Source organism: Trachinotus anak, unplaced genomic scaffold, assembly GCF_046630095.1.
Source record: "Trachinotus anak isolate AG129_WGS33_773 ecotype Australia unplaced genomic scaffold, CSIRO_AGI_Tana_v1 ptg000018l, whole genome shotgun sequence".
In the NCBI taxonomy this organism is placed as follows: Eukaryota; Metazoa; Chordata; class Actinopteri; order Carangiformes; family Carangidae; genus Trachinotus; species Trachinotus anak.
The window spans coordinates 20,133,972-20,206,060 of NW_027273869.1; the positions used below are offsets into that span (position 1 = coordinate 20,133,972).

Consider the following 72,089-nt stretch of genomic DNA (forward strand, 5'->3'; position numbering starts at 1 on the left):
CCTGGAGGTGAAGACCTCAAACCTCTGTGTTTTTACACCAGCATGTTCTATGAAGCTGGTTCATGCTGTATATTTATATATATATATATATATATATATATATATATATATTGCATTTTCATATATGAAATATATGGACACATGAAGTAGAAACATTAATGTAAAAATTGTATAAAGAAGCTGTAGAATACATGTCAATACAAGGCCAATACAAATATATATGTATGTATATAGTGTGGACGAATGTAACGTGTATATATATCCATCCCAAGACTTCAGTATAAGTTAATATTATATATATATAAATAGAAGATAAAGACCCTTGTTTAAATTAATAAGAAAGACACATTTTATATGTTGTTTTAATTGACTGGTTTATATACATTAAATATATAATATTAACAAATATGGTTGCAACATATAATACAGAATATTTTTAATATATGTACAGATACAAATTTTACGATGGGTCTTTCCTACATGTTATAAACTTATATCTACATGTATCATATATGTCATTTATTTAATTTCCCTATAACAACATGAAGTTTCCTTGTTCAGATCTGAGTCACGTTGTTTCTCAGTGTTTTATGTCTCGACTGCAGCGACCGTGATCCGATCAATGAGAACGTGATCTCATCGCTGAGCCCAGGATTTCTGAGATGTTCCTCTGCGTCGGTGAAATCGAGCTTCAGTCCGAAGCCAAACCGAGCCTCGGTTCTTCTCCTGTCTGAAACGTTCCCACGCGTCACCGCTGGTCAAACTTCAGCGAGGTTTCCCTAAGAGCTGGAGAGAGACCAGAAAAACAAACGTTCATTACTGAGGAGCTTTGCTATCTTTCCTGAGGAGATTTGTCCTCAGACAGGTGGAGCGTTATCTAACGCCCATCTCTCTGAACGCCTTCCTGCCGCCCTGTTTGTCTTTCCTTGAAGCTGCTTTGTTTTTTCCAGAGGAACATCAACACTGGTTCGCTCACTCTGCCATCTGCCATCAGCACAGTTGCATAACGTCTTTGTGAAGAGAGCCGTGAGAACAGACGCTGCAAACACAACCAGAGAAAGAAAAACATATAAATCAGACTCATTAATTTCACTGTTGATCACTGAGTCCTTACAGCTCATCAGCAGCAGCTCTGCATTTCAACACAAACACGTCCCTGCAGATCCTCCAGCTCCGGCTCTCACCTCGGCCTCAGGTCTGGTTTGGGATATTTCAGGACCTTTTATGTGTCACCTGTTTTATCCAAATGTTAAAAAGTCATCCAGCGTTAACATCAACACGTCCGTTCAGACACGAGAAGAATGAATAACAGCCTGGACCTTTCCACCACCTCACGTCTCTGGACTTTTGTTTGTGTCAGCGAACGTCTCAGAGGTGCTCTGGTTTACATGGCTCGCTGTTTTATACACTGGCACCAAGAACCAGGAGAGTTCTGCAGCTGAGTTAATGTTTCATTTGTCTTTTTACTGATGTCTGAGACTCAACCAGAGGAGGGAAGTGAGGAGGTGCATTTAGTCTGTGCTGGTGTTTTACTTCTTTCTGCAGTATATTTATCAGACAGCTGGAGTCACAAGTTACTGTAGTTTTAGAGTCAAATTAAAGTTAAACTGCTCAGCTCAGTGGAAACAGCAGGAGAAACTTTTCCATCCTCAACCTGTCAGAAAGGATTTAAATAAACTGCAATGCCGCCTTCATAACATTATTGTATAACCAAATCAATCTGCGTGTGAAGGTTTCCTGTACCTGCGTCTGACAGGCAGAGTCTGTTAGATAACCGGCGTCCGGACGAGCGCTCTGATATCAGACTCGTGTTTTGTCATCGTGTCATTTCTGAGTTCGTCAGCGAGGCCTGTGTTGTACTCTGGATGTCATTCAGAAGGCCAGCTGTTGCCAAAAGCAAATGTTGGAGCTGTTGTTCAGCTGTGTGTGTCTGCACGCTTCAGTCTGCAGTGACGTGAGCGTGAGGCCGAGCTCGAGCAGCGGACACAACGGAAAGGTCATTACGTCATCAGATGGGGGGAAACTTTCTGCAGCTTCTCAAGGCCGCCTGAGGTGACGAGTGTGTGGACACAACGTCGTCTCAGGAGCACGCTCCACCTCTCAGAAGGAAAACGTCACCTCCATGTTCAACCTGGACTCTGCTCCGTCCTCTTCACAGCCACATCCTGCTTTTATACCTTCAGTAACATCAGCAGCAGAATCACCATGATCCACAGGGAGACAGATCTCACTCAGATTTAACCAGAAGATCTGACAGAAGCTTCATCACAGCTTCTTCTGACACTGTTGACTGAAACAACTGTTTCCAAGGACAGTATGAAGGTTGGCTGATGGTGAGATGATTTCTTGCTCTGGAACAATTTTTAGGTTCAGGTCTCAGTTTTTGCCTCAGCTCTGATCTTTGCCATTTAGAGTAAAAACCTAAATCAGATCAGGATTCGCTGTGACCCCCTTTCACCCTTAAACCAGTTCTCCTGAACCTGGACTCAGGTCTGCAGGTTCTTGTCAGGTAGGTTGTTCCAGTATCTTGGAGAGATCAGGGCTCTGTGGGGGCCAGACCATCTGCTGCAGGACTCCTGGTTCTCCTGGTCTCTGGAGGTGGCCCTGGCTATGTGCGTGTCACTAAGTGTTGAGACGACTGTTTCCACCACAGTGGAATACAGATGTATTTCATCAAAGGCGACGAGGGCAAACTCCTTATATCTGGCAGTGGCCATGCAGCAGGGATTGTTGGGAGATAGGCTGTAGTGTTTCTGGATGTCATGTGACTACTCAAGTCATGTGACTTAAATGTGCAAAACATGGTTCTATTTCACTTTTGTGAAATATAGTTTTTTTGAACAGTCTGAAAAAAAGTTTCTGATACACTGTAGGTTTCTGTTGGTACTGCGAGTCTTTTGTGTGTGTGTGTGTGTGTCTTCTGGGTGGCATAATAAACAGTGACCCTACTTCCTGTGTGTGTGTGAGAGAGCTTTGAAGAGTCTGTTTTTGACCTCGGTCTGACACAAACCTCTGTCTGGTCTGGACTCTTCTTCTGCCGGGGCAGGTAGACCACCACAGACCTGCAGGCCGGACCCACATTTAGATTTACAATCACAGGCCTTTGTTTGGACTCACACTTCCTGATGTGTCTTTTCCAAATAAATGGATTCTCTGGAAAAGCAGCTCAGGATGTCCCGCACCAACTGGAAAATTCTTCAGACAGGAGACGGTTGGAGCTTTGTTTATCAGTTTTTAGCAGATGTGGAGGAGATGGAGATACTGGGCTGTGGTGGAGAAGGAGGGAAAATACTCCAGTGTTGGATGGAAAGTGTTGCATGTCCAGGTTTGGGGATTTGTGTGTTTGTAGATTAGTGTTGGAAAAAAGGAAGGAAGTATAAAATAAATATGTAAAAAGAGAGAGAGCAGATCTCCACCAAGGCCAATGTCAAACAACACACACCAGACTATAGACAAAAAAAATCAAATTCAAAGTAAATGATCTGGATCTGCCCCAGAGTGTATTGGGTTCGTCCCTGGACCACAACCCATCCCTCCATCAAGTTCAGTGAAAATCAGTTTGGTAGTCTTTGTGTAATCCTGCTGACAAACAAACAGCCGGTGAAGACATAACCTTCATGGCAGAGGTAATAAAGACAATAAAGGAGGAAGGGAATAAGGAAAGGAAACAGGGAATACAATTAGGAAAAGAAAGAATAAAGGTTACAATAGATAAAGGAAAGAAGGGAGAATCCAATAAAGAAAGAATTAAAGTAGAAACGGAAGGATTGAAGAAATAAATGATAGAAGGAAGAAAGATGGAAGAAAGGAAGGAAGGAAAGACAACACATCACATTCATCATCATATACATGATATTTATATATGGTCTATATCTGAACCAACACTGGGCCAGTTGGCAGTCGAGTGTGAAGCGGTTGGGGTGAGGGTCAGAACCTCTGACTGTTGTCCACTGTGGAGTTTAAGTGTCTCTGGGTCTTGTTCATGGGTGGGGGTAGGATGGAGCAGAGGACTGACAGACAGATCAGTGCAGCATCAGCAGTAGATGGATGTTGTTCTGGACCGTTGTGGTGAAGAGGGAGCTGAGCCGGAAGGAAAAGCTCTCAGTTTACCAGTCAATCTTCAGTCCAATCCTCAACTGTGGCCATAAGCTCTGGGTAGTGGCAGAAAGAAGGAGATCCCAGATACAAGGAGCTGAAGTGAGTTTCCTCCACCAGGTGTCTGGACTCAGCCTTAGAGAGAGGGTGATGAGTGGATCCGCTGCTCCTTCCCATCGAAAGGAGCCACATGAGCTGTTTCAGGTATCTGTTTAGGATGAATCCTAGGCGCCGTCCTTTGGAGGTCCTCCAGGTCCTCCAGACAACTGTTGGGAGGCCTCGGGGTAGACCCAGACCACACTGGAGAGAATATATATCTCATCTGGCCTGGGAACAGCTCAGGGCTCCACAGGAGGGACTATTTTACTTAACCTGCTGCCACCAGGACCCAACCTCAGGTATGTGGAAGAAAATGGATGGATGGATGGATGGATGGATGGATGGATGGACAATTTAGCCTTAATACATCATGATTTTGATTTTGACTTAAATATCGGTATATGATTTTACGTTACCATGTGTGTTTCTCTTCTACTCATTCCTAGAGAAACATTCTTTTCTTTTGGCGTGGTTGGGCCTCCATACGCAGCAGAGCAGATTTCCCTCTGGACAATAATGATACTACAGTTAAAGTCTTTGTGTGTCTGTGCTGCAGGAAACTGACCTGCATCAGCTTCTCTTCTTCATCACTAGGTTATGTGAATACTTCACATAGTTTTCTCTCTCTTTAACTTTTTTGTCCCTCAGCAGTTCCTGTAACCGGCCTCGCCTCGTTAAACACTTCAAACACCTCGCTGACACATAACTGACTGAGGAGCAGTGGGACACACACATTCCTCCACACACACTTTCTATTTTTAGGATTTTAACCTCATGAGACACTGAGGTACAGGGTCGCCCCCCCCCTCCCCACCTCTGCCCAGATGTGTTTCCCATCCAAAGTCCAAACAGATGACTCCACCATAGCCTGGTCCAGGTCTCTGAGATCCTGTTTTCTATTTAAAGACATGTCCTCACCTCGCACACCTGTTTGTTTGACCGCGGCCCCCCAGGATCACCGCGAGTAAAAAGGTCTAATGAAAAGTATCCGACAGTTCAAATAACCCAAAGACTCACACAGGCAGCATGTTGTTCCAGTGTAGGACCTGATGGGAACCTGGAGGTGACAGGATGCACAGTCTGTAAATATAGTCAGTAGATACAGTCAGTAGATACAGTGGATACAGTAGATACAGTCAGTGGATATTGAAAAGTTTTTTGAGATTTTCTCTTGGGCCATGAGCTGGAAAATGTGGGGAACCTCTGATCTAATAAATTCCTGTTGCATAAACAGAACCAGGGAAGAAGTTCTGCAGTTCTCGACGAGGTTCGTCTGAGCAACAAAAGCAGAATTCATGTCCACACTGATGAAGATGTTCAGACAGTGACTGAATCAACAGTGTTAAGTTGTTGTGGTTGTTGGTTTGCAGCTTCTAAATTATGTTTTAGAGACTTTTTTTGATGAGTGATGTTTATTCTGAACTTTGAGAGTAAAAGTGACAGATTTTTACTTCTATTGTTCAGATTTTGACTTTCAGCAGTAAAAGACTTCCTGGTTTTGAGGTCCTTGGTTCTGGAGCAGCAGCTGTTCATCAGCAGCTTCATCTGAAACACATCCTGCTCAGTGTCATCGTTTCATCTCTATCAGTGAAATCAGCTCCGGTCTGTCCGTCCACACCTTCCTTTCAACGAGAATCGCAGATTTCACCACCCAACCAAACGTCTCCACCTCAGCGTCAACATGCGGTCTCTTCTGGACCAGAGCTCCACCAATTATCAGCCATCTGCAGCGCCGTGGGCCAACCTCTGCTCCAATAATCACTCAGACGTTTACTCAGAGGCGCGTCGGGAGCCGAGCCGAGCGTCTGGAATGAAAACAGACGTCCTGAGAGAAAACCGTTCGGCCCGAGTGGCGGCAGCCACTGTTTCCACTTCCTGCTGCTGCGTGTCTGTTAGCATTCCTGCTCGTTCCTCTCTGCTAACATCTCCACACTCAGCTCATTAGTGGAGTCAGATTGTGTTGCATGTGGTGATGATGATGATGATAATGTGGTTTCAGGTCTCTGGAGGTTCACTTAGACTCAGATCTCTGGATGCAGCTTGGTTTGTGTTTGTGTGTTTGCTTGGAGACGGCGGCAGAAACACACAGATCGATACGTTACTGTCACTTTAAAGGGAAGCTCCACCCAAAATCTGTCATCTGTGCATCAAAACCAGGACTGAAGAGAGACTTCAAAGGTCTCAGGCCTCATTGATCAGTGATGACAACTGATTGTAAACCTGAGAGATTTCACTGTGGGAAAAACTGAAAAACTATTTCTTCATGATCCACTGTCCCTCTGAGGGATCAGGGCCTCGTCTCCAAAAACTACAGTAGTGATGAAATCCATCTGAGGAACCTGGTCCAGCATCGTCCGTGAGGACTCGCTGCAGGAGGAACCAAAAACAACAGGTTTTATTGTTTCTGTTCAGTTGCAGTCGTGAACATGATGTTCTTTGAAGCTCTGTGACTGACGACCATGTGGATGAATCTCTGTCTGTCTGAAATCTTCTCAACAGCAGCTCATCTGATCGACTTCAGACTCTCCAGGTGAGTCTCTGAGGAGCAGAGGAAGCTTCTCCTGGTCTGGATCCTTCAGTGTCAGAGGTTCAGGAGGTTTTGACCTGGAGCTGGATTCTCCACAGAGTCTCCTCCTCTCCTCAACAAACAGAGCAGCTGATCAGAACCAGTAAAAACACTGAACCAAGCTGACGCTGCACAGTCGTGAAGTCAACAACATAACACAGGTCAGTCAATGGTTTTAAGACACTTTAATGCTGAAATGTTGCACATTATAACTCTGGTGAGTGGGAGTGGAAGTGTGTGGCATCATGGGAACATTTACACTGAACAGTAAATCAGCTCGTGGTTGCAGAATATTTCCCTGTGAGGTTCGGTGGAGAGACGCTGTATCAGACCTCTGGACTGTGAGGAGCAGGATCTCAGTAACCGTGAGTTACTCTCCTCTGTTGGAGGCGGGAGAGGAGGAGGTGAAGAGGTGAAGTGAAGCGTGCTCCTGCTGCAGCAGGTCTGCTGGTATTGTTCGCTCCGTCTCATTGAGGGCCCGGTCCCTCTCTTTAAAACCACAAGTCTAAACACACTTAGCCCCGCGGCCGGCCACAAAAGCCCGCTGTTCACCTCTCCCTGACCAACATGCACCCGTCATGTTTAGAAAATAACCCTGCGGTCCAAAACACACAGCTGACTCCACCGCTGAAATAAATCTCAATTTCCCTCAGCCACTTTCTTCATTTAGCAGTTATGTAATGAATTAATCAGACTCTGCAGGACGATCCGGATCATCCAGCCCCTCACAGACATGGACGGACACGTGTCACTGATGTGTTAATGGGGGTAAAATGTGGAGTGACATCCTCTGGTTAAAAGGTCCCAGTGTGAGACGCACACACCATTATTCCTGGGCTCAGCACACCCACGTCACATTTAATGGGGCTGTCAGAGGAGGCCGAGGTGTGGTCACCAGCCAGTTTCCAAATAATTACCCTTCACAACAGAGACGTCATTGTGTCCAACTGTGGGGCTCAGAAACTAGGTGAACACACTCAGACCTACATTCAGTCCACACACCGTACGTCTGTGTCCTCCACTCTGATAGAAACCTGCTCAGTGGCTTCAGGCTCAGCTTCTACTGAACAGAGGAAACATCACAGCTGCTGCAGGAAATAAATCATCTACAGGCAGTGTTGAGACAAATAGAGACATATGAGCAGTGACGCAATAAAGACAAAAACAGACAAGGTTGGACAACAACAACAACAACAACAACAACAAGAGTGGAGGGACAACAGAAAATGAATTTTAACTTCTCCTGTGTTTTATCTGAAGTGTTGATCTCCATCAGAAGATATATTTGTGGTTTTAAGAACCAAAAACCATCTCAGTGTAGTTTTATTGGCTCAGTCAGCCAATCAGAAGAGAGGATCTGAGCCTATCTTCTGATTGGCTTACTGTTTTCTGAGTGATCCAATAAAAATACAGCAGATTTTAGGTAAACACTCAGAGAAACCAAATCCTGCAAGGTTGGATGTTGGGTCCAGGTGGGCGGCTCTTGGGGCGTAGTTAAGGCGGTGATTGCTTCATTGTGACATCACAAAGTTCCAGAAGTCCTGACGGCTGGTTTTAAGGCTCAGTGTCTGAATACAGGCTGTGTGCATTTCTCTGTGGACTGAGGCTTTGATACTTTCACAGTATTAATATAGAACCTAGACCTGCTTTATAATCACAAACACATGGACATCTACCTTTAGACTGTGTGGAGCTTTAAAAACCTTTAGACTGGATGGAGCTTGAAATCAATAGTTTCCAGCTTTTCTGTCATGTGGCAAATGGTTTTTATTTTTTATTATTTAAAAAAAAATTATTATTAAACATTATTTTATGTTTGTTTTCTTACTTAAATACTGTTTTATGTTTTATTGCACCATCATGTGTTTTATGACTTTATGAAGCATCATATTTCATCCACAGATACACAAATTCATGTCTCCAGTGAAAAAGCAGAGAAGCTTCAGAAACTTCAGAGACTCTGAGGCTGATTGGTTGGTTGGATGATTAACTCCTCACCTGGTTGCTGTTGTTGCTGATCAGCTTCCTGATGTTCTGATTGGTCGGTTGGACTGTGCCTCCACCTCAGTGGCTCTTTATTTGCTTTGGTTTTAGCAGCACTCAGATGAAGGTGAAGACCTGCAGCTGAAAGCTCAGCAGCAGAGATGCCATTCAAACTGAAACATTAAGAAATTAAGCTGAGTGTTGGTGTTTGTCAGTGGGACCCACACACACGTCGGTCAGTGTTCAGTGATCTCTCAGAGCAGACAGAGGCTGACCTCCGCTCCATCTTCCACCCAGACCAGTTTCCAACAGGAAATACCTCCACATGGTCCACCTACCTCAGAGACAAAGAGCAGACAGCTGCAGACAGATGTGAACCTCTGAGTCACTGCAGCGCTAAGCTCCACACATTATTCACTTTAAACAAACTGAGAGTCACAGAGAAAAAAGCAGTCAGTGTCATAACTCACAATATGAAAACTAATGTGGTGCAGCACTGAGAAATCCTGCAGGTTAAGGCTTCTGTAACAGATCAGAGCCACACATGCAGCAGGTCTGTCTGTTACACTGCCGGACAGAACGAGCACAACCTCTGCTCATATCGTCTGAACACACTGTGGTGAGAGCTACATTAAAAAATCAACTCAGCAGCTGTGACCAGCTCCAGCTCTGATCACCAGAGAAACAATGATGGAGCAGGAGGAGCAGCAGGGTTCATCCTCTGGAGAACAGCTCCTCACTGCAGGTTAGTGGGATGTTTGTGTTGGACTGACTGACACTGACACTGTTGTACGTTTCACATCTGCACTCACTCCTCTGACTGGAAATGGATCAAAAACTCTTTGACCTCCCTCCTGATGAAGAATCATCACCTTCATCGGTGACTTTCAGTTTCCTGTGCTGACATCATGGAAAGGGGAGCCTCTGGTTGGTTGTTGATGTCTGAGACTGTGATTCGTCAGCAGCGTTCCTCAGGGAGGTCCAGTCGTCCTCTCAGGGCTGAGTAATACACCGACACTCAGAACGAAGAACCGCCGGGGTTTCTGGGAAAAATGAACTGTTAGAGTTTCAGGGAAAAACCTCAACAATATAAAGTCCAACAAGCGCAGATCTACAGGTCGACTGTGTGAACACAAACACTGACGTCACAAAAACAAAGAGGACAACAGTAATAAATACAATACACTGCAGTAAAAACACAAAGAAAATAAAGTACAATGAAATAGTGAATAAACTTTAAGAAAATGTAAGTCAGTAGAAATGGAAACAAAAATAAACAATAAAAATAAATGAAATGACATAAATAAAAGTTTTAAAAAAATACTCAAAGAACACAAAGTAAAAAGTAAATATAAATGTGATTAAAATTGAAATACAAAATCTAAAAAATAAATTAAATCAATGTAACTATAAATAAATAAATATAATCTCAAGGTAGAAAAAAATTACAAAATAAAGACACAATAAAACCAGTATAGGCCCATCGTGTGTATGTTGTAAAACATAATGTAAATGTAAATAAATACACAATAAAAAATGTGATTAAACAGATGTGTAATATCCAAAGAAAAGAAGAAAAAATATGAATAAATATTAAATTGGAAATAAAATTAAAATGTAAGAAATAAATTGCAACAAGAAAACATGGTAAATAAGGTAGAAAAACTAAATTAAATTAAAAAAAAGTGCAACAAAAAGCTGGTTGGTGGGTGATCCATAAAAAATATAAAATGAATAAAATAAAAAATAGATAAAATAACAGAATATTATATGTATTATATATATGTATGTATGTATAGTTATATGTAGTGTGTGTTCTCCCGCCTGTTTCTGGCTCTGTTTGGCTGTAGAGCCCCCCCCCCCCAGACGACTTCCAGAAGTTTCCGTGTCCCTCCCGACCTCTCAGCCAAACGTCCTCTGGTCTCCGTCAGCCTCCTCTCGTCTCACCTGGCCCACCGGCGACGCTGCAGCCGGCCCCCCACCCGTCACCGTGGAGACGGACAGGTCCTCCACGCTGTATTTATCCAGTTCAGGTGGAAGAAAAAAAACCTGCACTTCCAAAATAATCAGCCTCCAAATATTTGTACAAGTTAGAGCAACATAATCAGTCAGAGAGCTGCGAGCGTTTCCTGTTCATCAGAAAGACTTTTATAAGACACCCCCCCCCCCCCCCCCCCCCCCCCACCCAGCACGCAGCAACATACACACAGATGTATTTACTGTGATGTTTTATGCTACTTCCTGTCGCTGCAAAAATCAAACCGACAGAAAACTGGTTCTGTTGGTGGCGGGAAAAAAAAGGGAAGGATGCAGAATCTGATTGGTTGAGGTTAGGTTGTGATAATCTGAGGGTTCATCCAATCATCTGCCAAGTACTGAAAGCTCCCGCCCTTTTCCAAACTGTTTCCAGCGAAGTCCTCACAGACGTTCTGAGGAACAAACCATCAGATCAGTTTCATTTTTGTCCAGAAACCAGGTCACAACCATCAAATCTTCTTTCTGTGGAAGAGAGAACCGATAAGATCAGATTCCTGATCAGACTCACTGGGTAAAGTGTAAAGTGATGCTGAAGAGTTAATACTTCTTGACAGCCTGGGGATGGGGGGCCTTTTACCTGTCTGTGCTCTGGGGCCCATACTCTAAGAATTAAATAAAGGAATTACATTTATTTAATTATGTGGTACTGTACTGTGGTGTTGACCCAACCCACCCCTAAAAAAATAAGACAAAATGAAGGGATTTCTGGCCCCAAACATCCTTATAATTTGCTGTGTGTTTTCAGAGGTAAATTAAAGTTTCTTGTTTTATGGAGAAATCTCTGCAGTTCGTAGTGTCCTCCATCAGGGGGCGGTGTGCAGAGGTGAGGCCGAGCTTTCTGGGCCTTCAGATGAAATTACATAATTCTTGGAAAGTTTTGTTCAGTGGTGGTGTGGAAAAATTAATTGAGGCTCCCTCAGCGTGCAGTTATTTTAAGACGTGCTCAATCAGAGGCGAGGTATTTTCTCTGAGTGATACAAACACTCGGCAGCCTCCTCCATCACAGACTGACTGCATTTTTCCCTCTGGAGACTGAATACACTGAACTGTTCAGGAGGAAATGTTTCAAAATCTTTTCAAGGACTCCAGAAAATAAAATAAGTGAGGTCTCGTCTGCCAGACTGTCAGATTTTACAGTCCACTGGAAGTTTTTCAGGATAAAATACACCCTCTCTGTTCTGAGTTAATGCTCTGAAATGAACAGAGGGAGTAAATAAAAATCATACCCACACTGTAGGTGGAGGAGGCAGCTCTTTCCTTTACAACATGTACAACATGTGTAACAGCCTGTGTTTAACTTCTGAAGGCGGTGACATAAAAATGTCTCTCAGGCGCCGCAGCCGCTGCTTTGAACACCTGAACGATGACAATCAGACGCACGCTGCACTTCCTCACACACCCCCGTCTTTACTTTTCTCATGTGGGAAGTTCATCAAAATCAGCAGCAGCAGCAGCAAAAACTCAAGTTCTGTAAAATCAGCTGCAGACGTTCGATCTGATGTCACAGAAACAAGAGGAGACATCAGAGCCACTGATCCTGGACCAGCTGCAGTCCACCGGCACAATGCAACCACGCAGTGCAACAGCAGCAGCATAGCAACAATGCAAACAGAACAATAATATAGAAACAGGTAGTAATAGTAAAGACAACGATGCTAGAGGGGCTTTTACTCTTGTTTTGCGTATATTCACTGGTTGCTATGGTAACCGTTGTGCATATGAGTTGCTGAGGTTTTCAACCTGAATCTTTCCACAAAGTATCAGCTCACAGCGACGTTCGTCCAACATCAGGCTTCATGTTGGTTGAACTCTTGTTGACTCAGGCTTCAGTATCACAAACCTCTGAGCACAGCATCAATCACCTGGACACCTGACCTCCCCCTCTTCCTCCTCCTCCTCCTCTTCCTCCCCCTCCTGCAGTCTTACCGGAGGTCAGCGAGGAGGCACAGGCTCATGTCAGAGGTGTGGGCAGACGGTGGTGACAGACCACCAGGTCCAGGACCCCCTCTGTGAAACAGGAGCTGGAGAGGAAACCCAAAAAAGGAAGCTGGACACCTCTGTCCCTCCTCCACCTCCTCTTCCTCCTCTTCCTCTCTGAGCTGGCAGAGGACATTCATCACCCAGCTGTGGAGGTGTTACAGAGATGGGGCTTCAGGTCCTGGAGTTGCCCACAAAGAACAGTAGTTTTATAGTTTCATTTTCACTGATGTCTGTAAAGTTTGAGCTGTTTAAGTGAAACATCTAAAAACATCTAAAATGTTAAATGTAAATTTACAAACAATAAATAAAATCTTAGCATTAATACTAAAACTGACAACTAACCAGAGAGGATTGATGTGCAGGAAATGACCCAGCACTTAATGTCAGTAAGGTCAGAGAGGACATGTAGGTTTATCTGAGGCAACAGTGGTGCATCGTCAGCATAACATGGAAGTTTGCACTATTTATGTAAATTATAGATTTATAGATGGACAATAACACAGGATCCCTGAGGAACTCAACAGAAGAATCTGTTGGACCCCTGACAAACAAAACATCTAATACCAGATAACTGACTTGTTCAATAATCTTCTCGTCAACATCCAAACATCCAACAAAGTCCAGTTCCAACAATGTACAATTTATGCTCCTTGCACTTTACCTTATTTAGCATCAAAGCCGTGACCGTATTAATATGATTGATTTATTCCCGGAGTTGTGAATAGAAACATACACATCAAACAGTAAATGAGCTCAGACACAGATGATCAGAGCTGCACAGGTTGTAAATCAGACCTCAGATCAGTCTGCAGCGGAGACACTGACTTCACGTAAATGAAGGTGGATCTGCTCCAGCTCAGACGTTCCCTCCTCCACCTCTGCTGTGAAGCAAACGTTGACCCACAGCGAGGCACCCACAGACACACAAAACATGTATTACAGCATGCGGGGGAAATTCTGGGCCGGGATTAGTTGGAGGGGCGGACAGGTATGGGACGTGTGATGCGTTCAGACCACACAGAGCCGTCCTGCTCACTTCACATCGCTGCAGTTTCCTCTTGTAAATATTTGGTGCTGTCGGTGTCTGCCGGCTGCAGCTGGTGTGTGTGTACGTGCACACACTGGCGTGGAAGGCGAAGCCTCGGGGCGAGCTTTAATTACACTGTTACCAGTAAAGAGGATTGCTTTCATGTGGTGCATACCTGTGTGCAGGTATTTCTGCTGCAGGGGCTGGGGGGGGTCTGAATGAGCTCCTTCAGCTTCATAACTTCTGTTCTGCTTGTAATGAAGAAATCGGATCAGACGCTGTGTGTTTGCATTAATGTGACTCTGGTGTCGTGTGTTCGCTGCTTACAGTCACACAGGGGCTGGTTTGGTAAATCAGGCTGTTGTCTGAGGAACACAATGCTTCATTCTGCATGCTGAGTAAATATATATCAACATGTTTATTACTGAACATGAAACAGCTGGAAGTTGAAGTGGAGGCTGAAACAATGAGAAGCTAAAGTTAAAGCTTTTTAAAAAACTGACTTGAGACTTAATTATTTCCGAGGTGAAACTAGTCAAAGTGTAGGTGATGATCTGAGCTGTGAGTGAAGCACTGAACGAAGTCGGAGCCAGTTCAGTGTCTAATCTGAGAGATTTTGCGTGAAATAAGATTTTTTTAAACCTTTGCTGAAGGAAAGAGAAAATCTACACTGTTAAAACGAAAAGGTTTAGAAACCTCAAAGTGTGAAGGGAACAAACTTTTATGAAAGTTCAACAGCCAAACTTAATTTAAAGTTTCTCCAACTGTTGACATCCAGAGGTTCAGCTGAACACTGACGTTTTAATTTTAAATCATTTAAATCTTTGTTCTCGTCCACGTCTTTTTCTTCACTGCATTTGTTCGCACGCGGCTGAATCAGTCTGCACGTCACTGCCACCTGCTGCCGGTCAGAGGAGCAGTCTGACACCAGTCCCTGCTTACAGCTGCTGAAGATGATGCTGATGCTCCGAACAGCTTTTTACCAAATACCAAAAAACATAAGAACTGTGACTGTAAATAAAGGTGGGCGGAGCCTCCGTGACATCACCCACAGGTTTCTGAAGCTCAGAGTGAGCTGCTCCACCGTCGCCATCTTGGCAGTGCCTGACTCTGCCCCTAACTCCCAGCTAATCCAAATATGGTCAAAGAGGTGGAGCCTGTGTGGAGCTGGGTTACACTTCTCAGCTTCACTGTCATTGTGAAACCAGAGCTGCAGCATCGTGTTTGAAGGTTAATGCAGATTTAAAATTTCAGTTTCCTGCTGTAAAAGTCAGTTTCTCCTCCTGCTGCCTGTCGATGCTGCGAGAGCTGAATTACGGAGGATAAGTGGAGGAAGACAGTGACTGACCACAGGCACACGGCCGCAGACCAAAATGACAGAGGTCATACAAAGCCTCCAAGTCAGGAAATAAAAGCTGCTGCTGCCAGACGCACACACACACACACACACACACACACACACACACGCGCCTGTATACACTAATTTACTCAGCTCTTTATGTGTTTTTCCAGCTTCACTTTGCTGAGGTCTCCCCTCTTTTATTGCTGTCACATTTAGAGCAACAATAGCCGCTGGTGTTCAGAGGCTGTGAGGCTGAAAAAGCTGCTGGACGCTAAAACCAGCTCAGAGAAGAAGAAGCTGAGGGAAGCGCTCGACCTCTGAGGAAACGTCAGAGTCCTGAACCTCACAGTCGAGTCCACACGAGTCGATGCAGAGTCTCTCCTGTTGTGTAAATGACAGAGAGGTGAGTCAGTCTCCACCCGTCACCCAGACGACAACACATAACACAATGACTCACACATGTACATTTATCTATAACTTCAACCTCCGGGGATTATGGGAGATGTACAGGGTGGAACTGAAGTGTCAGGTTTTCTTCTTCTGACGTCTGACATTGACTAAGAGCAGAGATTTCTCTGCTTGGACTGACGACAAGGTGGAACTGTTCCTGCTCGTGGCGTGGAAGGATACAACATGACTGATAAGAACCAATCAGGTGGTGATTGTGGGTGTCTGTGTCATCGTTTCTAAAAGTCTCAGCCTGGAGTTTTCAGACTCCGTCAAACTCTGCAGACGCCAAGTGTCAACATGGCCAAAGAGATGACTCTAAAAACTGAAACATATCAGTCCAGAGCCACTTTCTACTGAACGTCTGGTACTGATGAGTGTGAACAACAACGATGTTCACCAGTGAAAAAGGTCCTAAAGATCTGAAGAACCTGAGGATGTCAGAGTTAAGCCCCTTTCACACCGGTCAACAAACCCGCTGCAGTTTTCCCTCCCAGGTCAAACGACTCTGCAGCAGACGCAGGTATTTATCAGCTCCAGCTCCAATCAGCAGTGATGTAGCTTCAGAGCACAGACACTGTAAACACACCTGTCCCCTGCCCAGCACGGTGCTGCACCAGAAACACCACAGCTACACTGCAGCTGCAGCCCCGAAATAAGTTCTAAAAACACACAACCACTGACTGATGGGGGGGCCCAGAGGTTGATGCTTGGTTTGCAAAGCAGGTAAAAGCTCTGTTTCTCCCCTGCATCTGTGTGTGCGTGTGTGTGTGTGTGTGTGTGTATGGTCTACTTACTACAAATCTACAAATCATATGACTAAAGTTTTCTGGAAAAATAAAATTCTTCTTTCTTCCTCTTCTTCTTTTACAAACTTTCAAACGTCTGATCACATGATGACTCTTCACTTTCTCCAGTCGTGTATTTACCTGTGAGGTGACCTGACGTCATGAGGACACCTCCCTGCCACACTACAAAGAAAGTATAAACGGATTTCATTACATCCACTGTGTCCCAGTGTAACCCCCCACCCCCCACCCCCCGGTCTCTGTGGGATGTTCAGCTTTAATTGTCCTAAATATCATAAACAGTGAGCGTTAGCCTGCAGGATGTGTCAGCCTCCCTGTTATTATGCTCTGCTCAGCGGCTCAGCACCAAACAATGATGGTGATCAGTGAAACAAACGCTCCCCTGAACATCAAAGACTCTCACCTGACAGCTCAGCAATTACCTGAAGAGTCTCTGATTCAGGTTGATTCAGGGTGTGTCGGCTCTGCTTTGACGACAGGAGAAAAGACGTTTTCATGGAATCTGACATGCAGGTATGAGTCCAAGCTGATTATTACCTGCCCAGGTGAGGCTGCAGGGAGTTTATGTTTTCACTGCTGACTGACAAGAGAAAGGGTTGATCATATTTCAGCAGGTTAGCGAATAATAATAATAATAATATTAATGATTGTTCTGACAGATGTTGGCTGGATTTAGATTTTCTTCTTCAGTTTTCAGCCTGAACGATGACTCAGACACTGTGGGAACAATAATCACCAGATTACTGTGATTCATGGATTTACAACACGTGGTGTGAAGTCCAGGTCTCACTGTCCTGGTGAGAGAACACATCCACGTTTAGTTTTAAAACTGAAACGATCCCTTTCCTCACTAACACAACTGAAAACACATCACAGCACCTTTCACCTATACTGAGCATGTGCAAGCTGGTGACAACAGGAAGCAGATTTTCTCCTCTGCAGTTGATTCGTTACAGTAAAACCTCTGAAGGAGGAACAATTGTAGAGTTAAAATACAGAGTTTGACTGAACAACAGCTGCTGCGAAGACAAGGTCAGTAACACTTTCATTCATTCTCCATGTTGTTTTACCAGGCTGATAAGAGCCAATCAGGAGCCACCGTGGGCGTCTATGTCATCATTTCCAAAGGTCTCTGTTTGTGTCCGTCAAGACTACAACACAACCTGGAGTTTTAGACTCTGAGCCTCTCTCCTTATTGGCTGATCCAATGAAATACAGCAGATTTCAGGCAAGGTTGGATGGTGGGTCCAGGTGGGTGGGGCCTGGGGCATGGCTGAGAGCTTTGTTGTGACATCACAAAGTTCCAGAAGTCCTGACGGCTGGTTTTAAGGCTCAGTGTCTGAATACAGGCTGTGTGCATTTCTCTGTGGACTGAGGCTTTGATACTTTCACAGTATTAATCTAGAACCTAGACCTGCTTTATAATCACAAACACATGGACATCTACCTTTAGACTGTGTGGAGCTTTAAAACAGGAAGAGAAATGCCAAATATTCAATACCACAGATTCCAGTGTCCAGTGTACCTGGCCTCCCTGCTGTTCCAGTGCTCGGGATTTGCGGTGATTCAGAGAGTATGAGGCCCGCCATGGGGGCAGGAAGTGGAGCTGGAGCCAATGGAGTGCTGATTTACAGGCTGATGAGTCGTGGAGCCTTCTCCAGGACTGAAAGCTCTCCAAGACCGGGAAGGATTCGTTTCTTTCAGGAGGACTCTCTATAATTAGGCCTACATCTGTACTCTGGCTGCTCAGCCTGCTGGGAGAGGTAATTTACTGATGTGTGTGTGCTGGTATAAATTCTTGGTGATGGAGCCAGCAGTGGAGATACCAGGGAAAAAAGCTGATTTTCAGCTGTGAGGAGAAATAAGAAGCTTTTATTTTGGTGTTTTTAATAATCACCCTGGGATTTAAAGCTCAATCATAACTATCATCATATTAAAGGGGCATTAATACAAACTGTGGCTGTAACTGTGTTAGCAAACAGCTGCCTGCTTTCATATCCAGCTCACACACAACAACACGATCATCCCACCAGAGGAGAGTTCAGCTCCCAGACCCAAAGCAAACAGGCTCCGGATCAGGTTCTGGATTATTAGCTTCAGGCTGTTTTGTTGCCCAAAGCCTCAAACTCAGGTCGAGTCAGGGTTTGGTCATTTTAAAATGTCATTTATTATGAAAGTCACTCTATTTTTTTTATATCTGCATCTCTGAGTGTGATGTGCACAGTGAGACAGAGAATATTCACACTGAATAACTTGTTTCTGCAGAATCACACGTTAACATTCAACATTTTTATATTTTGTATATAGATACATATTTATTTATTTGATTTCCTCTGTTTTGTTTGTTTTTAATGTATCGTACTTGTTGCATTATTTTGAGCCACTGCAACAGACTGATGTCCACTGTACAGTGTAAAGTCTGAATGACTATAAAAGTCTATTCATCCTAACACAGGGATTAAATTAGCTTCAAGGACAAACCTGTATATACATTTACACAGCTGTGCACAGGCTTCAGATACTCACAGCACAGTGAGGATGATGATGAATTTCAGTTCGATCTCCCTGATGATGGATATGAATCTGTACATCTCATCCAGTGCTGTGTGACAGAGCTTTAGCAGTGGCCGTTCTGAATGAGATTAATTAGACACACTTCTATTAATTCAGGTAGATGTTCTTTTGCATCTCAGGCAGGATACAGCTGCTCCACCCAACAGGTAAAAGGAGGTGTGAAAAACAAGCCCACAGGTCGTTTGCTTAGTCGACTGTAAATAAAGATGGACGGAGTCTCTGTGACGTCACCCACAGGCTCCTGAGGCTCAGAGCGAGCAGCTTTGGCCACGCCCTCAATTATACATAACCTTGAGCCTTAATGAAATGTGAACAGGTGAAAAATCAGCCCCGCACAGTTGTCCTGAAGGAGGAAAGGACATATAGTTACGATTTTCTTGTCAGACGACCTCTAGTGGCCACAGAGATCATGACAGGAGCAAAGGAGGAAGTCAGGTGAGGTCAGGTGACGTGGTTTATACCATGACAACCAAGGTCCAGGACGCCGCCCACCATTGAAACACTCCTGTGGGTCGGATCTATAATCTATTAAAGAAGCACAGCATTTCTAATTTTTCTGATACAACTGATTGATCATAATCAGTCATTTTTTTGTTTCCTCCTCTGACTAAATATTTGAAAGGTTACTGTCACACCTGCAACCTGGGAAAGTGTGTTTTCTGTGCAAAGATCAGGTCCTGAGTGTTCAGCAGCCAGAGAACAGCCATCTTTAATAAATCCACCAATCAGAAGGTCCCCGCCGCTCTGCCAGAAGCTCTCCCTCATAATAAGAGTCTGACTGTGAAGCCTCTTTGAAATCAAACTGCAACAATTTGCTTATTAACACTGATCCCAAATCAAACGTTGCAGATGCAGCACAGACTCCAGCCGTGGCTGATTGTTGTGAATTATAGCTTATGGATGTGGATTGTGTGTACGGTGTCTGTGTGGTCTGTGACTCCTCCTGTTGTCAGACTATTGTTACCACTGAAACTGGATCACCAGGTCTCTGTGAGTGTGTTTGCCTTGGACTAGTTCTCATGAATATTTAAGCCTCTTACTGGTTCGCTGCCTCAGCTTGATTCATTCACTGTTTGAGAAAGTGGTGAAGTCATGACGAGGGTTTAGACATGAGAAATAAAAAAACAGGTGAACGAAGGAGATGAAGGTGTTTACGGAGCAGTCTGGGAAAGATGAAAATAAAAAAGTAAAATAAAATTATGAGACACTGAGTCCAAACTGTCATTTTACCTTTATTAGATGGTGATTCTGTAAGAGGCAGAAAGGAATCATGGGAAAAGAGATAAACAGGGTACAACAGCCACAAAGGCCTCCAGCCAGAATCAGAACAGGGATGTTGTGGTTAAATGGTGAGAACTCAACGGGCTGTGTGATGACGAAATGCATCATGTGATGATGGAAAAACATGCACCTTATTATGACCTATAATTCATTTTGTTGTGTCGCAAATCAAACTCGACCCAGAACAGAGTCATTCAAACAAAAGGAGAGAAGCCAGATCTGCTGTTAATATAGAACCTGGACCTGTTTCATAATCAAAAACACATGGACATCTACCTTCAGACTGGATGGAGCTTTAAACATATAATAAAATATAAAATATTAATGCATAAAATATAGTTAAATAGAGAACAATTTTAAAATGTGAATAATCATATTTTACAACGCTCTTTAACACAGTGAATCAAAGCCTCAGTCCACAGAGAAATGCACACAGCCTGTATTCAGAAACTGAGCCTTAAAACCAGCCATCAGGACTTCTGGAACTTTGTGAAGTCACAAATAAGCCCCTCCCACCTGGACCCACCATCCAACATTGCAGGATTTGGTTTCTCTGAGTGTTTACCTGAAATCTGCTCTATTTTTATTGGCCCACTCAGAAAACAGTCTCTGTGTCTGTCCTGCAGGAGCTGCTCATTGATGACTTTCACCTCCAGAATAAAACCAGAAGTCAGACTGGAGGTTGAAACGTGCTCCTCCAGGTTGCACATAGGCAAACGTGCACAGGCTGTTTCTGTCAAAGGGTGTTCAAACCTCTGATCCAACAGACGCTGGATCAGCCAATCAGCTTGTATCACTCTGGTATGTTGGGACCTGGGGACGTGCATGTTGCGCCCTGCAGAGATGTTCACGTGTGTCCTCATAGAAGCTCGATCCAGAGAAAGTGATGTGAAACTGATCACTGGTGTGAAACAGACGGGCTCTGTGCAGACACAGAAAATGGTGCCAGTCAACAGTTTTCACTGAGAGTGTATAGACTGAGAGTTTGGATCCTGCTGTCAGGATTTCTCTGCATCATCCTGTTGGCCTGCGGTGCTCGTCCTGACACTGAGGGATGTGTGGAAACTCCCGCTGAGCTGCAGCACAGACTGAATTTCATCCGTCTAAAAACAGCTCTGTGTTTGGACACAAATAGACTCAGATACATCCCCAAAGAAAATATTGATAAAGTCCCTCATGAGACGTTTACACTTCATCAGATGAGTCAGGGTGAATTCCCCCGACCACAGTCAGATCCGCCCTGTCCTGTCAGCTGCTCCCTCAGCTCAGTCTCATCTCTGAGGGACGATCGAGGCAGCGTCCGCCCTCGTCTCAGCAGGCTCTGAATCACTGAAGCTTTATTAATAAGACCTGTAAAAACAAACTGAGTGTTGTGTTTGGTGCAGAGCTTTGCTTCAGTTTAATAAGGTTTTAACAGCACAGCAGAAAAACACTGAGGCATCAGATTTAGAGGAAAAGGAAGAAGCGGAGCAGATGATGCCTTTAAACTGAAGGTGTTTTCACATGAACCACAGATTATTGTGGTGGATCTCGTGTCTCCAGAGGTAAATTAAGGATTAATAGTTTATTTGAAGAGGTTAATATTGTCACAGTGAGCCTCAGTCAGTCCACTCTCTGCTCCGTCATCGTCCTTCATCACAGACCTCACTCAGAAAAACATCATCATCCAAACAAAACAATGTCATTTTAATAAGATTTGATGTGTGTCATCCTTTCAGCAGGAAGCAGCTCAGGCAATAATCAAGCAGCCCCTCCCACCCCCACCCCTCCACCCGACCGTCCTCTCAGATCCACATCACATCTGTGCAGCTCTGACACAGCTGATGAACTTGGACAGATGTTGAGAAGAAGACAGAGGTGAATCTCAGCGTCGGGGTGAGACTGTGCAGATTTCACTTCCTTTAACCTGCTGTTCATGTAGATGAACAGCAGATCCCTGATTTAACCAAATGCACATTTTTCAGAACTCAGATGTTCCCTCTCAAAAGTTTCCAACTTTACAATCGTCTTGAACGCAGCACATAAATCATTGTGCATGGTGATTGACAAATTCACTCCCAGCCAATCACATCACTGGTCTCATCACCACTGAAAGAGAAAATCCTGCCTGGCTGATGTTTTCAGATCAGTTGATGGAAGAAGATGAAGCTACTGTTGTTTCTGACTGTGGATCTGCAGCCGCGCCCCCAGCACATGTTTGGCAGGTCCAGTGTTTCCTGTAGCTGCGTTCAGGGTCTCGTCCTCCAGAGGCTGCGTCTGAAAACTGACTCTGTCAGTGAGACCGGACCGTCCTCCTTCAAATGCAGGCATCAGAAGTGTGGGACAGATGAAATTTGACCTGATGGTGGCGCTGGAGGAAAAGTCATCAGGGTTCATCCTGAGGGGAACATGAACATCTGTGTCAGGTGGTTTACAGATGTTTCCGTCTGAATAATCTACAGCTGTTTGTGTCTCAGGTGGATCCAGAAAACTAGTCCAGATCATGTCCTCATCTGGACCACGGTCTGTCTGACCACACACACACACACACACACGCACACACACACACACACACACACACACACACACACACTCTCACACACACACACACACACACACTCTCACACACACACACACACACACACACACACTGGGCTGGTGTGTGTGTGCAGGCCTCTCTGTATAAAATAGAGCCTCTTTCATACCTGTAGCATAAATAAATCCTCCCCAGCAGAACCAACACATTTACATGGACAAACTGCTAAAGTGGAAAAGACCTGCAGCTAAATTTAGAATCTCACTGTAAATATTATTGACAGTGATGGACCAGTCATTTTTATTCATTGTGTTTCAGCTCCAGCTCCGTCCACGATGGATTTTCTCCGACTTGTTTTCTTCTGGCTTTTCCAGCTGTGGAGCTACAGATGTGAACTTTGTCCTGATGTTGGCGCTGCAGGAAACATCATGAGGAGCAGGATGGAGAAAGTCATGAAGGTTGGTGTAAAGTGCTGAAACGTCCTCAGAACCACGACCTGGGATCAGTAGATTGGTCTGAGTAGTGGAAGGTGATCCTGGTTTCTGTTGGAATCTGAACTGATTTGTTCCTAAAGTCTTCAAACGTTCATATGAACTGATTTCAGCAGCTGGTGGTGGTGCAGCAGTTCTTCTTCTTCTGGTTTTTTTTTTTTGGCAGCTGGCAAACAGCTTTTTGGTTCACTACCTCCACCTTGTGGTTCATGTTCTTTATCTGCAAACAGATTTGTTCATCATTCATGCACAGCGCTGACTTCAAGATGCATAAAACACATTTTACATATTAAACTTGTTTAATTTTCCTCTCCCTCCATGATGCCACCTGATGCTCTGCACACTTCATGTCCTGCAGTGGAACAACAGGAGACTTTCCTCTGCTGCTCCTGTGTTTGGTCAATCTGTGGAGTCGGACATCCAGCACATGTGGAGGCCTTTTGGAAAACGCTGAAACGTTCCCATGATATTTATGCTTGGAAGGTTTGAGTCCTTCAGAGTCTGGAATATTTTAAAAGTGAACGGAGCCTAAACCTTTTGGCTCGGAGCCACAGCTGGAATATGGAGCGGGAACACAGAGAGCTGAATGATGAATGATGATCTGCGGATCAATCAATGGCTCTGATACCAGGAAAGGGATTTATATGCTCTCCTGGCACTGGCGCCCCGGTGAAGGATTAGGACTTATCCTTAAATTACACATTCCATTATTTCACTGCTTAGATAACATTCTTCACAGGAGCGGTCTGCAGCTTCACAGCACAACAACACGGACCTGACGGCTGCTGGAGACGCTTCAGTCCCAGCTCCAGACCTTCAGAAAACCAGGATCTGCAGCGGAATACAGACCACGTTATGTTCCTGTTCAAATGTTGCACAACTTACAAATCGTGCTCCATCAAACTGAATCACATTCACTTAAGAGCCAAAAGTATGTGGACAACATGTCCACCTGCCCGGGTCACTCCTGAAACCTGAGAAGTTTCCAGGTTCCTGCTCTGCGTCTTTGATCCCAGTCGTATGACAGAGCTGCTGGAAACATCCTGAGACCCTTAGAAACCAAACGGTGCCAGGAGCTAAACTCAGGACCTTTAATCCCTCTTTGTGTTTCCACTGGGTCTAAACAGCCTTTAGGAATCATGCCCATTAGTCTGATGATGGATTTAAAAAATGACAGCAACATTTGAGACTGATTTTTGTTGTGACTTCCTGAACAGGGAGACAGGAGGAGGAGGGAAGAGACGGAGACTCCAGATCACATCACCTGCAGAGTCTTTTCACATTTCTGCTTTGGTTCATGATCACAATGAAAGAGTTTTATTATCTAGTGTTTGACTAATCGAACACCATCAGTGGTTTCAGAGGCATCAGAGGTACAACACCGAGACAGGAACAGAGGCTGAGGAACCACATCTAGACCTCGGACCCTCTCATCAAAGTGCATCGAAGGTGTCTGAGCTCCTCAAAGTTTCAGCTCAGATCTCCTCTGTCTTTAAGTCCAAGTCTCGCTGCCGACGTCCAAACTGCTTCAGGAAACAATGTCAGCATCCGAGCTGTTCAGTGACGTAGGTTTCTGTTGCTGAGCAGCAGCACACAGGCCCTGGGGCCCCTGCTCGGTCCCTGCACCAGTCTGTGCACAAACGTCCATAATTATGTGATTGTGACTGTTGTGTGAACCTCAGCCTTCCTCTAAGATCCACAGTTATGTCCATGGATGAATTCCTGAAAGGGCCCATCAGGAACTGGCCCAGGGGCCCAAGGAGTCAGGGGGGCCAGGTGACATGTCTTGACTGAAAGTCCACAAAGGGAACATTTCAGACGAAGACATCTCATCAAGGTCTATCTGACTCCTGTCACTCCGGTCACTTCAGCCTCTCTGAGTCATTAGAGTTGAGAGTTTAAATCACGCTGTCTCCCTCCTTCAGCTTCGTGCTGCTTGTTGTCGGTGTTTGTTCCTGTTTTATGAGCTGTTGGCTCCTCGAAACAATTTGTTTTTCAGAAGAGGCGTGGCAGCGTCTCGGCTTCTCTTTTATGACCCTGAGGAAAGTAATTGACTTCAAATGTTTTGTCTACTTAGCGCTTAAGAATACAGCTATGATGACATGACAACCCACAGGATGGCAAGACATGAGAAACCACAGAGCTGCTCCGTGTCATGAAATGTACAGTCTTCTTATTGCATGGAAAACATCAATGATTCAGGGTGTGAATGATTGTTCCTGTAGATGTTCAATGTTGCAGACGGACTTTAAGAGACATTATGCGTCAGTTATGCATTAGTTGTGTCCCCAGAGGTCAGGAGTCTTTATTTAGATGATGAAAATAAAACATGAGGATGTGAAGTCAGCTGTGAGACAACAGGGTGTCTGTTTGATTCCAGCAGATTCTCCACCTGTGACCTGTGCTCACTGTCACTGAACAAATAAATCCTCCAAGGCCACATTATCAGATACTGAGTAAAAGATTCGACCAAGTCACAATAATTTTCAAATATTTTTCAGTTATTCTCTGCTTGAATTTTCAATTTCACCAACTGTCTTTTTGTTTCGATTACCTGCTCTGACTCCGCCCCCTTTCTCTTGAAATTATGAGAAACTTACAATTATGAGATAATATCTCAAAGTTATAACATTTTTTTATGTCATCTATTTTGTTTCTTTTCCTGGGATGACGTCCATATATGTGATATTTATGTGCTTTAAGTTTCTCTTTGTGCTCTGACTTTTATTCATTTGGTTTATTTTGTCCCCACTGACTTTAAAATGTGGGTCCCTGGTGCTGTGCACTAGAAACTGTACGATTTTAACTTTACAAAAACAAACTATCGGAAAAAACCTATAAACAGACACTGTGGTTTGTAATCCTGTTGACCACAAACAGAGTCAGGACTCACACAGTCATGGCAGTGGTCCAGGACCAGCCCAGCAGACCGGGAGCTCTGGGAATTTGGAAGGAGTTTCCCAGTGAAATGCGTCAGCTGGTGGGCCGGAGAGGACGCACCCTTCTGCAGCGACGGTTGCATCACGGCTGCTGTCAGCCGCAACATCAAACAAGTCGCTGTCTGCATCCCTGCTGAAGGCGTGGGCGCCGGCCGGCGGCCTGCACTGCATGACACATCCAAAATATCCACTCATACACATTCCAGCTCCGGAAATAACATGATGCTCGCCACACGGGGCTCCGGAGCCCACAAACCAAACAAAGCTTTTACATTTTTACATTTCTTACGCATTGTTTGAGCCGAGAGGAAAGAGTGAAAGGGTCAAGCTGCAGACATGGCCGCTGTATATTTAGACCAGAGCACATTAAAAATAGATGCATGGCCTACAGTGACTAAAACTCAAACACACTAAAATACATGCTCCTGCGTCAGTGGCAGTGGAAGCCCTGCAGCTACAGAGGCCCACACAGGAAAGCGTCATCGTGTTCACGTGTGTCTGTAATCCCCATCAAAAACACAATGTGAGGGAAGCGCTGCTCTTTCCCACCAGCAGCCATGTGGTGCTGGGATACCTGGCTGCAGCAGCTCTGCAGGAGTCAAGCAGCTCGGAGAAAGACATGCGACCGCAAGGTAATGGGCATTCCTCTGAGCTGAGCGCAGAGCCCAGCTTTGAAGAGGCTCAAACCACAACAGAGAAGACCTCAGGGCCTGATCCAATCAGGCCTTCATGGGGGTAAAACAACCCAGATTCCCCTGCAGAGAGCACAAAAACACCTCCTGAACAGCTCAGGCTGATTATCCAGCCCGCTGCCGGAAATTCACGAAGCACACAGGAACTAAATGCAAATGAATTCACCATTTCTGCATTTTCAGCAGTTTGCTGCATGGGTACTTTCTCAGTGCTCTGCTCTTTAAAAACCTCGTCCACTCGTCGTTCAGGACGACGACGTCAAATCAGATCTAAATTTAGTTTTTGTATGTGACGCGACACCGAGCGACTCCTCCGTGCTCGGCCTCTGAGAGCTGCAGCCTCAGTGATTTATTCCATCAGACAGCTGCGTATGAGTTCACTGTCTGACCTAAACTCCAGCATTAAGCTCAACCAGTCCACATCAACTATTAGACCCAGTGGGAAAAGTGAGAGGGGGTATAATTGGAGGGACCTCCATGCTGCCAAACATGTCAACATGCCTGTTAAAGTGCCAGATGGCTGCGCTTTGATCCGGATTTATGTGCTTCACCTTCCCTGATTGTCTCGGAGCCTGGCGACGCTGTTTTCCTGCCTGCCGGCCTGAATCTTCTTCACCCCGCGCTCTGATCCGCCCACAGCCTCTGCCCCCCCCCCCCCCCCCCCCCCCCCCCCAAGGAGGCTGTGTTCGTTTTGTCTGAGGTTCGGTGGCGTTACTAAAGTCTGTCAGGTACTTACTGTTAGTCCAGTATGACGACATGTTTTCTCTTTTATTTGTGTGTGTGTGTGTGTGTACAGGAGCTTTGTAGAGGTTGATCTTTTATCTTTACATTTCTAAACGATTCTTTTCTCTGCTGGAGCCTGAAAGCGTCACCACTGCCTTCACCCACCTGATCAAACACACAGAGAAAAGAAAGAAAGAAAAAAAGAAAGAAAGAAAGAAAGAAAGCCACCTACTCAATCCAAAGTCTCCTGCTTCGTCATTTGCCATCCCAATTTGTTTTGAGGCCACTAAGGCATGTCTTTTGGTTTGCCTCAGTGAAGCTGTTAACACATAGCAGATTTTTACATGCTGCCATTAAAAGCCACACTCTTTAAAAAGGCCCATTTTTATTTTTAGCATGTCTCCGTTGAAAAAGAAAAAGGAAAAGTGGCTTTGGATCGCCTGAACCCTTTAGAGGGACTGCCAGAGGTCCACTCAGACTCTGACTTTTATAGCTGAGGAGCCAAATCCTGCACTTTAAGGACAAACCCTGTTTCTAGGCCACTTTAATACCAGTTTGGTATCAGGCTCTGCAAAGATGCCCACCCACCTCTCTCAGTTACCCCCCACCCACCCACCCGAACCCTCCAGCTCTGCATGGCGAGACAATGTAATTATGAGAAAATGCTCGCTAAAACTTAAAGCAGACGGGGATTTTTTCATCAGCTGGCAGAGCTCCGAAGCTCCTCCACCCCCAACAGATCCACCCACCAACCACCAACCAAAACCCCCTCATCCTCCACCCAGGGCCATCATCTGACACCCAGACTCTAATCCAGTGTCGTGGGAGCAGCGACAGTCTAATATGTGGTCAGTGGGAATGTGTGTTTGACCACAGAGTGTGTGAACCGACATATTCCTCTGTTTAACATCTGACACCAGAAGATAAACAGTTCAGTGCCACCGACTAAACTTTCCAGATAAATGTGTCCCCAGTGGGCCGCTTGCTCCGTCTTTGTCATCGGTTTAAAAAAGTCAAATCTTTCATAAAAGTGTTCTGAGCTCGAGCTGTGGAAAATGTTTTCTGTGATCCAGAAACACTGACAGAGCCTGACCTCCTTTTATCAGAGAGAGAGTGTGAGTGTGAGTGTGTGTGTGTGTGTGTGTGTGTGTGTGTGTGTGTGTGTGGAGATACAGCAGCACAGTGACTATATATTTAACACGCATGTATAATAAAATCTTTTTATTCATTCATTTCTTTTCTCTGCAGCCATATGTTATAAGTACAGGAGCCTGCAAGGGACATACAGGGAGTTCACTGTATGTGAATGACATTAAAAACAAAAAAATAAAGGTAGATTCATTCATGTCAGGCAAGTGATCACTCAGTGTTTTGGATCTACAGTTCCTATAATGATTTAGGGGCTGTAATCAGTAAGTGTAATGTTGTTGTTTTTCTGTGAGTCAGCCCATGTTTTTAGCCTCTATCTGTTTCCATGGGGACAGACTGTCCCATTAAATCAGCTGTGATCAGCTGTGATCAGCTGTGATCAGCTCCTGTCTGTTCAGACAACATCACTGTTTCACTGTGAGACTGAAGGAAACTTAAAAACAGGAGGTTTCTGAATGAAGTTCTGCAGTTATGAGGATCGTCTTTTTTCTCTGATTTCTATGCAGCTTTATGGACGTTTACTAGTGATGGAGGTCAGAGATGATGATATTCTCAGGAAGTGGAAGTCACACTGAATCCAAAAACATGTGTTTCATATCTGTGAATTCAGATCGGACTGAGTTATGACTGAGAAGGAAGGAAGAGTTTTGATGCAGATTTACTTTCACCTCACGTCTTTCAGCTCCTGCAGCCACAGGCAGATTGAAAACCTGTGATCTACAGTGGAGCACATGTGTCTCTGGTCTCCGGCGGCTACCTCATCACTTCAGTTGACTTTTGAATTTGACCATGAAGATACTGTTGAAGAGAACAAACATCTTCACACAATAATATTTATAACAGAGTTTCTGTTTAGTAGTAAAATTAAAATATGAATCCCATGGTGTCCAGAGACAATAGACTATTTATTGATGAGAAAACCATAAACAAGGAGTCTGTCTGTAATAATGCTTTTGGGTCTGAGCACTTTGAGTGACTCATGGAAATAGACTGAATATGGATGGGAAAAATAACACACAACAAAGAGAGTAATTCACAATAGAAAATGGAGGGAAAAAGAGAAAACGCACAACAGATGGAGGCTGTAATCAATACTGCAGCCCAGCTTCACATCTGCCTCAGCCTGCGGGGAGTGGAAGCATCTTTCCATCTGAGCGGAGAGGAAAACCAGAGATTGCCACTTTTAGGGCGATTCTGCTCCGGGTGTTGGCGTCCATTCATGGGAACGGTCGGCTGTCTGCCGATAAGATAATGACAAATACAATAACGATGATAACTAAATAAGGTTTTCCTGCACAGTTCTCAAGGAGGAAAAAGTGGGCTGGTACATAACGTTATACAGAGTTCAGTCTAAACTGCTCTGTGTGGAAAGAACCTGAGAGAACTTCTGTCGCCGTCAGTGCTTTAAAAATAAGATCGACGTGACTAACGTGTGATTGTGTAAGATTTTTTTACAAATAGGACATGAGCTTAAATGCCAGAACAATTAAATGACTGAAACAGGAAGTGTAACGTCACCATGGATTCAGTCAGTTACACTGTGGCCTTCAGCTCGAACCCATTAATATTTGTTTACATTTGGAAAATTTCATGCTGATCAGCTGTGATCAGCTGTGATCAGCTCCTGTCTGTTCAGACAACATCTCTGTTTCACTGTGAGACTGAAGGAAACTTAAAAACAGGAGGTTTCTGAATGAAGTTCTGCAGCCTCTGTTTTCTCTGGTTTCTAAGTGGATTTGTGAAGATTTATTGTGGAGGGACGTCGGAGTCAAAGTAAATCTAAATGTGTGTGTATCGTGTCTGTGAGTTTTGATTGGCTGTTTATTTTCTGAGTGAGCCAATAAAAATACAGCAGATTTCTGGTAAATACTCAGAGAAAGCAAATCGTGCAAGGTTGGATGGTGGGTCCAGGTGGGCGGTGCTTGGGGCGTGGCTGAGGGCGGTGACTGCTTTGTTGTGACATCACAAAGTTCCAGAAGTCCTGACGGCTGGTTTTAAGGTTCAGTGTCTGAATACAGGCTGTGTGCATTTCTCTGTGGACTGAGGCTTTGATACTTTCACAGTATTAATATAGAACCTAGACCTGTTTTATAATCACCAACACATGGACATCTACCTTTAGACTGTGTGGATCTTTAATAAAAATACTGGAATATAGATTAACTTTTTCGTGGGTGGAAACTGTCCTAATGGTGCAAAAAGTGATGTGCCCATGTGAATTTTCTACCCATCCAATTAAAGAAAAAGTCGTCCACCTGGCTGCAACCACCAGGTGACACTGGCCAATAGTTTATCCAACTTTACGCCACTTTACTTGGAGATCAAACTGAAACTGAGTTCCCAGATCTCAGTGATTACCTTGGTGAATACAATGTTATTATTACTGATAGGAATGATGGTGAAAGCCATGAAAATAATAAGACTCGGGGGGAAAAGTCTGGAATTAGCCTTTAAGGTTGATGTGAAACCAGGAAACCTTAATACCTGCAGTGGGCAGCAGGTTTTTCTCAACACTTGAGGCTGTTTGAACCATCAGTGCCCTCCTCTCTTCACCTAATGACTCCCACTCCTCAGAGTTTGGCTTCTCCAGTGTCAGGGACGGACATATGGAGAAACGCTGAACAAGCTTCCTTCCTCCTCTTCCCTCCTCCGGCACTTTCACTGCCCGTCCTCAAGACATTTAAAAACAATTTACAACCAGAGTCACAACAAGGAAATGTGTAAGTGCACTTGCATATCTATTACACACCGCACACAGCATGGTATTGCCATTAGAAGAAAAATGGCCCTGACACTACCTGCACTTCATTTTCTGCAAACAGCACTGACCCATATGAGGAAAAGCTGCTACACAGCAAAACATGTAAGATAATAAAAACTTAAAACTAATGAACATCGACTGGTTCTTCATGTGTCCTCTCAGTTTGAGTTCTCAGTCACAGTGAATTCAGGTTTATGCACCGAGTCGCTGCAGTCAGACTGAATGAAAAGACGAACTCTTCTAACATAACGACAGTTAAACTGATACACATGAGGAAAAGTGCTGAAATATTCTGCTGAAAATCAAATTAGGAAACTATCAGAGGAGTGCAGTTCAGTGAGTCACTGCTCTCTTTACCTCTGGGCTGTACAGTCTGAGAAACCTACTGTCCTGGAACGTCAGGGAAAATGATACCTGCATGTCCAACACATGAGAGGCAGCCAGAGGCACAGTAGGTGAGTCAGAGCTGCTGCAGAAGATTTGACATTAGCATACAGGATATTAGCATCAACAGCTAAAAGTAGCATCAATTTAATAAAACGTGAGACAATGAAAAGCAACAGTTTTTACCATTTGAGAAGCTCGAGCTGTCGAAGTGTGTCTGTGTGTCTTGAACAAAAACATTTAACCACTGATCAAAATAACTGCTAATTTTCTGTTAATGAATTGTTGCAACATGAAAGACTTTGTGCAACAAAACAAAAACTGATAAGTGCTTTTACCACTGACATTTGTGTCAGTTAATGAGTTTAGATTTTCACTCAGATGCATTTTGAAAACAAATATTGTTAGAATTAAAAAAATTAAAGCTCCATCCAGTCTAAAGGTAGGTGTCCATGTGTTTGTGCTTATAAAGCAGGTCTAGGTTCTATATTAATACTGTGAAAGTATCAAAGCCTCAGTCCACAGAGAAATGCACACAGCCTGTATTCAGAAACTGAGCCTTAAAACCAGCCGTCAGGACTTCTGGAACTTTGTGATGTCACAACAAAGCAGTCACCACCCTCAGCCACACCCCAAGCCCCGCCCACCTGGACCCACCATCCAACCTTGCAGGATTTGGTTTCTCTGAGTGTTTACCTGAAATCTGCTATATCTTCATTGGCTCACTCAGAAAACAGTCAGCCAATCAGAAGAGAGAACCAGATCCTTTCTTCTGATTGGCTGATTGAGCTGTTGTTACTAGAGCTCCAGAGAGAAGCCTGACAGATTTGAGAACCTCAAATATATCTGATGGTTCAAGACACGCTGTGGTGTTGTAATGACAGGCTGAGCTATCACATGTTGTTCCAATATTTAAGTGTCCACATACTTTTGGCCATGAAGCTTACCTGTTGTGACATCACAGACTGGGTGTGGCCATAGAAAGGTGCTGGAACAGTGGATGATGGTCAAATTGCAGCTGGGCCACAGTTTAACTGAGTTTTACCCTGATATTTTAAAACAGAAACAGAGCGATCATCAATAATCAGGTTCCTCCTCTGCTCCTTATCCAGTGGATCTGCTGGCTGATGGAGCAAGGAGGGAAAAAGGAGGACAGTGCATCAGTAAATCCTCACTAAGCTCCTTTCTTCAAGGCATCCATTCTTGGAGAAAAACTGACACAGAACTTCCATTACCATCTTGGCAGATCAAGCCCGCCAATAAAGAAGGAAATAAGACTAATTATTTCCTGAGTGGAAGTCAAGATTTTTCTCTTTGCGTCGAGGCTCCAGGCCTGGAGGCTGAGGACTGAGAGCTCTGGATAAACACCCACCTGAGCTCGGCGGCTACCTGCAGCCAGACGCTGAACTTATTCAAACAGCCTCCCGGGTCGGCTCTGCTGCAGGTTCTCTGCAGACCCTCCTGCGTCCCGGTGTCCATTTCTGCTCAGTCATCTCCCCCCTGACTGCTCGAGGAAACCAGCACATCCTGCACCCAGCGCTGGAACCACTGCTGGATCAGGATCCGGAGGTCTGCAACAAATTACAGGCCGGCCTGATTCTCAATCACTGAGACGAGAAGGCAGCGGCCATTTTCACCCATCGACGAGGGTTCATCACTCCAAATGATCCCCAGAGGAGGAGGAGGAGGAGGAGGAGGAGCTCAGACCCTGTACAGAGGTATCAGTGACAAGGAAACAAGGAGAGAGAGAAGGAAAGGAAGCAAAGAAGGAAATACAAAAGAAACAAAGTATGGAATGAAAAGAGGGACATAAAAAAGGGAGGAATAAGGGATGAGAGGAGGGAAACAAGGAGAGGGGGAAGGAAAGAAGAAGGGAGTACAGAATGAAAAGGGAGGAAATCAAAGGATGAAAAATAGTAGAAGGACACATGGAAAGGAAGAGTCTGAATAAATTATAAGGACATATATAAATAAAGACAAGGAGGAAATAAGGGGGAAGGAAAGAAAGAATTAGGAAGGAAGGATAAAAAGGAAATGACTAAAGGAAGGAATTTAAAATTAAAACATTGATATATTGAAGATACTTTAATCTGACATTGATGAGAAAAGTCTGTTGACATGAGGAGGACACTTCCTGCATCACAGCTGATCTCACAGCTGATCTCACAGCTGATCTCAACCTTTCACTCTCACACCAGCTGCTCTTACACCGCGGACAAGGCTTCAGCGGGACAGCTCTTATTCTCTCCTGTGCAACTGATCTTTTCCAGGATTTTCCCTGCATGCATTGCCCTCATGAGGAGCTGTGGGGATTTCTCTGTATTTGGCTGGAGAGGCGGCCTGTCAACACGCCCCGTCAACAAAGCTCTGTCTCCATAGAGACGCCCAAATAAGGGAAAAAAGAAATGCAAACGGCCGAGGCCAAATTGCATTTTCTTCTCCTCTCAAGTCAATTGGTATGAACAAGGGAGTTAGGTTAAAGGAGTTGATACTTTAAACATGTCATATACAGTTAGACAAAGAGGCAGAGGCTTTTTCCTCGCTGGCTCGTGGCTGACAGAGTTTTCACTGCTGAGCTTCGGTCCGTCTGAGTCCTGCTCCCTCTGTTCGCTCAGAAAAACTAAAGATCAACAACTGGAATTGTAAATTGCTCCGTCACAGGCGGTAATACCATCAGCCTAATCACAGTGATTGTCCCTCAGCGCTCAGCAGCCGGGGGGGGGGGGGGGGGGGGCATCTGTTGTTCCACAAAATTCAGTGAGGTCTCCAAACAGACTTTTCATTTTTCTGATGATGACATAAATCCGTGTAATAACAAGAGAGACCGGTTCAGGTCAGTGAAAACATCATTTTTATTTATTTATATGAAGAAAAGTGGAATTTTAAATTTCCACTTGAAGACATTTTAACTCCACTCGGACTCTGACTCCACTGATTCCTCTCCAGCTGTTCACCACAGCTGAACCTGGTTCAAGCTGCTGACCAACAGTCAGAGCTGATCCTCAGAGGACTGATGCAGCGTTCATGTCCTGTTAGCAGCCGAAGCAGCACCGGATGTCACCGTAACGTCACCGAGATGTTTGACTGTAGAGACTCTAACATAAGAGGTGAAGTCAGAACCCACTGTGGCTGAATGAAGCTCAGGGAAAGATCTCGTTCTGCATGTTTCCCGCCATCTCTAAGCTCCACCAGCTCATTCTCGTCACACAGGCCTTCAGCCAATGACTTGTAAGCTGTCAAACTTAAGATGTGTTCTGTTTGTCTGCTGTCATTTCAGCATCATGAAGATTTCATGACCTTCACCATCTCCAATCAAACCGTCTCCATGGAAACACACGGTTCGTCCCCTTGTGGTCCAGCAGCTTCACAGACTTATGGTGATGCTGAAGACGTCTCTGAACGTACGGCTGAAGTCTGAGGGTGAGTCCACCAGTCTGGAGGTTTGAAACCCAGACCCAGAAAAACAAAGCAATTTTTCCAAACAATTAAAATTTCCTGTGTTTCTGTTTCCTGTTGAGTAACCTGTTGTGGTCCAGGTGACTAATGAAGGTAATAATGACCGTCTGACTGCTTGTGGTTCTTGCTCCATCTGGCCCAGTCTTTGTTTTATGTTTTTAAAGTATGTAATTAATTATCAATTAGTCTGAGAAACATATTTTTATTATCACTGACAGATTTGATACCTGGAGCTGGAAAAACAAAACCCAGCCTGTATCAGGCAGTTTTTACTTCAGGAGGTGCAGCGTGACGACAACCACTGAGAAGCTGTGTTTGATGTTGCCGTTGTCTCTCAGTGTGGGTCTCCTCAGGTCCACCACATTTTAAACTGGGTGTAATCATCCTGTTCCAGGTCCTTGATCATGGACCATGTGAACTCCTCGAGCACAGATCCTGACTGTTGAAGACCAGGTGCTGCTGATGGACAGAGCTTCAGTGCTGATGGAGTGGGTCACCAGATGGAGGGCAGAATAACTGGCTGTAAAAACAGGCTCAGAAACGTAGATGTAGAGGTAGAGCAGCGAGGAAACTCAACTGCTGATGAGTCTGCTGGGAAACAGACAGAACAACTCAACAACAAAGACCCAGGCGGAGGTCTGGTTATAAAGGCTTCAGTATGCTTCAGACAAACTAGTCAATAAGACATGTTCTCCAACCACATAAAAGGTTCTGAACGTTGCAGGGCGAGGCAGAGGTACGCATCCTCCTGGCAGCCTGTGTCTCAAACTGCACATAGTGAGGAAGCAGTGACCGAACCTCTGAGACGGGTATCAGACGTCCCTGGATGTAGAATCGGTGGAATAATGCAGATTTCCTTTCCAACAATATGTGTTACAGTGTGTGAAGTGACTGTCTTCGTTCTGACCCACACCGAGGATCAACACCAATTTCTAAGATCATGAACCAAGTCTGATCTGAACTGAAGGTTTATAAGAACTAAACTCCAGATCTACTGTTGAACATTTGTGTAGTAATCAAACACTAATAATGAAAACTGTCAAAGCACAAAACATCTGGTAACAAGCATCAACCAGGGTTTTGTGTTGTGTGTATCTGATCACACAAGAGCACAAAGAGAAAAGGTCTGGTCTGGTTTCAGGTTGTGTGTATCAGTGTGTTGACTTTTACAAACCACCTCCTGTAATTTGGTACCGGTTTAAATTAAGTTCCATCTGGAACGATGAGTCTTGATCCTGAGGAACACGACTAATGTTTTATCACCCACATCCCCCTGAACGTTAACCCCTCCTGCCCAACCTCCAGATCACCCCCCCACTTCTCTCCACTTGATTTCACTGTCTCTTTTCCACCTCAGGCCTCCAGTAGAGGAGTAAAACTTCTCTCTCAGAAATGTTCAAAGACGGGACAATAAAGTCGAAGCGACAGACCGACCACACAGATTTCTCATTTCCCAGTTTTCATTGACATGTTAGAAAGTTTATAGATGTTTTTCATTAAATAAAAGCCAGCAGCAATCAAGTCAACCACTTCAGAAACTTGGAGTAAATGAGCAGAGATTTACAACATTACTGAAATTAGTTTCCCAACTGCACAGCGCCTTAAATCAGAACTGGATTCAGGTTTTTTTCTACCAAGGAAATCATGTTTTTGTTTTGCAGTCAGCAGGAAACAGTATCTTAAAAACCAAAAAATGAAATTTGGCCCAAGGCAAAGGAACAAGTGATTAGTATTTAGTGCAGATTCTGTTCCAACAGTGCCATCATGTCTTCATTTAGAAAGAACTTTATGTTTGGTTCCATTGCCAGAATGAATCTTTGTTTTTACCTGAATTCTTTAGTTACAGATAAATCTCTTGGTGTTGGACAGTTTGACAGTTTTACATCCAACTGGTTTATTATTTATGAGATTAAAATGTTTTGAGGCAGCTTGTGATATTTGGGCAAATGTTTGGAGCATTCGAGCTATTTTCTGTAACGTTTGAAAAAATCGGACCCTCCAGGTTGAACTGGTGTGATTAACAGGGCGGACTGGTAGCCACAACACGCAAAGACTGATGACTGGTGACTAATAAAACCAAATGTATTTCTGACCATTAGACTGAGAATTTTCTTTATGTAAATTATTGTTCAGATCCAGAATCAAGTCTGCGATCAAAGAGTTCGGCATACTTTTGGGTTTTCAGGTTGTCCGTCCATCTCATTCTTGTGAATGCGATATCTCAGTAATGATGTGGCCCATGAACTGGGACTGAGTTTTCGACTCAAAGATGAACTGATTAGAATTTGATGGTCAAAGGTAATGACATTTTATATCTAAAAGGTCAAAGGTGAACTTCACTATGACATCATAATGTTCAACAAAATACTTCTGGCCATTGTCCATTGGTGTAAGTAAGGATATGGAGATTGTGACCATTTCACCCAAGTTAGATCAATTGTAATTATTGTAACAGTGGCTTTAGGTTTAGCTAAATGTAGATATGTCCGAGATATAAAAAATAAATGTATTTGAAAACAACAAAAAAAAACAACCTACTTTTATGATGTAAAACTGGGCTGACTGGCCTACATCATGTAAACCACTAAGAAGGGTTGTGAACGTTAAACCGATGCAACCGGATCTTCGGTTCAACAAGTGAGAGATACGGCTGCATCGGTAGCAGCCTCCTCAATCGATACGAATTATCAATGAATTCCGAGATGAATCGGTTATAGAGTCATGGATCGGGTATCGCGAGACTTTGAATCGGTTGGCGGCATTACACACGCGCCAGGTCTCTAAAACAACGCGAGAGCTGAGGCTGCCCGCGAAACGCTGTAGCTGCCTAGCTGGTATTAGCATGAGTGATAAACAAGGGACGACACGGAAAATGGAGGAGGTGGAGAACGAAAGCGTCAGCCTGACCGAAGGTGATAATGCACCGAGAAAGATTTCCAACGCCTCTGGGAAACAAAAATCCAAGGTGTGGACCGTTTTTGGGTTTTATAAGAAGGAAGGGAAGCTCGAACAAAGTTTGTTGTTACTATTCTGTGCTACTTTTACCTCTGGAGTTCCCATCCAACGATTCAGCCAGACTTTTTTTGGTCCATGTCTAAAAATAAATACATTGACATGGGATTTTGTTGCTCTGTTTTTTTTTTTTTTTTTTTGCCAGTGCCAGTCTTTTACATATTTAAAAAGAAACTATTGTACTGTCACTTTCATAGACTTGGCTTCTTTATTATATAAAATATCTACAACAAATATTAACCATAGAATTGAATCGTATCGTTCTTACACTGTACGGAATCGATTCGTATCGAATCAGTCTGTAATAAAAAGATATCGTTTTTGAATCAAATCGTAACCTGTGTATCTAGATGCATATCGAATCGTTTATCACAGAGAGATGTGCAACCCTACCACTAAGCAATTTTTTTCCCAATTTAGAATTTTTTGCAAACTAGTTTTTATCAACAGAACAAATATTTCCAGGCAAAATTAATGATGTCAATTCAAGGTTCACTATTTGTTTCTCCCTGAAAAGCTGAAAAGTGAGTAAGTCCACCATGTTCCAAATTGTTCCCAAGGTCAAGAATGAGCTTTAACAGCCAAAGGTTTGGATATGAAGTTGATATCAAACCTGAGGAGGCCTGTTGGGTGGTGGCAGCTCTCTGGACTGACTAATGTCCTCCATGGTGCAGAAATTATCACCACAATCCTCTTGTCTTGTGGGCTGAGGGTTTTTACTGGAGCATAGTGTGAGTTTGATTGTGGCCTATTTTTCTGGCGTGTTTGTGTTGTTGTCCTGCGCTGAAGCCGACGTGTCAGCCACCAAACCGCCGCCTGCCAGGGGATTTTCAGACCAGAGGGAGACGCTCGACACAACTACTCCTCCTCTCATTTTACTGTGCGGTCGAGTAATTCGATCCAAGCCTCAGGAACAAGACAAGGGCTAATAAGTGGATGCTGTACAGTAGCACCTACTGTAAGTTTACAACCTCTTGCTGCTGTACCAGATCCAGATGTTTGGTGAAGTCTGGATAAATATAGACTCTGTCAGGAGCTGTGAAGTCCCGGCTACGTTCTGTAAACATTTTTCTTACCATAATTTGAATTTTATTATAAACTTGCAGTCTAACAAGCCAGTGAAAAAGCAGCCGCCATTCAGCTATAAACAAGAGAGCAGCTACTGAACATGAAGACACAAGTGCTTTCAGCTCAGCAGGCAGTTTGCTTTCAGACTGAACACTGTAAACGTGTCCCACAGTGAGGACAAGTGCTCCAGTCCTTCACTCAGGGCCAATAACATGTAAAAGTCTTCATTCCATTACTGATTAGAGTAAAGGTTCACAGGTTTTAGTAGGAAATGTGCTGAGGTATAAAAACACTCATAGTGAAGACGAGTACTGTCTCTCTAGTTCGGGGATTTTTGTCCTTTTAGACAGAGAGTGAAATGTACAATCACAATCAGGGGTCAACCTTTTCTCCAGGGCGATTTTTGATGATATATTGGATCATTTGATCATTTATTGAAATGAAATTGAAATCACTATTCAGTGAAGCTGTTAACTGTTAATTCCTGAGTGAAAACAAAGGAGGTGTCTATTATAGAAGCTAATATCAAAAAGGTGAAGACTGTTCACATGGAACTATAAGCTCTGTACTGACGTCAACACTTATCAACAGCTGATCCTCAGCGTCTCGCTGCTCGGGACTGAGCACCAGTGTTTGCTGACATTAGATCATATATGACATTTTATATTGGTGATGAAATGACAAGACAACACTGAAAAAGAAAGGGTGCGCTATCAGCTAGCAAACATTAGTTAGCTGAACTGTGACATAAGGCTAAAGTTAGAAACTAGCTAACATTAGTGATTATCCATAGATACTTGACTTGGACTTTCCACCAAGACTTTATTAGGCTCTGACTGTGTATTTGCACATGGACCGACAACAATCAAAGAAAATACAAATGACAGGTCAGTCCTCCAACCCTCATCAGCATTTCATTTTCATTGTTTCATGGGAATAGCAAACTCAAAAAGTCTGAGTGTTTTTCACAAGTCAGTGTCTCTAACCGACACCACCAGCCTGGTTTCTTTGACTGGACTCCTGATAAGTCCTGACACCAGTTAGCTTCTGTCCATGTCATTAGTCGTGGGGTTCACATACTGTTTCAGCCACACTGTGAATGTTTGAATGATGTTTTCAGTACGGACAAGAACAATTATTATTATTATTATTAGTTCAAATTGTCATCTGTTGTAGTGGAGCAGAAAGCACATTATTTCCCCTTTAGTCTCTCAAAATGGAAACACTGTGAAACAGTACCGACCAACAGAGCTGGAGTACATGTATTTCATTACTTTCTATTTTCCTATGGAGATATGAGGTCAGTCGGGATGATGAGGATTTTGTCTTTAATCGCTTCTGGACCCATCAAACATTCCTCCTCCACATTTTTAAGAGCTGTCTGACTTTTACAACCTGAAGCTGTGAGCCTGGACTCTGCAGCAGCAGGTTTCTGTGGCTGCAAGTGGAAAGAAATGGAGGCGAGGGAGGTCACATTATTAAAAACCCACTCCACTACTGCTTATTATCTTCTGTCAGACTCAGCCTGTGTTTTTCAGGAGGTGTGGACATGGGAGTATTTACGAGCTCTGTTTTTAATAGACTGTTCCTTTTAAACTTAAACAAATGCCTCTCATTATATCCCAACTGAATTCTCCATAACTACAGTAATGGCTGGTGGCAATTCTATGATCCACAACTGCAGACCATTAACATGTTGGTGTAGGAGTGTTAATCTCTCGCACTTTGAGCCACGTTCCCCAAAGTCTGGTCTGACTGGGACTAAAACCGCCTCTGTACTCCTGATTCTGCCTCTCCGAGACGCCAGGTTTTCAGTTAACCTCCTCACCTGGCCTTCGTATCCAGACGCCCCACTGGAGAAGCTGGAGGGGGGAGTAAGTAAATAAAAAGTGAGCTCACAACTGGGCAAACCACAGGAGACCTCCGAGCTCCAAGGCCCAGCAACCAGTGAGAGCAGAGAGCCTGCAGGCCCGATGCCATGTTTGGAATAAGGGAAAGAAAAATTGAAGTCTTTTTGAAGGGACAAGGTTAGAAGAATGGTTTTGGTTTATTTTCCATAATCATAGGGTTGGAGTGTGTAAAGGTCTCTTTTTGAGAGATTGGCCCCTTGGTCACCTTATTAGCCAAAATGTGATGAGAGGATTGGCACTGAAACCGTCCCAGAGGCTGGTGAACACTTTGCAGAGGTGGCTGTCTGTGCAAGTTAAATTTTAACTAGAACCTCCATGTTTCTCATCACAGACATGCAGCCTGGAGGTTTTAACAGTACCGTCGGCTAATTTTATTTATGATACATTTTTTCCATCAGTTTGTCAAAGTACTACAGTACCCATGAGCCTCAGTGGTCATTGCTATAGTTTCAAAGTAGGAGGAGTCACTTCAGCGGTAGTTCAGTTCCTGCAGTAAAAGATGAACAGCTTCATTAAATGAAAGCAAACTGAAAATAAATTGATAACACTTGTTACGTGGCGGCAAGAGATCTGACATTCACAGGTGGTGAAGATGTTTAACGTCTTGTAGATTTAAATCCTGTTGGATTGGGTCAAGAGGAACCATGTGACATGTGTGTTTATTAATCTATTACTGTTCTTGTTTTTTAACTTTAACTCATCTATTTAATGATATTCATGATGTCTGGGACTCTTTGATGCTGTGTGGGATTTTTTTTTGTCTGTCTCTCGTGCTACAGAGACCTTGATGTCACTTGATTAAATGAAGGTTGTATATATTTTGTTCAGAGACGTCTTTTCAAACCAGCTCTGAGCCAGCTGGAGTTTGAAACCAACAGAAGGTAAAAATAAATAGTGATGTTTTTTGTTCCATTGTGGAATTTCTGAGAAAATAAATAATTTTATGTTCATCCAAACACTCAAATCAGACAGAGAACAGTAAATATTGTGCATGATTAATGAGTGGAGGAGGATTTGGACACAACCATGTTTCCCACCAGTTCACATGACTGACGTGACCTCAACGAGCCTCAGGTGACCTGTGTGTGTTAACGATCCAGAGGAGGTTTTAAAGTGTGTTCGTCCTGCAGTCAGAGGCCTGAAGGACCTGTGGTCTCCTCGTGTTGTTGTTTAGACGTGTGTTTGTGAATCACTGAACAGTTTCTTCTTCAGAAATGATTCAGATAAAACATCTGAGGAAGAAGAATCAGTCTCTGGTTGAACTGGTCACAATGGTCCCACTGACATTGTTGAAGTCTAAGAAGGAGTTTCCTTCATTACACTTACATGTCTCTGATTCATTCCCTTTAGCCTCAGACAGAGGCTCACTTGCTTTCAGTTTTATGAATTCTGTGAAATTCACAATGTATTGAAATGCCTGAATTTATCAGCAGTGGATTTAAAATAAAATTTTAATGATGCATTTCATTTGTTTCTGACGTTGTTTTTGCAGATGTACAACAAAAGTTTTTCTTTCCTGCAGCTTGCATTAAACGTCCGTCATCACGTCCTCAGTGTTTCAGTGCAGCTGAATTCACCACAGAGTTGTTTTCATGTGCAGCTGAATGATGTTGATCAGCAGATAAAACCAGCCGAGACCGAGCCACAGTACAGCCGGATTCATTCAGTGTTGTGCTTTTATTGTGAAACACTTTGCACTTTTAATTTGAAAAGTGCTGTTTGAACAAACCTGTACTTGCTGACATGTGGTGAGGTGATCAACAGTTGATGTAGCTGATAAAATCCTCTCAGAGTCCAACAGCCTGCAGCTTCCTGCAGCGATAAACTGCAGCGAGTTCATTTCTGGCTTCCAGCCACAGTTCAAGTGTTGACTCGCATTCTTTCCATCATTTACTCTGATCCAGTATCTGGACTCACTCAGCGTTTCATCAATGAGCTGACTGACTGCTCCAATATTGAATGTTAGTCATTCTGCAAACACTATTTACGACTACTGGAACCTGCAGCTGAGAAAATACGTTTTCTTTAAGCTCACAAATCCAGGTGAATCACTCCTACTTTATTCAGCCATTACATCACACTTTCTCAACACAAGCTCTCAAATGGGCCTGAACAGAAGTGCAGACAAATTAGCTAAAATATGAAGTGTGGGGAGGGGAAAGAGCCATGATACCTGGCTTAATTAGTACCTGAAATCTTCCAAAATTTGAGCCTATATTTTGAAGCACAGCAAGGAAAACTCTCAAAGGTTGGAGCAATTACTGCACAAATGAATAAGAGCAGTGTAGGTATGGCACGGAGTTCAAACGTGGCTCTGGAGTCGGCTGCAGGGTGGCCGCGCTGCTTGGCACAGCCGGCGATGACGTGACACGTCAAATAAATGTCCACACACAACCTGGGTCCGCACAAGAGAAATGTACTCCGCTTTCATTTAAAGAAGTCGACTCTGTTGCTCTGGTCCTCGCTGCTTTTTGGCTTTTCAGAGTGTAAGAGTGTCACAGGTCGTAACTGGAGAGTGGAGGCTCTGCAGCCAGAAGGTGGTGAAATCAATATAATTCAGAGGAAAGACTGACTTCAAACAGACTCTAACCCCAGTGAATCAGGTGAAGACATCGTCCTCATCATCAGTGGACATGTGCACAGATGCATCACTGTCCAGTTTTAAAACATGAGATTCTTCATGGTATCTTTTCTTTTTGTCCTCTGACTGTTTCACTCTCTTTCCTCTGAGACACAAACTCGTCTCACTGATTTACTGTCAGAACACAAACCTTCTCACCAACTGAGGATCTGTGGATGAATGACATTTCCTGACGTGTAGCTTGATGATGAGACTTTAAAGAGTCAAACACACAAAACATGAGAAAAAAAATGAACAAACGTTGCGTTCCACTGAAAATTATGACTCTGTCGTGTATAAAACGTCCTGTGTCTGAACACTGACTGTGACAGTTAAAGTCAGTTCATACATCGTCACAAAATGGTTCAGGTTAGATGCTTGGTGACTTACCCAGCATTCATGTGGTGTCGGGTTAATCTGAAAAATGAGTTTCCGCCCCGGACCAGCTCATCAGGTAACGCTTGTATCTGCAGTGGAATGAACATTTAGTCCTGTAGGGGCTCCACTCTACACTTGTAGTCCTCTTCAATCTAAAAACCATCCAGTGCAATAACATTTACCAAACATAAATGACTTTTTGTGGAGAGATCATTAAATGACTTGTAGGTTACAACAAATTCCTCTGGTAACAATGACTGACTTTAGAGTTCACTCTGTTCTGTCTTCATTTCTACAGGGGCTCAGTGAGTTGCTGCTGACAGCTGCGGTCAGTTTGTCTGCTGGCCCTCGCCCCGGTTTATTCTCCCAGTCAGGCCTCTAACCTCCCGCCCCGGCTGATCACTAATGTCATCTAAACATCCCCCGTCCTAACAAGCCGCCCACACCCTGCAGTCACTTGTTACCCGAGCAATAGGACACAGAGTCAGTTAATCAGGGCCGAGTGGAGGCCGGAGCTGAATCATCTCATCTGGGCAGCCGGCAGCCAATCAGGGCCACGAGCCTCGGCGGGGTCCACCCTTCAGGGAGACGTTTCGCTCCACATCCAGGAACAACCAGTCACTTTTTCCCCCCAAACTTAAAGCTAACATAATTATTGAAATGTTGAGAGGCCGACACATGCCAGGCTTTACCTACCGACCGACCGGCCGGCCGGCCGGCCCACTGCCTGACTGCACAGTGGAAAAGCTACAGTGAAAATCAACACACTTAATGACACCTTGATTCAGGGTCGGACACTGCCTGCCCTCTTGAAAAGTCAAGGATGTAACCCCCCCCCACCCCCCACCCCTCTGGACCCAGACTATAAACAACAACCTGCCAAGGTCTACCTGGGCCCGAGTAGCTGCTGCCTGTGCAAATCAACAGGCTTAATGACACCTTTATTAGTCATCTGCTCAGACGCCCCTGGTGGCAAAGGCTCTCCCCAATGAGCCCTGGAAACTTTGGATCACTGTGGCCGCTGACTAACTCTCACACTGTTTACATACCAGAGAGGGCCAACACTGGGGGTGAGGGCCGCCCAGGCCTGAGCTGCTGCTGCTCACACCACTGAGGAGGGTTCTCAGTGTATTCACAGGTAGGTGCATGAAATATACCACATGATCATATGCAGAACAAATGTATGACATCATGCTCTGAATACAGCTGCAGGTCGCGTCTCCTCCTCCAGGGTTTCTTCTGTTTTGTCTGATGTTCCCCAACAGCTCCACCTTCATTATGTTCCAGATGTGTTTATGATGTTAAGGTGGGTGTTATCACGAGGAGACACCGTCACTACCTGTGTCTGCCATGTGAGCAGCAGCTCCAGAGTCCAGCATCTTAAAGTCAGACCGGGAGAAACATGAAGAGAAGTCAAACATAATAATAAATTTATTTAAAAAAAAAGTCACAGCAGCTTAATCAGTTTTTGTTTTTGAGTGGATGATATCAACAGTCAGATTTCCTCAGTCAGGCTGAAACAAAATCAGATTTTCACTACATGATATGTATCTATAAATCTATAAATAAATAAATAAAATACTAAGCTCTCAGGTGAATTTATCTTTAGCTTTGTTTATTGTGTGTTCAGGTGTATGGAGGTGGAGAGTCTGTGACTTTACCAAAGAAGATGAACAATAAACAAAAGACCCACAAGACCAACTATTATTATGTGTGTATTATTAACATATGAACAATATCAGGGTTGTCGTCAGTGTCTTCACACACCCCATCGTACTGCTGATCTCCTACCGGTCCATTCGTCAACAAACCAGAGACTGAACTGAGCTGCATGTTGTTGGGGGCGTGTCTATGTTCTGGTTCTGTTTCAGGAAACATGATGTCCATGTGCAGTCACGCCGTGTAATAAAATAATGTAAACTGTTTGCAGAGGATAATGTGATTAGGAGCAGGGGGGAAATGCAGCATGTGAAGTTGCTATGATAGCAGCACAAACAGAGCGGTGTGAGCAGGATCCCTGCAGGCCTCTGCTCTGTGCAGCGCCGAACACTCAGGATGTGCAGCCTCAGCGCTGAGCTCCGCTGCAGCGTCTCCGCTCCAAAGAGCAATCAGCAGCGAGGGCAGCCGGCCAAGCCCAGTTACACGTTTATAAGCAATTAAAAAGCGATTTATCATCCTCTTCTTAAAGGTGCCTAACCACAGTCACACAGTCGCCTGGTCTGCGGTGGAGTTTGTAAATGTGCTCTGCAGAGTGGCCCAGTTTTTAATGAAGAGGAGAGAGAGAGCTCTGGTTTGCAGAGACCTGCTGCTCAGACTGGGACCTGACAGGCAGAAACATCAGCGCAGAAACACTTAGGAGCGTTTCCACAGAGGCTCTGCAGAGCTCTGCTTCATGCCCAGACATGTACATGAACATTTTAATGGAATTACTGCAGCACAGCATTAGCATTAGTGAATATTCTTGTTTCCAAAGTCTGGGTTATGGCAGAAGATGTCATTAAGTTTTACATCAAACCCCAGATTAACCCTGTGCAGGGCCCCTGGTGACCCATAATTCACTCTGTTTTTGTTTTGTTTCTTTGACTTGTTGTGGTTTTTGTCAGGTGATGAACAGCTGATCTGTCACTGATGGAGAGGTGAGAGGGTTCAGGAGTATTTAACACTCCCCTTCCTCCTCCTCCTCCTCCTCCTCCTCCCAGTAGCCATCAGCAGCCTGCAGCGGTTTGTTAAGGCAGAGCTCGTTTAGTGTTTTACACACTTCTTTAAATGACTGGCCAGTTTCCTGAGAGCGACCAAACACACCCATGGAGGCGACAGCTTCGCCCTGCGCCTGTAACCACAACACCACAACAGTGACATGACTCACACACAGCCTGCTAATATGGATTCCTCTCTATACGAAAGGCCATAAATGTGATTAAAAACAACACTTGACATGTTGTATTTTTTGATTATGGTGCAGACAGGAAACTGAGACTGAAACTGCCAATAAAATTGATGCTTGGGCAGAAATAGTTACCATGTTGAGGTGAAAGCAGCTGAATTTCTCACTTATACATAAAGTCCTCAAACCAGGACTGAGCAGGAGACAGAGGTCACACTGCTCCACGGCCTGTGTCAGAAAACTTACACCAGACTCCAGAGAAAAAAATCCAAATTCATCAGAGAAGATCTGATCCAAAATGTAATGAGTTGTTCTGACCTCTTAATGCTGGTTGGGATCAGTTTATGTGTTTGTTGCTTCTCTCAACCAGAGGCAGTAAACTGTGAGAATTTAGTCTGCAGAAAAAATGGCCCTTACACTCCTGCCAGAGATAAAAGGTTAAAAACAAAACTGAGACTGTAACAAAAGGTCAAAGTCTTCTGAGAGTCACCTCCACATATGAACTATTTCTAAAATCCTCTGTAATTTCAGGGTTTTCTAATTGAATAATATTTTGAAAAGGATCATCAAGTATTAGCAGTAAAATGTACTGTGGGTTTTTACTTTATAATGGTGCTGTTAGTGCCTTTATTTAAGAAAATAAAGTTGAGTGCACGTCTCGCAGCTGTGTGTTTTCTTGGTTAGTGTGTGAGGTCTGAAGTGGTGAGCGGGCAGCGCTGGCCGATGCCCCGCTTGTTTATCCATAACTGCTTCAGACAGAGATGGTTGTGTCTCGCTCTTCTCACGGCCGCCTGAATGGCCTCACTCAGCTGCCTCTGCTCTCATCTCAGCCCTGTCACTATGACTGATGGTCACTTTACAAATGGGGCATTTCCCCCACATGGCCCCACTGAAACAAACAGCGCAGTGCGAGGCCCTTACCCCCCCTCACCGCACCTGCACTGAAATCATAATGTTCAAACTGAGGCTCTGCAGACGACTGATTCCTCAAGTTAGGTCAAGTTAGGCACACTGGTGTTGGTGCACGGTTTGAATTTGTGCAAAAGAAAAACTTTATTTTAACAACTACAAAAAAAGTCACATCCCGTACTGTTGTTACAGATGGATTAAAGTCGAGCCCCTAAATTGTTGTCAACAGTAGGTCCTCTGGTGTTTACACACACACAACTTTAACCTCAGCATTTGGCCAGAAACTAAAGTATTGCACAAGTTAAAATGATGGTAACAGATGAAAAGTCAGAGGGTCATCACAATCCATCCAACAGCTGTTGAGATGTTTCACAAAAAAAATAAAAATTCATGATGGTGCAAGAAGAAAAAATCAGAACCAAAGAGGACCAGCAGATAAAATCATCCATACATCCATCCGTTCTTCATGTTCTACCACGTCTCCGAGGTCAGGTTGCGTAGTCCAGACCAGCAGCTCCTCCTGGGGGCTCCTGAGGTGTTCCCAGGGCAGATGAGATATTTAATCTCTCAGTGGTTCTGGGTCTGCTCCAAGGCCTCCTACCAGTTGGACAGGCCTGGAAGACCTCCACTGGAGGATCCAAACCAGATGCCCAAACCACCTCAACTGGCTCCTTTCGACGTGAAGGAGCAGCAGCTCTGCTCCGAGCTCCGTCTGGATCCATCCAGCCACGACAACACAACGACAAATGACTGTAAAGTGTAAAGTATTTGTGCGTTTGGAGACATTCAGACTCCACAGGAAAACATGCACAGAAGTAGAAAGTCTCCCAAAGTAAAAATACTCACAACTGGACCACCATGAGGCTCTGCAGTCCCTATGTACACACACACACACACACACACACACACACACACACACACACACACACACACACACACACACACACACACACACACACACACGTGTTGGTGTGTGTTGTTTGTTGGCTGTGGTGTTGTGGTGTGTTCCCTCATTAAGACTCTGGACTCTTCGCTCAGCCTCCTCACGCCGTCATTAACCTGTCAGCTCTGATGAGTGTGTGCACACTGAGGGCGCCTTCAGAGCACGCTCAGTGCGACCCAGCAGCCTGCCCGAGGCCGCAGAGCAAACTGACGGTGGTCCGAGCTGTGAGACCCCAAACCACAGCGGCTTTCACCCCCCCATCATCACCACTACCACCTCCACCTCCTCTGACGGGAATCCACAGCACCTGCCACCTTCTGCCTGGTCTATATGAACAAATAAACACACACGGGTCAACAGCCTGAACTCCACATGTACACAGGAGACAAACAGGAGACAAGTAACTGAGAACATTTCCTCCTTTTTCTTTCTTCCCACAAAGATCTTTTATCAAATTACTGAACGTTTGTGGTTTGAACATGAGATTTGTTGACTTTGTTTCTTTGTTCTTTTAGAACGTGTGAGTTCCTCCTCCCATCGGCACAACAATAAAGTTAAAGAGTGATATTATTTCATTTAATTTAGGGATTATAACCAAGCATTTCAGCAGAGTTCAGCCCAGTGAAGTGGACTCTGAGGAGAACCTGATCTTATTAAAGAGTTTGTTTGGAGAACTGAGGGACTAACGGCTCATAATGACCCATAATCCTTGGCGAGGCTGATGGGTGGATGCGCAGCCTTGAAGCTGGGTATGGTTTGAAGGTTTGAAGGGTGGAGTCTGCTGCCTGCTGCGAGCAGAGGAAATAGGTTAACAGGATTCAATCACACACTGCAGCCAATCCAATTATGTAGTTAGCTGGAGCTCAGGTGCACCTGGCAGCGGAGTACCCGACTCCGTTTGGTGGAAAAAAACATGAGGTGGAGCAAAAGTTTTGTGGTTTCTACATGTGTGTGTGAACCACAGAGAGACCCTGACTGACTCCGGTTCAGCCGGTGAACATGTTCCTTCAATAAACAGCAGACTTTAGGAAACACTCCGAGTTAAACTGAGACTGAGGCAAGAAAACAAACTGTTGAACAGGTGAATTGTGTTTCTGTGGACCTCAGATCAACCCTGAGATCTGCACAGCTGGAGGCTTCTCAAAGGGAAGTTCACTTCTGCTTTTCTTCTGATCCATGTGGGTCCAACAGTCACCTTCTCCAGCACTTTGTGTTTTATCCGAGTCATTTCAAAGCCGTCAATAATTCACTTTTAAACCTGTGTTAAGTATCAAAGGAGACATCTGGTTCCTCCACTTTGATCCAGACTGAAACATCTCAGCAACTCTTGAATCGACTGTGATGAAATGTGGTTCAGACGATCGTGTTCCCTCCAAGTCGACACTGATGACCTCATCAAAGTGTCAACGTCAGCTGTCGTCACTATTCTACGTCTAAGTGACAACAGCATTGACTTTGTCCTGACATTGAATTTTGGTCACCAGACGTCACAGCCCACAGTCAACCCAATATCAACACCTGAGGACGTTGGAGGCCAGCTGGTGCCTGGTGGGATATTCCCATCAGCCCCAGCTGCACGCTACACTAACAGCCCTTTAACACCACATGGTACCAACTTGACTCAGCTTGCTTTTGGTACCAGGTACTTATTTTTCCACTGCAGAATGTACCCCCTGAATGCAGCATCATTACTTTACTGATGCACTAAACTATCTTCAACACGTCACACACATGAACAGTGAAGGAAACCGAAGAGACACCAAACAGAAAAATGTCTGTCAAGCACCAGATTCTATCCATAACTTTTGCCTAATGGGAAACAGAAGAAGGTGAGACAAGTCGAGCTGGTACCAGGCAGCAGAACAGGTGACAACCAGCCTTCAACCTGTACATCGACCCTCTGATACGACCCATAGCAGTGTCTCTGAAATAGCGCCTCTACAGTGACAGGCATCCTGGACCTTGATTTTCATGGTTACAATAATAAACATGCAGACTGTTCTGAGAGTGCTGTACCTACCTTTGTCACCATGGTTACTATAATAACAGTCATGTCTTGGTTAGGTTTAGAAAAGATGGTGATTTGGGCTAAAATAAGTTCTTCCTCAACATTAGACGATCTTTGTTGTCATGGTTACAATAATAACAGTGAACAGTCATGGACAATAGAAACAACATAAACTGCTCCTGTCACATGGGAATCGAACACCGCTCTCCTGCGTCATATTCATCCATCCACCCCAACCTCCTCCTGACGTGGACGTTGTTGCTCTATAAACTACGTCACCGCACTTTTCCCTTTGCTCCTGTCATCATCACTACGACCACTAGATGTCGCCTAGCAACAGAACCTAACTATGGGTCATAGTGACCTGCTGAGAGACAACCTGTGACCTCGTTTTTTCAGGAGGATAGTCTCAATGGTGAACATGGAACCTGCTAAACAACACCATGTTAGCATTGTTGGCATTGTTAGCGCTGAGCACGCCAGCTCAAAGCGGCTGTGCTGTGGAGGCTCTGGTGCAACACGAGGATCATCAGTTTTGTAAAGTAGAGGAGAAACGTCTGCAGCAGATTGTGGAGGTTTGGTTCAGTCCGCAGAGATCTTCTCTGCTTCAGCTCCTCCTCGTGATTCTGCCTGATGAGACGATCTGTAGATAAACGTTCTGCTTTCATCAGGACAGAACCTCCTCTCTGCTGAGGTCAAGAGGTTCTGGTCGATGAGCAGATAGGAGACACAGGAGACATCTAACAGGAGGAGACAAGGAAACAGAGGAAGCATGAAGACTTCTGATGAGTCCGGGACTGGGAGCAGACTGGTTTCCCCTCTTCTTATACTGGAGTGAGCAGGAACTCATCACACTCACTAATCCTGATCCTCAGGGACGTGGGATTCGTCTTTGTGTGAGAGCTGCTGAGGTTTTAAACATTTGATATGTATATTAGTGTTTCAGAGAAATTAGTTTCTGCTTCTGGGGAATCTAAAAACTGAATAATTTGTAGTGAAAGACTGATTTCTAAATTAAAACTTTAAATACAGTTTTACTTTCATTCTTCAAACTTTAATTTGAAAACTTTCCTTTTAACTCACTTAAGTCGAAAATGTAACTCACCAGTAAAAACAGACAAACAGTTATCATCACTCTGCAGCTACACTGAGCTTTTTAGCCTTTTACTTTGAAAGGACTCATTTTGTGACAGACTCTCCTCAGATTTCTCTGCGGCCACCTGATGTTCCAGGTTTAAACCTCGAACCTCTGTTCATGTGGCAGAAACGCTGTTGTCAGAGGAACATGTGAGAACGAGGAGCCGATAAGACGGAGGTGTTGCTGTGTGGCTCGGGACAGGATCTTGTCATGCCTCAGCTGGATAGCTGAGTTCCCTTTTTTGTTTCCCCTAGTGTGTTGTCTTGTACTTCCTGTTTTATTTTGAGACTCACCTCTTTTCTCGTTTCAGGTTCCTCACTTCCTGCCCTCATGTGTCCTCCCCTTGTGTGATTACCTGCCCTGCCCTAATGTGCTGCACCTGTGTCTCATTGTCTTCCCTCTCCCTGAGAATTTAGTCTCTGTGTTCCCTCCCTTCCGTGCCAGTTCGTCTAGTTCTGTATGACTACGTTCCAGCCTTTATTCCCCGTGTGCCTTACTCGTATCTTGTCTAGTTTTTGGTTTTTGACCCTGCCTTTGCCCACCGATTTTGATACCTTTGCTCCGCGGACTGATCTCCAGTGTACCGACTTTTGCCTGATTAAAGGACATTGTGAACTCGCTACTGTGTCAATCTGCATCTGAGTCCGAGCCATTGTTCAGCCCTGACAGTACGAACTGGCCAAAACATGGACTCAGCAGATTCAGACGCAGTGCGCGCCATGCTCCAGGCACAGGTCTGCAAGATCCACAGCCAAGATGAACAAATCAGCCTCCTTCGCCATGAAATGAAGGAGCTGACTAATCGTCAGGAGTCCCTCCTGACAGCTTTCGGAACTCAGATCAGTCTTCTCGTTGATAATATGCAGAGGATGCAGAACCCGCCGGCTTCAGCCGATTCAACACCGACGGCGCCAGTGGGAGCTGGGCCCGATGCTGCTTTTTCCACGCCTGCTACTCCGTCTTTGCCTCTCCATCTTTCCAGACCCGAGCGCTTCTTTAACTTTTTTAACCCAGTGTGATTTGCACTTTGAGCTTCAGGCTGCTGCCTTTCCCTCTGATCGCTCAAGGATTGCATACATCATTTCTTACCTGACTGGGAGAGCAGAGGCCTGGGCGACGGCCGAGTGGAGTCGGAAATCGCCTATTTGCAATTCTCTGTCGCTGTTCTCCAAGACCTTCACCCAGATATTCCAGCAGACAGCTCCGGGGCGGGAGGCAGCCCGAGCTCTGGTTAGACTGCGACAGGGTAAAAAGAGGGTCTCTGATTACACCATTGAGTTCCGCACTCTAGCAGCAGAGAGTGAGTGGAACCAACCAGCCTTGTTTGATGCATTTCTTGATGGACTGTCTGACATTCTCAAGGACCAGTTAGCCCCCCTCGACCTCCCTGCAGAGCTGGATTCCCTTATCGCTCTGGCTATTAAGATCAACAAGCGCCTGTATGAAAGGGAGAGAGACCGAACCAGACCCGGCAGTTCCCCGCAGAACCAGCGGAGGCAGCAAGCTGGAGACTCTTCTTCCTTTCCTTCCTGGCGATGCACACCTCCTGCCGACTCTACCACTGCGCTCCCCTCCGCTACGGAGGAACCTATGCAGCTTGGCCGAACCCGCCTGACTCCTGAGGAACGCCTGCGACGAGTTTCAGAGGGATGCTGCATTTACTGCGGTCAACTGGGCCACTTCATCGCCTTTTGCCCATTAAAAGGATCGGGTTCACCAGTCAAGGTGAAGGCACTAGTGAACCATATGTTGACTGTTTCCAATCCCTCTCGTTTGCAACCTTTTGTGCATCTAACCTCCCCTATGTGTACTCTTAAACATCCAGTTTTAGTTGACTCTGGTTCTGATGCTAACCTAATGGACTATAGTCTTGTCAGGAAGCTGGGCCTCAAGACCTTCCGTCTCAACCAGCCCTTGGATGCCAGCGCTTTGGACGGCAGGCATCTATGTAAGGTAACCCATCGCACTCAGTCACTGCACCTGTCCTTTCCTGACTCCCACACGGAAAGAATCAGTTTTCATGTCATTAAAGCTCCTCAGCACCCTCTGATCTTAGGATATCCCTGGCTCACACTCCACAGTCCTCATATTGACTGGAAAACTGGACAGGTTATTTCATGGGGTAAGGCTTGTGAAAAGGACTGTTTTTCACCCTCTCAGCCTCATCCGTCAGAGTTTCATTCTCTCAACCCTTCCAGCCCAGACTCAGAGTTTCCCGACCTTTCCGGGGTTCCCACCTGCTACCACAACCTGAAGGAGGTTTTCAGTAAGGCCCGGGCTGCTTCTTTGCCCCCGCACAGGCCCTATGACTGCGCCATTAATCTGCTCCCTGGCACCTTCCCACCCAAGGGTCGGCTGTACTCACTGTCTGCTCCTGAGACTCAGGCCATGGAAAAGTACATCAAGGAATCCCTGGCTGCAGGGATTATTCGGCCTTCCTCCTCTCCCGCTGGCGCTGGGTTCTTCTTTGTAGAGAAGAAGGATAAAACCCTGCGACCCTGCATTGACTACAGAGGACTCAATGAGATCACCAGTCGCAACAGGTACACCCTCCCTTTAATTTCCACTGCCTTTGAACAGCTAAAAGGTGCTAAGGTTTTCACCAAGCTGGACTTAAGAAATGCCTATCATCTAGTTAGAATAAGGGAGGGGGATGAATGGAAGACAGCGTTTAACACTCCCAGTGGTCATTATGAGTACCTGGTCATGCCTTTTGGACTAACAAATGCCCCTGCTGTCTTCCAGGCCCTGGTGAATGATGTTCTTCGGGACATGCTTAATGAATTTGTTTTTGTGTACCTTGACGACATCTTGATCTTTTCCCCTGATGAGCAGACTCATGTTCAGCACGTCCGGCGGGTCCTCCAGCGCCTCCTCCAGCACCAACTCTATGTCAAAGCTGTGAAGTGTGAATTTCATGTGCCCTCTGTGTCTTTCCTGGGGTTCATCGTGTCAGAGGGGGAGGTCAGAATGGATCCCATAAAGGTCAATGCTGTTGTTGACTGGCCTACTCCCACAAGCCGTAAGGAGGTTCAACGATTCCTGGGGTTTGCTAATTTCTACAGGAAGTTCATCAGAAATTTTAGTTCTGTTGCTGCCCCCCTTCATGCACTGACCTCTTCTAAGTGTAACTTCCAGTGGAACCCCCGGGCTGAGCTCGTCTTCCAGAAGCTAAAAACCAGCTTCACCTCGGCTCCCATCCTCAAGCTGCCGGATCCCAGCCTGCAGTTTGTGGTGGAGGTGGATGCCTCTGATGTGGGGGTGGGAGCTGTTCTCTCTCAGAGGTCAGCTAAGGACAATAAATTACATCCCTGTGCCTTTCTTTCCCGCAAGCTGTCGGCCTCTGAGAGGAATTACGATGTCGGCAACCGCGAGCTGCTTGCTATAAAGGTAGCACTGGAGGAGTGGAGACACTGGTTGGAGGGGGCTGAGCAGCCTTTTCTCGTCTGGACGGATCACAAGAACCTCGAGTACCTGAGGACGGCTAAGAGGCTCAACTCTCGACAGGCAAGGTGGGCTCTCTTTTTCAACCGGTTCCATTTCACCCTTTCCTATCGTCGTGGTTCTAAGAACTTAAAGCCTGATGCCCTCTCACGTTTGTTTCTTTCTGAAAAATCCTCTAATGATCCTGCTCCCATCCTTCCTCTCTCGTGTGTTGTGGGCTCCGTCACATGGGACATTGAGAAGAGGGTCAACGAGGCTAATGTGAACTGTCACCCTCCGGCCGGCTGCCCGCCGAACCGACTATTTGTGCTTCCTGCCTTGCGTTCACAGGTCATCCACTGGGCCCATTCTTCCCGGTTATCCTGTCACCCTGGAGTACGCAGGACTCTGTTCGTCATTCGACAGCGGTTCTGGTGGCCGGCCATGGAGAAGGAGGTGACAGAGTATGTGGCAGCCTGTCCTGTGTGTGCTCGCTGTAAGGTCTCCCAACGCCCATCCTCTGGTCTGCTCCACCCACTCCCTGTGCCACATCGTCCCTGGTCAGACATCTCCGTGGACTTTGTTACTGGACTTCCCCTTTCCGAAGGTAACACCACTGTCCTCACGGTGGTGGATAGATTTTCTAAGCTGGTCCACTTTGTTCCCCTGCCTAAGTTGCCCTCGGCCAAGGAGACGGCCGAGGCGATGTCACATAATGTTTTTCGCCTCCATGGCTTTCCCAGGGACATTGTGTCTGACCGGGGCCCGCAGTTTGTGGCACAGTTCTGGCGGGCGTTCTGCTCACTCCTGGGAGCTTCTGTCAGCCTCTCATCGGGCCACCATCCCCAGACCAACGGTCAGACGGAGCGGCTGAACCAGGAGCTGGAGACCAGTCTACGCTGTCTAGCCTCACAGAGTCCCAACACATGGAGCAGACAGCTCACCTGGGTAGAATATGCACACAATTCTCTCCCGTGTTCATCATCTGGTCTCTCTCCCTTCCAGTGTGCCTATGGCTATCAGCCTCCTCTCTTCCCTGCTCTGGAGAGGGAGGTTGGTGTGCCCTCAGCTTTGGCTCTAGTCCGCCGCTGCCGTCACACCTGGGCCCGGGCCCGACGCTCCCTGCTACGCAATTCTGAGAGTTACAAGAAGGCAGCTGACCGGCGGCGGACCCCTGCCCCCACGTACAGGAGCGGTCAAAGGGTATGGCTTTCCACAAAAGACCTGCCTCTCAGAGTGGAGTCCCAGAAACTCGCTCCCAGGTTCGTCGGGCCATTCCCCATTTCCAAAGTCATAAACCCAGTTGCAGTCAAGCTCAAACTCCCCAGAGCCATGAGAGTCCACCCAGTCTTCCACGTGAGTCGGATCAAACCAGCCGTAGAGAGTCCTCTGGTCCCTGCCTCCAGACCCCCTCCTCCCCCCCGGTTCATCGATGGTGGCCCTGTTTACACCGTCCGCAAGCTCCTGGCAGTCCGGCGTCGGGGCCGGGGGTTCCAGTACCTGGTTGACTGGGAGGGGTACGGCCCTGAGGAGCGTTCCTGGGTCTCAGCCAGCAACATTGTGGATCCCTCCCTCATCCGGGACTTCCATCGGGCCCACCCTGGCGAACCTGGGCCGTCTGGAGCCGGCCGTGGAGGGGGGGGTACTGTCATGCCTCAGCTGGATAGCTGAGTTCCCTTTTTTGTTTCCCCTAGTGTGTTGTCTTGTACTTCCTGTTTTATTTTGAGACTCACCTCTTTTCTCGTTTCAGGTTCCTCACTTCCTGCCCTCATGTGTCCTCCCCTTGTGTGATTACCTGCCCTGCCCTAATGTGCTGCACCTGTGTCTCATTGTCTTCCCTCTCCCTGAGTATTTAGTCTCTGTGTTCCCTCCCTTCTGTGCCAGTTCGTCTAGTTCTGTATGACTACGTTCCAGCCTTTATTCCCCGTGTGCCTTACTCGTATCTTGTCTAGTTTTTGGTTTTTGACCCTGCCTTTGCCCACCGATTTTGATACCTTTGCTCCGCGGACTGATCTCCAGTGTACCGACTTTTGCCTTATTAAAGGACATTGTGAACTCGCTACTGTGTCAATCTGCATCTGAGTCCGAGCCATTGTTCAGCCCTGACAGATCTGGTGTCACCGCTGGAATGATTTGGTAAATTTATCTAAACCTCACAAAGGAGCAGACAGAAGAGTTTCACCATCCTGACTAGGAACCTGCAGGTTGACCTCAGGGCAAAATGTTTCACAATACATCACAATCTGAGGAATTTAACCTGTGTCGCAAACACCTCCACAGCTGTGTCATGGCCGCGTCAGACCCAGAAATATGTTTACTGACATCATCTGTAACATCAGTATTTGAACAATAAAGACCTTTGTTTGGAGGAATTTTATTGATTCACTTTTTTAAGTGAAATTTTTATTTATTTTGTATTTTATTTTTATGTTTTGTCATCTATTTTTTTAAATCACTTAATTCAGAATGTATTATTATTATTCAAATTGTATTACATTTTCATTCATCATTTATCCGTTCATTAGCTATACTGCTCATTCTTGTACCTAGCATAGCATTTCTAATTATCCATCTGAGAGAATAAATCCACTGTCCAATCAAACTTGTGCTTTTACGTCTTCATAGCTATGAAACCGTTCACATGTTGTACAGATAAATATTATGACGCAAAGAACGAGACAGTGAACTGTGGCTACAGCTGCTGATGCTAAGCTAACGTGCAGCTGCAGACTAGCTCATGTTCTCCACCTGTCATACAGAAACAGAGAAAACATCGTCTTCATGCGTCCTGGACTCACTAATGCTAACACGGCTCCTCGCTCTTACATTTCTACCTCAGTGTTCTGAGTTCAGCACGTTAGCATGTAGCATGTGTCAGTTTACCGTCTCCCCCTGCCCCACCTCCCCTCGTCTCCTCTTCTTTCCTTTGTCCTGTGCACAAGCACCAACGCCTCCTGGTGTTGATTGGCTGGAGCTGTCGGTCCGAGAACGTACAGCTGAACCACTGAGTTTGATAAAAAGTGTGTTAGACTAGAATCGCGTACTGCACCTTTAAATCATTTTAAAGATGTTTCAAGGTGGTTTTGTTTCTGATGGTGAGAAACAGAGAGATGGAGGCAGAAGAACAGATAAAAATAATCAAAGAATGTATTTCATCAGTTGCTAGAAATGGCCTGTGTGTGTGTGTGTGTGTGGCAGACAGAAAGCAGGCTGACTGGCTGCAGATCAATAGTAACATCATTCACTGACGATGTGAAGTGTTGAGAGCAGGAAAACGTGTGGTCTGTGGCTCCTTTAAAGATAAGCAATTTAAACATTAGACAGAGTGGCTGCAGTGTGTATTAGCCTCATTTTCAGGAATGTGTGTGTGTGTGCAGTGAAAACAGCTCAGACACTCACGCAGCGTCATTAGCACTCGCTGCCAGGACCGAGGGGCAGCCTTGAGATGTTTCCAGAACTCTGGTATGCATTATTGTGGAGGAGGAGATCAAGGAGCTTTTAATACGACGTGACATTTAACCAAGTTGTTAGTTAACGGAGGAAAAAAAGCAGCTCTGAACAACAGCTTGTTGCCATCCTGAGGAAATATGTCTCTGCTTGTCTCCATTCAGAAGAACAAGGTCACGGCAGCAGCACAGTTGACTCTGATTTCATGACGTACGGAGCTTTTTAAAGCTCTCGGCTCAGGGAGGCTGACGACAGATAGTTTTTACATGAAAGTGAATGAAATCCTGTAAAACATCCTTCTCTCTCTTTAAAGCAGGACCCTGCTCAGACGGGGGGAGTGTTCTGGCCTCCCTGCAGACTACACCAACTCTACAACCTGCAAACAATCTTTATAAATGTCAGTGTTCAGAGCGCTTAGTTTTCCTTTTCCTTTTTTTTTTTTTTTTTTTTTTGGACCCACACCCATCTAAGCGCCGTCAGAGCCAATCCCAACATGCCCACCATCCAGCAGACAAGAGTTCAAACCCAACCAAGGCTCACAGACGACACAAAGAAAACTCTGCACAGAAAGGAGCTGAGAGCTTGTCAAATAAAATGTTCACAGAGCAGCTGATCTGGATCCTGACCTCCACTTCGCTCTGACAGCAGGTCACCTGAGGAGCTCCTCCGTTGTGACCACATCTGCACAGCCCTGCGTGATGGAGCAGGTGGTGGCAGAGCTGAGTTTGTCCTGGGGGGCAGCTGCAGTTCTGCAGCTCCAGCATTATCCCGCCTGACCGTCTGGACAACAACTCCCAGCATCCTTCAGGCTGCAGCTCACATCAGCTGACACTGACAACATGAACATCGTCTGTTTCTGTCTGTCCTCAAAGATCATGTGTGAGCGGAGATGCTCCACTCCACCAGACAGTCGGAGTGGACGGAGTGATTCTGTAGTTTCAACAGAGTGAGACATCCCTCAGATCACGTCTCGAAGCTGACGATGGCGTCTGGTGCAAACCTTGTATATTTTCTGGAGTCTGCAATGTTTCTGGATGTCATGTGACTAGTTACATCAGGTCATGTGACTTAAATGCTTTGTCAACAGTCTGAAAAACCACCTCATGTTGACATATACAGTTTTTTTTTTAAATTCACGTTTCCATGACTCGTTTTTTAGTTCACAGTTTCAAACTGCACGTTCAGCAGGTCGATGGAAACAGTTATTAATAAAACCATCTGCCTTAGAAACATCATGGCCGTATATAACAATGTTGGGGGTCGGTGTCCTGTGTGTTCGACTCCCTGAGAGCTGTCTGAGCTGTTTGTTGCCTCTGAAGGGTTAAACAGGGCCGATCGCTCCTGGGGAATCGATGTTGGTTTGTGGATCAGAAGACACGACGGCTGATGATGAACGAGCTGCATCATGGAACCAACATGTCAAACATGACGTCATCTCACTGAGGCGTCAGCGGGTGGAGACGCTGTGCTGTCCCTTCACTCTGCTGCCCCCCCGCCCCCCCCAGTTACCATCACTGAACAACCCCCAACACCACACAACAAATGCACCACCCAGGATCATCGCACAGAGACGAACACCCAGAGTGACGGTGTGTCTGCAGAGATGTAAACAGTCTGAACACAAACACAACATCAAGACGCAGTGATGTCACCACTGATACTGATCACACACTCCTCCCTGTGTTCAAAGCACACACTACACACACACACACACACACCATGTACAGGAGGTGTCCTCTTTCAAAACAGACAAACTTTCCGCCCAAATCTGTCGACCACATTTTAAGTTGAGTTTTCATGAAGCCGGAACAAACACACACACACACACACACACACACACACACACACAAATACACATGCATACAGTACACACACACACACACGCATACACACACACACACACACGCATACACACACACGCACACACACAAATGAACACACGCATACACGCACACACACAAATACACACGCATACACACACACACACACACACACACACACACACACACACACACACAAATCTTCCATTTGTGCATCTAACACGTTTTTTCAAACATTAACCATGTTTCCATCACAGTTTTGCACAAAATAGAAGCAATTTTTTTCCCATTGTTTTCATTTCAGTTTGGTGAAATACTTTGTTGAATAATCAGAAAAAATTCTTCATGGAACAAATAAACATCACATTTCAGTTTTTTCAAATTTCCTTGATTCAGTTTCAAATTGTACATTTTACACGTGAATGTAAACGCAGCTCCTGCAGCTCAGAGACTCCACAGCTCTGTTCTCTGCAGGCCGACCTCCCTCTGTCTCAGGATTCCGTCCAACAAGGAAACTTTATTCTCTGCTCTTGGTCTTGTCGACACACTTCTGAATCCAGACCTGTTACAAAACCACAGGTGAGGACAGGTGAGGACAGGACAGGTGGGGACAGGACAGGTGAGGACAGGTGAAGACAGGACAGGTGAGGTGAGGATAGGACAGGTGAAGACAGGACAGGTGAGGACAAGACAGGTGAGGACGGTGGTGTTTTGGCCTCCTCTGTCTCCTCCTCTACCTCCTCCGTCTCCTCCTCTGCCTCCTCCGTCTCCTCCTCTGCCTCCTCTGTCTCCTCCTCTACCTCCTCTGGCTGCTCCTCGTCTCTCAGACCTCCTGAGAGGCTGCTGTTTCCTCCAGCTGGCAGATTTCCTAGCAGCCCCTCCTCCAGCTGAGGTGTGGGGGGTCCAGATGCTGCTGAAACTCTCGCGGGCAGTTTGACAAACTTCTTCTCTGTGAGGAATTTAGACTGAAGCTTGATGTTAAACTGGGAGGATTGAGTCCAAACTGCTGAATCATTCTGAGGAACCTGGAGTCTGCAGCCTGTAACAGGCTTCAAGTACAATTAGTCTTTTACTACAAATCAACTTCAGGCTTTATGAGGTTCTGCTGGTGTAAAAATGTGCTGATGTTTTATCTCAGAATAACTGATGATTGTTGTTTTCACCTTCATCTTCCTCAGTGTTCATGTTCTCCACTTTCCCTCTAACAACAACAGTCATTGAATGCATCACAGTTTCAGAGGTCGGCTGCTCAGTCAAAATACACAGCAGAAATATTTACCTGTGAACATATGACAGAGGAAAAATAACAAGTGTAAACTCAGTGTTAAACTTCAGCAGCAGCGTCAGGAAGTCGTTGGACTCTGACGATGGACGGACGTTAAGATGTTCAGCAGACGCCGCGCTCACAACGCCAGTGTTGTCGAGACGTCATTGGCACGAGACGTTTAGGTGACGTTGGATTTTCATAACTGAACAACGTAAACTGACAAAATATCAATGTTCAAATGAACTCTGACAATGAATTCTTGGCGTCGATGGTCGGCTGTGAGCTGCAGGGTTTAGATGCAGAACTTCAGACAGTAACTGAAACCTAAACCATGGTCCAACATTTCAGATGTTTTCAAGGTCAGAGCTCCTCTGAGGTCCACATCACATGTGATGGACGTGAGTCCTGGGCCCTGTGTGTACACCCCTCCCCCTGGGGGCACCTCCTCCCCCAGGCAGTCATGAAATGGAGGAGTCATGATGGCCAGGCTGAAGCTTTGTTATTCTGGCTGAAAAGTAAAAGATGCAATAAATCAGGAATAAACAGTTGAGACTACAAATCAGAGGAGGATTATGAAAACAGGCTGATGATATTTTCAGCACAAATAGCTGTGAAACGTGGGTAGAGATCCAGATGTAACACTGTGTTCTCGCAACAAGAACAAACTATTAGATTTTAATGACAAACTCACACAGTTTACACAACAAACTGCCCTTCAGGGGTAATAAAGGTTGGCTCTGCTGCCAGGACTCCACGGAGACGCTGGGTGGTGATTTATCTTTAAAGGGACAGTTCACAAACTCACTCGACTCCTGCTGGACGTTCTTCAGCTGATCTGAACCGTTTCTGTCAATCAAAAAACATCAGACTGTATTCATACACAACATGGCCACAAGTTTGTGGACAGCTGAACATTCATTAACGTGCTGCTGTGACCTGAGCATGTTGTAAAAGATCCATCATAAGATTTAAAGCTCCCAGATTTTACACTTTTACGGTGTTTTAAAATTTTGAAATCAATATATTCTCTCTTTGATCAAAGATCAGGTCTAGGTTCTATATTAATACTGTGAAAGTATCAAAGCCTCAGTCCACAGAGAAATGCACACAGCCTGTATTCAGACACTGAGCCTTAAAACCAGCTGTCAGGACTTCTGGAACTTTGTGATGTCACAACAAAGCAGTCACCACCCTCAGCCATGCCCCAAGCCCCGCCCACCTGGACTCACCATCCAACCTTGCAGGATTTGGTTTCTCTGAGTGTTTACCTGAAATCTGATATATTTTTATTGGATCAATCAGAAAACAGTCAGCCAATCAGAAGAGAGGCTCAGATCCTCTCTTCTGATTGGCTGAACTCAGGAGAGAAGCCTGAGAGAGGAGATGTAAAACTACACTGAGATGGTTTTTGGTTCATGAATATATCTTGTGATGGAGATCAACACTTCAGATAAACCGCAGAAGTTAAACTGTGCAGCTTTAACAGTGAAAACTTTCTGGGTCTGAATCCACAGACTTCAGTTTGTCTGGTGAACTGTTGTGGACTAAATGTGGACCGAGACTAAATGACTGGTGTCATGTGGAGTCCAGCAGCAGCTGAGCTGGGGACAAATGTTCTGAATGTCTTCTGCATGATTTCACCCTGGTTCCTCTCCAGCTCAGTCAGACGTGTTTGGGATTGTTCAAAACGTTTCTGTGTTTGACCAGAGTCTGGACAAACACAGTGACTGGGGTTTGCAGCGAGTGACCCCTGATGAATCAGCACGGTCGACTCTCTCTGCTGCTCTGGTCTCGGCGTGGTGGGAGAGTCTGGTTCCTCAGCTCGGTGGTAGAAAGTGTTGCAGTGTCGGCTGGTCTGAGATCTGACTGTGAGTTTGCAGTGAGACCACAGAGCCGAGCTGGCAGACGCTCTGGCAGTGTTGGTGAGCCCCGGCTTACTCTGAGGCCTCTGACGTGAGCCAGAGCTGTATTCCTTTCTACTTTGGTATCATAACAAGTGAAGCTCTCCGGGTTTAGAGCGACACCACAGGCATTATCCACAACACAACGCCCACTGCTGCTTTTAATAGTCCGCCTGTCACATGTGGATATTCACCCGTGAAACGCTGTGATCACCACGACTGTAAGGAGCATCAGGGACATTCAGGAGGACAGGCGGAGTTAACGTGATCAAGACTGAGAATAATTCAACTAAATGAGAAACACAGAAGAAGAAGAACGTCCAAACGAGGCTGCAGAAGAAGAAGAGGTGGAGGACTGTTGTGATGTGCAGAACTGGGTTGACATGCGCAGCTCCCATGCTGCCCTGGGCCTCATCCTACACTGATGATACAGCAGCCTCCACCCACGCCACCAGCAGCCAATCAGAGCGTCTGAGCCCACAGACAGCTCAATGACATCACAGCTGCCTCAAAAACAGATTTATTTAGCGGCGTGTGGAATCCCGCCTTTGTCAAACGGCTTGCCGCCCCCGCCGGCGTTACAGCCAGGCGGTGTTTACAGCGAGCTGAGGCCAAATGGAGTCAGACTGAGGCTTCTCTGCTCTGTGTTTGTTGGCAGCCGCCGCGGCCATTTGTGGCGAAGCCTGAGGTTTAGGGAGCAGTGGGGGCTGCTGGGAGCAGAAACAGAGAGTCTGGCCTGTGTGGGCCTCCAGCTTCAGAGAACAGGCCGGGACCCCCCTGCGGCCCCCTGTGGGGCCAGGGCGCTGGCTACTGTGAGGAGGGTCAGGAGCAAACACGCCACAGCTGGACCCGAACCAAGAGCTACAGCAGCTGGAGCTTCAGGTCGAACAGCTGAAAACAGAACAACGCACAACAACCAGAGTGTAGTCTGACTGAGTCTGACTGAGTCTGACTGACAACAGTCAGACTCATTACACTCGCTGTGTGCTCCTGATTTTCTATGTTTATATGTTGTTGTTGGTTGCTTTTTGGAGCCAACTGTTGGTTTGTGTGTTTTCACCCACTGCTGATGTTTGCTCTTCATTCAGATCAGTTTCAGATCAGTAAATCTTCTGTTAAACAGGTTGAACCACAACATGTGTCAAACTGTTCCTGAAACCGTGGAAACACCAACAGTCAGATCTTCTGTTGTAGTCACCTCCATGAGCAGGGACCAGGACCAACAGTGTCAGAAACCCACTGATATTTACCAACTCAGACACATGGACATAAACATAGAAAATATATTTTTTAATTAGAGTCAAACACTCCCATCCTGGGACCTGGAGCCAGGTGTGACTGTGCTCAGGGTCTTTACATGTCTGACCTTCAGTTTTCAGTCAGACTGGGATGTAGCACAGAGAACACGTATTTCCCTGTGTGACATGTTTACTGTCCCGTTCACAGCCCATCATGCCGAACAGACCAGTGGGCGTCGGGCAGATTTATATTCATCAACAGTCACCCAGAAAAGTTCTTTTTTTAATGTTTTCAATTATTTCTGCATTAACGACTGAACCCAGCTCAAGCTGGCTCATTCTGTCGGATCCCAAACGACGGGATCGTAAAAACGCCGAAGGTCAATAAATAATAAACACCCCTCTGCTGACAGTGAAGTGATCATGAGGCCACAGCGCCACCCTCATGTGGAAATCTGTTCATAAATCCCACAAATGTGTTTCTGCTGCATTTTAAAATGACCTAAACTGGTCTTTGAACACAACATGAACTATCAACAAACACAGCAGCTGAAGTCTCATTATAGGACAATTATAACCACAGATTAAAGATTTATACCACAGCCGTCACTGATAAAAGCTGCAGATTCTTCTTCATTCTGAGGAAAAACGGCACCGGAGCAGAGCTTCAGCCGTCGCTGTCTTTAACACAGAGGTTGGAACAGCGACGACTTCAGGAGGCTGAAGTGAGGAGTCAGGCTGGGGCTAGCTAGTTAGCATGCTAACTTAAGCAGAGACACGATAGAGACGGGTTAACACTGGTGTTTGTTTCCACCTCTGGAAACAGCTGTTGGTGAGTGAAGGAGTGAATCCTCTACACTGGCGAGTTACAGCTGCTAATGCTAACGTTAGCTGCATAGCAATGGCAACATTTACTAACGGCTCATTTGTTTTGAAGAGAAAAAACTCTAGTTCAATATAAACTGAGCCTGAGTCTAATCTTCATCCTGAAGCCACGTCCCAGCAGACGCATCGTCGTCACTCTGGACGTGTGAAACTTCAAAATTAAACAAATACTTTATGTTTTTATATTTTCTGTTATTCTTTCTCTAGTTATTAACGTTGGTTGACTCAAAAATACAAGAAGCCTTTAATGTCTCTCGTAGGTTATTAAATTAAATAATAGTTAATAAGTAATTTATGAAACTTGTGGAAATCGAATTGGTATCATTTAAAATAAAAAAGAGGAGTATTAGGATCAATACTAGGTAAAGAAAATCTGATTTCAAGTAGCGATAATTTGATTTGAAACAAAAATAATGGTATAAGAATAAAGTCCTGATTTTATGTCAATTTAATGTTTGAGCGCAGACTGCTCTTACATTTTACTACAGTCATTGTAAAATTACTCTATCTTGAAATAACAAAATTATCATAAAAGTTCAACTTTAATGATCTTGTTGTAAACTTTTCTTGTAAAATTACATCTTTATTCTTTTCTAGAAAAAAAACCTTTATTTTCAAATATAGATTTTATATTTATAAATTCTAAAAGAAGAGTTATATAATCTTTTCCATCCGTGTTTACAGCATCATTTGGAGAAAGCTTTGAACCTTCCACATCTGTTTTGTATGAGTGTGTGGTGTGTGTAATCCCTCGCAGGCTGGACGTGAATGTTTATATGACACAATAATATAAAGTTAATCATCACGAGGACAGAAGAATAAAAACACACAGAGAACGAAGCCGTTTCCCTCCACGTGTCTAACTCACCTGCTGCGTGTTCGGTCCAACAGTACACAACCGTCTGCAGCGACCTGAGCTGTCACAGCCAATCAGAACTGTCAGTACTCACCTGGGCTGCAGAAGCAGGGGCTCGCAGCCTATTTACGGCCTTTCATCGATCATTACGTATAAAATCATCTGAAGACTTACTTGTGGTGGAGTAAATGAGTCGTAGCGGGGGGCTGCTGAGCTGAGCGCTGAACAAACATGAGCTCATTCCCACAGTGTCGGCCTTGTCGCTCGTCACTCAGAGCTTTTTACGGCTGGTGTGGGCTTCACGGTCCTGACTGATCCCGACGGTTCTCATTTCACTTCAAACCAGAGGGAAAGTGTCCACACTTATTTTTAATGTCAGTTAATTGTCCAGTTCTTCATAACTGTGCAGTAACGTTCAAACATTACAACATGAGACGGATGAGGCTGCAGCGTCTTTAACTTTAACCTACAGGGTTCATCATCTGGGGAGCAGGAACATGATTTTCTTTCTACTGGTTAGATTGTAAAATATCTTTATTGTTCAATACCAACATTTTAAAACAGCTGTATTTATTTCTACTGTATCAGTAACAGTGCGGTGAGAGTTGGAGAAACATAATGAAAGTGAACTATGGTTTAAACTATATTTAGGATTAGACAACAGAAACACTTAAAAAGATGATGTCAGAGTGAAAGTTCACTTCTTCTACTGACGTTTTATTTATAGCACAAAAAAGCTTCATCTGTTCCCTGTTTGCTCACAGGCTGGAGGTCTATAAAATATCAAATCATATCTTCCTCATCTCGCGTCAGAGGCTCTGATGTGTTGGTCTGACGTGAATTCAATTTGTTCTTCAGACCAAAGTTTTGACCCCCCCCCCCCCCCACTGTGAGGTTTTATCAACCTGACAATGTGAGTGTGAAATGTGCTGGAAATAAAAAATAGTGTCTGAGACTTTGTTTTGCCTCCATTATTGTGGTTGGTGTGTGTGCATGTGTGTTTACAGGAAGTCAGGTTGGGTTATAGATGTGGAGGCTTCAGTTTCAGGCAGAGTCGTTCAGGGACCTTCACCGTGCCCCCCCCCCCCCGAACATAAACGCCTGATCTACCCTCCTACAGAGGACGACAGTGGCTGCTGTCGTTACTGCGAATGCAGCTGCTGAAATGACTCGACCTTCAGCTGCTGCTGAGTTTTTCTGGTCCAGTTCCAGCAGCGAGAGGCAATTTGTAGAAAACAGGTTTTGTCTGTAGTTTGACTAATGAGCTCCACAAATCAACCTCCACCACAGGTATTTATTTCTCCGTGAAAGGCTTGTTGCAGCGGTCGAGTGGACTTTGCTAACTTGTCATTAGAGACGTTTCTTCGCAGTGGAAAGTCGTGTTCCCGTAAACCTGCGCGGCTGTCTCATTAACACGCCGAGCCTCCACATCACAGCCCCGCAGCTCGTCTCACGCTGACCTCCTGTGATGTGGGGGGAGCTGAGCGGGCTGCGTGAAAACGGGGGTAAATCCCTCGGGGCCAGACGAGGCTGATTGGATAATGCTATAATAACACAGCAGACTGAGAGTCATGGTGGAGGAACACCGCAGTCAGACTGATCTGAGCCCAGCCACCGCCGTGGTTTTGTCTCTTCGCAGCTCCAAACACACTCAGCTCGCCGCTCAGAGGCTTTTTGGCTTTTCCCGCCACAGAAGTGACGCTGTGACGCAGGAGTCCTCCCTCTCGGTGGAGCCCCTCCAGTCTGTCACAGAGCAGCAGAGATGCTGGAGTGTGAAATCCACCTCAAACGTCAAACACGTCCAAAGTTAGAAAAGGTTTCTATTCCTGGAGCAGCTGAGTGTGTCAGAGGCTGGAAGCTTCAGTCACTTCACGTTTTCTCCTCAGACTTTCCAAACATTTAAAGGTTCGAGGGTCAGTCACTGAATCCACTGATCAGGAGTAAAAACTACTGCAGAGGTTTCTGTCTGTTCCTGGTTCCCAGAGGATGAATCATCATGTGATCCTGGGATCGTTCCAGCATCAGGGTTCAATTTCACTTTTACTTAAACATGTCAAAATCTAATCAGACCACAGACGTGAAGTTTTTTTATTACATCTGTCTCCAGATGTTGAACCTTTTCCATCTGTAACAGTCGTGAGTTTCCCTCCAGCACCGTCGTCAGGAGTAAACATCAGAAACCCAGAGCTCACTGCTGCTTTTTCTCTGTTTCACAATCAGTTTGGTTTTTATATTTCATTTATTTATTTATTTAAGTCAAAATTACATTTTTAGTTAGAAACAAAAACCAGGTGGAGCCTGGTTTTAAAAAACACTGATACTTGTTAGTTTCACTGATGTTTTGTGGAATGACGTCACCGGACTGGAAGCCATCCTTTCTACATGAGCCAGCGTCTCGTAGCGGCGCGTCTTGAGCAGCGTGGGCATCAGAAAAAGTCCAGGCGACTTCATGGTGATGAGCAGTTTGGCAGGAACCAATCAGAACGTAGAAGTGGCTCCACAGGGACGTAGATGCTAACTAGCGCTGTAGCAGGAAAAACAAGGCTGCTTAACGTGAATCATTAACGTTGCTAATGTTAAAGAGGAACTTAAACAGCGTACCTGTGGTCAGCTGACACCAACTCACCTGTCAGCTGTTTGTGTCACAGATGTCGGAGCGAGGCTGTGAAGGCCGAGCTCGACAAGGGGCCTGGTCCAACCCACGAGTACTGAGAGCTCGTAGGTTGGACCGTTAGCATGCTGACAGGTGTCCCCCCCCCCCCCCACACACACACAGGTGAACACAGGTGAATTTCAACCTTCGTCTATAGAAAATATATTTTCCTGGAGAAACGTTTTGCAGTGGAGCAGAGAAACGGCCTCTGTCAGCTGAGCTCTTCACTCTCTGTCAGAATGCAATGATTCAGCCTCCTCTGCAATATTTACTGTGGAAGTGTGATGAGCTGTTTTTCTTGTGGCTGCTTTACTGTAGTTTCCATGTGCAAAGGTGTCCTCAGAGATTAAGCTCGCCTACGAATCTGTAATTCCAGCCGCATTTCTTCCACTGCAACATGGGGACACGCCAGGCAAACTGCTGCACAGGACGGCGCCAGCACAATCGGATTTTTCCAGTTAAAACCGAGGACGAAGGAAGGTGACTGCACAGCACAGCACAGATATATATTCAGGATTGTGACGGAAGCCGCGTCAGAGCCAGGCCCTGATGGCTGATGTCAGGGTGGGAGATGGATGTGTAGCTGTAAGAGGCTGAGGACAGCGGAGCGTGGCAGCAGAAAGCAGATCACGAGCCAATAAAATGTATAACTCTGCTGTAGTGGAGCCGTCTGCCTGGCTTCACTTGAAATGTCTCCAGTTAGCTTCAATTTCCAAGTTGACTTTCCGCCACACGAAGCAAATCAGACAGCTCACGCAACTATAAATAGCTCTATAAAATACTGCTGCTAATAACAGAGTGCAGCAGACCTGTGTTGATTTAAGTGTGCGTGTGTGCGTGCGTGCGTGCGTGTGTGTGCAGGATGCAGATCGAGCGTGTCCACAGTGAGTTTCCATGTGTTGTGATGTGAACGCAGCAGCTCTGTCACTGAGGGAGCTTCAGGTTCATTAATGGAACGACACTAGATTTAAGGCCTGAGATTTATTTCTGTGCTTTTTTAAATTGATGTGCGTAAAGAAACAACAGGATGATGAAGTGTAGTGATGAGGGTCAGAGGAAACATCTTTAATAAATGACACCTCAGATTAGTAATTATTGAGTCACACTGTTGATTAATTACCTCAAACTCCTTCATCTGCTGAACATAAATGACTCTATCACACATCTGATGATCCGCCTCCGTCCATCAAACCAGGTGGGTGGGGTGAGTGGGCGGTCACCTGTTTTATGACTGAATTAAGTGCAATAACACAATATCAACACAATATCAACACACAGTGAGGGCGACGTTGGGAGAATAAGTGGGATGAGGAGGGAAAAGAAAAGAAGGTTAAACGTTTCAGGGACTTTTTGTCTGGACCTGATCCAGAGTTTTACTGCACATTAACACTGAATCCTGCAGCCTGTCCCACTTCCACTAGTGACTGTGTTCGACAGATTTTCTCCTGAAACTCACCAGATACTCTTCATCCAGAAATCTATGACATATTTACTCTTACTGAGATTTAGACATTTAAACAGTGGAAATAAAATTCACACCAGTGGGTGATCATCACTGTCACTGCTTCATAAACAGATTCTCGTCAGTTAAACGATGAAGATGATGATGATGATGATGATGAAGATCCGTCAGCATCAGTCGATGTGTTCTTTAACTCTGATTCTGCAGGATGAAGAACTTGTGTTGTTCTTTGTGCTTCCATTTAAAAAGTAAAAGAACCAGCTGACTATATTCTGCGTGGAGTGTAACAGAATCAGATTCTTCAGTGTGAAACTGACTGAGGAACGTATGAGAGCTGACGGGATCAGGACAGGACGTCTGCTCAGAGTCAGGGAAAATGAATTCTGGGAAGAGAAACAGAAGAGCACAGGCGGCTCTTTAATGCCTCCATCATAACCACTGGATAAACATGTTTATATTGTCAAGGAGATGAAAATGAGATTGTGTTTAAATTCCTTGTTCACCAGGAAACTACAGAAACTGTATTTGAAGATCGACCCAGGAACCACAGAAGAAGAAACTGTTTTGATCATTTAATGAATCTGATGATTGTGCAGCTCCTGAGCTGGTTCTTCAGGCTGTTTGTTATTGATATTTTACAGAAGAGGAAACACTTGTTGAACTGAAGTTTCGGCCCCTGCTGCATCAGGCCCCTGGGAGCTAGCTCCAGCCGAGCTGCTGGTCCGTCATCCTTTTAACTGGAGCGATATCAGCTTCATTCACATAATGTCTCTCAATGAAAACACTTTTATCCACTTTTATAAAATAAATAAATAGCTTCTATTTTGAGGAAACCCGCTGTAAGACAGTGGGGACGAGGTGAGTCAGACGTGTGGCCGCTGAGTGAAGTGGGCGCTGTTTTCTGACACCTCCACAGA

The 72,089-nt window shown here is 45.1% G+C and overlaps 2 long non-coding RNA genes across 2 annotated transcripts; both read right to left on the minus strand.

Annotated features, from left to right (window-relative positions):
• Positions 1 to 28,937: 28,937 nt before the first annotated feature.
• On the minus strand, positions 28,938 to 38,042 carry LOC139635462 (uncharacterized). Its single transcript, XR_011694219.1, has 3 exons — positions 33,267 to 38,042; positions 32,842 to 32,940; positions 28,938 to 29,986 (listed from the first exon to the last, which is right to left on the minus strand). It is a non-coding gene; the product is annotated as an uncharacterized lncRNA (long non-coding RNA).
• A 23,033-nt stretch (positions 38,043 to 61,075) lies between these two features.
• LOC139635232 (uncharacterized) lies at positions 61,076 to 67,725 on the minus strand. Its single transcript, XR_011694145.1, has 3 exons — positions 67,070 to 67,725; positions 62,869 to 63,023; positions 61,076 to 62,685 (listed from the first exon to the last, which is right to left on the minus strand). It is a non-coding gene; the product is annotated as an uncharacterized lncRNA (long non-coding RNA).
• Positions 67,726 to 72,089: the final 4,364 nt, after the last annotated feature.